This window comes from Hyperolius riggenbachi, chromosome 5 (assembly GCF_040937935.1).
Source record: "Hyperolius riggenbachi isolate aHypRig1 chromosome 5, aHypRig1.pri, whole genome shotgun sequence".
NCBI classification, from domain to species: Eukaryota; Metazoa; Chordata; class Amphibia; order Anura; family Hyperoliidae; genus Hyperolius; species Hyperolius riggenbachi.
Window position 1 is genome coordinate 270,695,532 of NC_090650.1, and position 72,089 is coordinate 270,767,620.

Here is a 72,089-nt window from a genome sequence, read left to right on the forward strand (position 1 = left end):
TTGCTTGCTGGTGGCTTAAAAGGTATTTCATTGTAATGGTAAAGTGTGAAAATATCCTCTGGGAGAAAACTCAGGAAAAAAAGTGAATTGTATGAGGGCCACAGGCTTCTTGTGCTAGGGTAATAAACTCACAGCACTTCTCCCAATAACATGAGGAAATGTAAATGGTCCCTATTACAATGAATGCAGGTTAATACATTGAACACACACCTTTGCTTTATATACATGTCTATCTTAATCAGCTGTATCAAAAATATTAATAACACAGTCTAATGGAGAGGGCTTGCAGCTTATTCATTTGGTCATCTACATTCATTTGATAATCTACAGAAACCTTTCAGAATTGACAACGTTGCAAGAACCTGAATAAGCCAACTGCAGGGCTTCTGTGCTCGCTGACAAATGTGTAGATCAATCCAGCCACAAAGAAGAGTGAATGAGTTTCTCACATAATTATACATTCAGTCAGCTCCTACGGTAGTAGAAGACACAGATATTATTATAGTTTAACTTTTATGAGGTTAACTTAACTGAAGGTTAAGGCCTGGGGAAAATAAGATGAGTATAATCATAGCTGGGACTTAAAGTGGACCCAAACTAAAAATACAAGATTTCAGAAATAAAATCTATTTTCTAAATTATAATAATAAATAGAAGCCTTTTTTCAGCTGCATGATGACAAATATAAAATATTTTACATTTATTGGAGAAACCCCTCCCTTCCTTTCATATTGCCGGCAAATAATCCGGCAAACTGGTGGAGTAGATGGTGTCCAGCAATGGAGGAATTGCTAATGGCTGCCCCCTGTGTAACTCTAGTTATGCAAATAGGAGGGTGAAAATCATGCACTGAAATGCTCATAGGCTTGAAGGAGTGTTTATTTATAATTGTATGGGTCAGAGTGGTGCAACTAAGTATTTTGAATTAAAAAAATGTTTGGTTTGGGTCCGCTTTAATGAAGGCAAAGTATGCTTGTGGAAAGAAGCAATGAAGGATATGGGATATGCACACATAATTCTACTACACAGCAAATAAGCACATTTCAAAGTGACTGGGATTGAACATGATTCTTTTTATTGTTAGCTGTGATAGCTGTCTTGACATTTAAGTGCATATTTATGACCGTTTTAATTTATGAATATGCACAAAATTTGTATTGCAAGATTTTGAGCTCATTTTGTAATATGTTTAGTGGGAATGTCAAGCTTCCTGTCTACAAACATCTGAAATGACGACAGGCTTAGGCCTCTTGCACACTACATGCGATTCTGATTTTTTATCTGATCTGATTTTGCATTTCGATAAAAAAAAACGTACTGCATGCTGCTAAGATTTTTAATCGGAATCCAAAATCGGACGTATAAAAAAATCGGAATTGCATGTAGTGTGCAGGAGGCCTTAAGGTGGCCATACGCTTGATGATTTTCTTCATCTATCTCTGGGTGCTTCGATTTGTTTTCGATATTTAATATAATCTTCTAGAAATCGATGCCGCAAACATTTCCCAATTGACCTACTGTATTTCCAACTAAAATGGTTGATTGGGTTGATAGCGCAGGACGGAAAATTTCGGTTTAACGACGCTGGATCGGGAGCACGACGCTAGCAGCATTCGATGCGTCGACCGATGAAGCTGCTCTCACCTGTCCATGGTGTGGTTCGTGTCTCTTCTCTTCCCACTAGCTTTTTCTTCTTTCACTTCCGTGTCCTTGGGCGCTTGTATGATGTAATGCAGAGGCCAAATACTACAGGCCTCTAGTAGTCACAGTGCCCCTAGTGTTTGGCCTGTGCATTACATTACACATGCGCCCGGGACTTGGCAGTGAAGGAGAAGCCACTGGGGAGAGCAGAGTCTTGGACCGCACGGTGGTGAGGTGAGAGTCCGCTACACTGCAAGGCCCAGTGGGGAGGGGAGGAGAACCGGCAGGCATACACAGATTTTCAAAGATTTTATTTACTGTTGCTCCCTTAGTACTCAAAGTTCCATTAAAGCAGATTGTAAAATGTTGTATATTCACACTTCACACATTTTGCAATAAAAAAAACCTTTTGAAAGGATTTCATTATGTCCATAGAAGCTGTAAATAAACCTTGCATTCAAAAAGGCTTAGGGCCCGTTCAGATCAGAAATGCGGATGGCCATGCGTGCGGAACGCGTGCGGACCGCAACGCGTACGAACGCATGGCCATCCGCGTTTGTGTGCGTTGCGTGGCTGATCCCATCACTGAAAAGTGAATGGGACAGCCACGCGTTTTTGCAAAATCTGCGTGCAGCATGCGTTCCCGGACCGCACAGGTCCGGAACGCATGCAGTGTGAACATCAGACATTGCACTCTATGCAATGTCTGATGTCGTGCGTTTTGGCCACCTGCACGCGTTTCCAAAACGCGGCTGGAAACGCGTGCAGTGTGAACGGACCCTTAGATGCTGATTTGTAGATTGCAAAATGTATACAATAGCTGAGCAAAGAAAAACCTAACAAGTCAGAGATTTGAGTGACTACACTTTCGAACCTCACAAGTCTACCGAGCCAATGCACTGCAGAGAGACAGAAGTCCCAGAGAAGAGGTCAGTGAGTGAAGTAGTCATGTTCACCTACATTTTATAGACAATATCTAAGGACAGGTGCGAGGTGTAAAAAAAAAAAAGATCTACTCACCTGGGGTTTCCTCCAGCCCCTGGCAGCTTATCTGTCCCTCGCCGCAGCTCCGGTGTCCCGGGATCGCCTCCATTGCAGATTTTCTGCGCCTGTGTGAGCTCGCGGCCATGCTGCTTGCGATCACGCTCACGTGGCCTGGAGCGTTCTGCGCAGGCGCAGTACTTCTGGCGAGATCGGCATCTGTAACGGAGGGGATCCCGGGACACCGGAGCTGCGGCGAGGGACAGATAGGCTGCCAGGCGCTGGAGGAAGCCCCAGGTAAGTAGATCTTGTTGTTTTTTTACACCTCGCACCTGTCATTTTGAAAGTAAGAATTTTAACATTGGTACTGCTGTTACTTAGCAGTATGCTGGGACACTTTATAATTCTGCTTTCACAAAATGTGACGTGACGCTTGTTAAAGGAAAAAAAAAAAAAAAAAAAAGATCATGCACAGGCAGTTTTAGTAGAAGGTTAAGTTACCTCTAGAAAGCTGTGCCAACAAATGTATAAGGCCCCAGCAGAATTTCATTAATGACATCAGTCAGAGGGTGTCTTGAAGTACTCTAGGAACCTAAACATAAGGAACTTGTAAAAACTTGGCAAAGCTAGAACACGTACATAAGACACATCAGAGGAACAAAGCATGATGGAAGAGGACAAAGTACTGTGGAGAGAACATGCTACTAATTTAAGAAGTGAATCTCCTATCTTTACTGCAGCTCATGAGTGGATGAAGTAGATAAAGACAGGTCGTAAGCATTTAAGAATAATAAATTATATTTCAGTCTTTTGGGTAAAAAAAAAAGAAAGAAAATACATAAAAGTATCATATGTGGTATAAGTAGATTGCTTTGTTGTTCTTACAGCAGATGTATGTAGGAAGATGAATTATATTGAGGAGTTAGGAGACATCGCAGTAAGGTTGAGATTGAGATTTTATAGAAATGCATGATATGTATGGAACAAATTTAGTTCTTCATGTAAGTCTGCCATACAAGTTTTCAAGCACCTGTAAAGGAATACTTCACTGTCCCACAAGCTGAACTTGAAAGCAGTGCTTTTTACTGTTCAGCTCCGCAAAGAGAGCCAAATAAACCAGCACTATTAGGTAAGTCAACAAAGGTTAGGTAGATTACGTGAGAGAATGTTAAGGTTAGGGGTATAGGGTTAGGCATAATGTCAGTTCAGAGGCAGTTCATGATATACATGGGTAGTGAGTTGGTTTACTGTGAGAGGCAGATTAATCCTGAGTACAGAGAGATATACTATAAAGCAAAGCAGGGGTGTAACTACAGGGGATCAGCTTCTCTGCAACTGGCCAGAGCTGTAAGCAGGCCTCAACTACTTCTTTACTTGTCCCCATAGGGGTCCATCATTCAGATCAGGGTTTTTTTGGCTACACTTGTTATGAGTACAGGGCCGGCGCTACCATAGAGGCAAAGGAGGCAGCTGCCCCAGGGCCCCAGAGCTTGTAGGGGCCCCCAGTGGCTACAAGAGGAAAAAAAAATTCAAATCGGCCTTATACTTTTGGAGAAAATCTATTTTAAAGTTTCAAAGGAAAAAAAATACACATTTAAAAACCTGCCGACTTTAATGGTTAATAACAAATCCACCTTAAATGCTAGAAACCCTAAATTTGCAGGATATGTTAAGGAGATCATTAGGAATAAGAGGAAAAAACAATTTTTCAAAAAGACCTTATAGTTTTTGAGAAAATCGATTTTAAAGTTTCAAAGGAAAAAAGTATACTTTTAAATGCTTTAAATTTCAATTTTAGTAGCAAACCTAATGGTAGTATAATTTTACATGCATCAAACGAAAGCGCAATAAATTTCCTGACAGGGTTTCCAGGGGATCCATACGCAGCCGCAGCGCTTTGGCCAGGGATCGCTATACAGGCGCAATATGGCTGTATGAAGATCCCTGGCATTTTTTCCTATTTTCCCTATTTTTTTTTATGTTTAGAGTGTGGGAATTAAAAAAAAAATTATGTTGGGTCCCCCCTCCTGAAAATTTTTAACCCCTTGTCCCCCATGCAGGCTGGGATAGCCAGAATGTGGAGATCCGACCTATTGGGACTTCACACCCTGACTATACCAGCTGCAAAAAAGGTCCCCTAATGCCAATTTTTGTTCCGGGGTATATGTTGGGGGGGCCCCCCAGGTTTATTTTGCCCTGGGGCCCCAATGTTGCTTAAACCGGCCCTGTATGAGTATGAAGATTATGATGTCAACCCTTGTTTTATGTCCCTTGCAAGATGGGCTCCCAAGGCTGTGCGGGTCATCAGGTGTAGGCAAGAGAAAGGGTGTGAACATATGGGGGAAGGGGAGTCCATCAAAGTTTTGCTAGGGGAGGGGCCATGATTTGTAGTTACACTCCTGCTAGAAAGGCTTTGTTTTCCACGCGTAAGAAAATACATAAAAGTATCATATGTGGTATAAGTAGATTGCTTTGTTGTTCTTACAGCAGATGTATGTAGGAAGATGAATTATATTGAGGAGTTAGGAGACATCGCAGTAAGGTTGAGATTGAGATTTTATAGAAATGCATGATATGTAGGGAACAAATTTAGTTCTTCATGTAAGTCTGCCATACAAGTTTTCAAGCACCTGTAAAGGAATACTTCACTGTCCCACAAGCTGAACTTCAAAGCAGTGCTTTTTACTGTTCAGCTCCGCAAAGAGAGCCGAGTAAACCAGCACTATTAGGTAAGTCAACAAAGGTTAGGTAGATTACGTGAGAGAATGTTAAGGTTAGGGGTTTAGGGTTAGGCATAATGTCAGTTCAGAGGCAGTTCATGATATACATGGGTAGTGAGTTGGTTTACTGTGAGAGGCAGATTAATCCTGAGTACAGAGAGATATACTATAAAGCAAAGCAGGGGTGTAACTACAGGGGATCAGCTTCTGCAACTGGCCAGAGCTGTAAGCAGGCTTCAACTACTTCTTTACTTGTCCCCATAGGGGTCCATCATTCAGATCAGGTTTTTTTTGGCTACACTTGTTATGAGTACAGGGTCGGCGCTACCATAGAGGCAAAGGAGGCAGCTGCCCCAGGGCCCCAGAGCTTGTAGGGGCCCCCAGTGGCTACAAGAGGAAAAAAAAATTTCAAATCGGCCTTATACTTTTGGAGAAAATCTATTTTAACGTTTCAAAGGAAAAAAATACACATTTAAAAACCTGCCGACTTTAATGGTTAATAACAAATCCACCTTAAATGCTAGAAACCCTAAATTTGCAGGATATGTTAAGGAGATCATTAGGAATAAGAGGAAAAAATAATTTTTCAAAAAGACCTTATAGTTTTTGAGAAAATCGATTTTAAAGTTTTGAAGGAAAAAAGTATACTTTTAAATGCTGTAAATTTCAATTTTAGTAGCAAACCTAACGGTAGTATAATTTTACATGCATCAAACGAAAGCGCAATAAATTTCCTGACGGGGTCTCCAGGGGATCCATACGCAGCCGCAGTGCTTTGGCCAGGGATCGCTATGCAGCCGCAATATGGCTGTATGAAGATCCCTGGCATTTTCTCCTATTTTCCCTATTTTTTTTTTGTTTAGAGTGTGGGAATTTTAAAAAAAAAATTATATGGGGTCCCCCCTCCTGAAAATTTTTAACCCCTTGTCCCCCATGCAGGCTGGGATAGCCAGAATGTGGAGATCCGACCTATTGGGACTTCACACCCTGACTATACCAGCTGCAAAAAAGATCCCCTAATGCCGATTTTTGTTCCGGGGTATATGTTGGGGGGGCCGCCCAGGTTTATTTTGCCCTGGGGCCCTATTGTTGCTTAAACCGGCCCTGTATGAGTATGAAGATTATGATGTCAACCCTTGTTTTATGTCCCTTGCAAGATGGGCTCCCAAGGCTGTGCGGGTCATCAGGTGTAGGCAAGAGAAAGGGTGTGAACATATGGGGGAGGGGAGTCCATCAAAGTTTTGCTGGGGGAGGGGCCATGATTTGTAGTTACACTCCTGCTAGAAAGACTTTGTTTTCCACGCGTAAGAATTTCTCAGATGAGGAATAATCAGCAGTAGTGTTAGGCTAGAGTCAATGCTGAGGTTAAGGGGAAGTTACCAGGTTAGCTTAGGGTTAGCATTAGATCAGGAGGTAGGTTAGAGTTTAGCATTGCTTGAAAAAAACAACTGTAATGACATATAGTAGAACTTTATAAATTATTTAGGAATCAGCATACCTAATTTTACCTTAATTTTCCTGGTTTCAGCATCCAAAATGCTTCTTATATATGCTGCATATATTGCTATATAAGTGTATATTGGTAGGTAACTTAGCCCTTCCAGTGATCTTTAGGGTAGGCTAATAGGTCATGCTGCCTTCTCTCTTGTATCACTCTGGAAGATGATGTATTGTTCCTGCTCATATTACAGAGGGGGGAAGGTACATTATACAATGATTCATCTGGCCAGTTGTAAAGTAAAGATTAATAATATAAATCAGGGTGAGGAAAGAGGATTTTGACACTTTATTGGTTGGTAAGTTTCTCACTCAAAATGAAAGTAAACAATCTCTGTTACAAACCCTTGTCCAATCATATTCTGACATTACCCATATTCTCCCAGCACTTGCTTTTCCACCTGCTGTGTGTGTGTGTGTGTGTGTGTGGGGGGGGGGGGGGGAGGGGGGTTATTGTGGGTGATCCCTCCCCTCAGTGCTGTGCCTTGGGGAGCTAGTATTATTATTATTATTATTGTTATTTAGTATTTATATAGCGCCGACATCTTACGCAGCGCTGTACAGAGTATATAGTCTAGTCACTAACTGTCCCTCAGAGGAGCTCAAAATCTAGTCCCTACTATAGTCCTATGTCTATGTATGTATCATGTAGTGTATGTATTGTAGTCTAGGGCCAATTCAGGGGGAAGCCAATTAACTTATCTGTATGTTTTTGGGATGTGGGAGGAAACCGGAGTGCAGGAGGAACCCCACGCAGACACAGGGAGAACATACAAACTCCTTGCGGATGTTGACCTGGCTGGGATTCAAACCAGGGACCCAGTGCTGCAAGGCGAGAGCACTAACCACTACACCACTATACCACCGTGCTTTCTACCTCCTTGCACTAGTGCGAGGAGGAAACCAGTTCATCAGAGTGGGGGCGCCATCAGTTGGTGCACCCTAGCCCTGACCCACTATGCTCCTGTAGTAACGTGGGAAAATCAAAGTGTAGGAATAAGATGTGAGGAGCTTGACACCATGTCAGAATAGATACAACAGAGGTGCGGCCAGTGGGAGCCCAAATGCGCCCACATAATGTTTTGTTTATATTACATGGTGGAGTGGCACAGGGTGGTGTTGCCGTGCTGGAGGGCATCAAAGTGTCAGATGTAGCCTGAACACTTTGATCAGAAGGGCCTGATGCAGTGCCAGATTAGATCCCACAGCGGCGCGACAAGTGGTACCCATATTACTCCTTGTTGGACATATTCCAACATCAGGAGCTGGGGCGCAGGGTCCACTGTCAGACTGTGGATTGCAAAGGGTTAAGTTCAGTTTTGGGGAGGGTTATTCTGTGTATCTTTTTCAAAGAGTGGCTTTAGCACAGGTGCCATTTGCCCCGGGGTTCCTGGGTTATTATTTCAAAATTACTAGGATTAGTTGAGGGATAACTTTGATGCATGAGACTTGTTTCATCCTAATTAGCTATATAATTATAGGTAACACATTTTTGTGCCTGTGTAATATTATTATTACTGATTTATAAATTGCCAACATATTCTGTGGCATATGTGTACAATGTATGTGTACATGTGTTTATGTTTGGTGCATACTTGTTATTCAGGCCTTATTCAGACAAGCTGGACAATAGAAAAAAGATCTTCTCTCACTTACAAATGATGTGGACCGATTTTAGGTGCTGGCTGATAAAATTCAGTAAGAGCTACTAGAGACTAAAGTCACCACCCTCACTGGAAATAATTAGGCCAGCAGACACACCCAACAAACACCATTTCTGCATTTTTCTTGTTGAATGTCTGGTGACATCTAACTTCCTTTGTAATTTCAATTAAAACAGTAGCAAGTAAGCAGAAATCAAAATGTTGCATTCTGCTTTATTATTGGAACAGTGGTTCACTGAGTTCCCACAAGATTCATTTTCAAATTCCTGTTATATTGTTTGTATTTGCAATCTAAAGACTATAAAAGCAGCTACCATATAGTGTTTCAGAGACCAAAACAAAGAGGATGAAAAACTAAATGTACATTTTATTTCAACAAATCTAGAGACAGGATCTGTTTTTATTAGCACATTACAGTAATAAGCTACAAAGCACGATGTTAAAGGATTTAACTACAGAAACACAAGTGGTCACACTGGTAGAAATAAGACCTGTTTATTAACATCTGGAGATAGACAAAGGTCATCAAAATGTGTTACCCCAGGCTAGAGGCGAGCCATGACTTTGTTTTTTCAATAGACTATTGTTCCTTCAGGAGTCTGAATCAATATATCAGTGTGTTTGTGGTCATAAGTCTGGTAAACCGGGCAACAACACATGACATTCCACAGTTATTTTTGCCCATTCACTCTGCAAAGCATTAGCAGGAGCTTAAAGGGTCATCCACACTTTATGCATAATTGATGCATCTTAAATAGAACAAGAAATGTGACTTATCACCATGTTAGTTAGCAGATAAGTGGGCATTCAAGATCACAGCTCTATGTTTTTGTTAGAAGCAAAAAATAGTTTACTTAAACTTACTTGCTTTCTATAAAGTAGTGCCATCACTCAAGGTATATGCCAAATTATAAAACAGCTTTATTGGAATTGAACATAACAACAGACCAACCAATTAAAATAATTTAAAACTGCCTGCTACGGAGCTTTTCAGAAACAAATACACACACGCTCATTCACCCACTCTGGTACTGGTAACCTGTTATGCCAGCGTCTTCAGAGAGGAGAAGAGGCATGCAATCAGTGCAGAGAAGCCTACACTGATAGTCCCACTAGTATTCATGGTTAATGGCAGTTAGATTAATGGTTCCTGTACTGGGTCTCTTACTTGCCAGGTAACCAGAGTTCCTGATATGCCACGTTTCCTCCTTGGTGCAGACTACAGGGATGCGGTTTATTCAAGTCAGCCGCCCACTGCATGCCGGGGAGCCGTCACCAGCATCGTGTCATGAAGCTTCCACAGCTGAGACATTTGCAACCCTACTGGACTCAACCGCGCCCACCTATGCATTACGCCCACCCCTACACGAGCTTCCTCAGGGTACGCGTGGTTTGGGACTGACTGGGCTGCCCGTTTCATTCTCTATCACCCGCCCATCGCCATAAACATCCTGCGCATGAGGAATTCAGTCTTCCAAGAACTGCACTTGCGCAGAATGCTCACGACAAAGGGCCGGTGCGCAGATGGGCTGCGCATGCACAGCTGCGCAGGACTTTGGCCAAAGTTGCGCACCTAACAGAGCCACCAGTGGGACCATTAGGGGGCCCAGAGGACGCCAAGGGACCTCGCGGGCTACAGTGGAAGAAGCCCCAGTTAAGTTCTGATCTCCATTTCATTCCTCTGCTCTGGGGCCCTTTAAAGATTCACAAAATATCAAAAAGTTAGATTATTTAGAAACACCACTAAAACAGATAGAAATGTAGGGTCATATAGGCTCTGCTTTATTCGCACCGTCACGCTGCTAGTCCTAGACTTATTGTTGGACAACACAAGGGCATTCACATATGTCAAATAGCAACTGTGATTAAAATTCACATTAGTCTGAGGATTACAAGCATAGACTCCTTTGGAGGTCTACATCACTACCAAAATGGCCTGAAGTATGAATTTTCTATTTGGCTCTGCATTGCATTACAAATGGGCCACATTCACATCAATGCATGTAATTGCCTGTAGCTTAGTACTTTTGCAACATTATCAAATGTTGCAAAAACATCTGGAATTGCAAGTGTGAATGCAAACCTTACTTGCACTGATGAAAAGTCAATGCTTTTCAAAAGTTTTTTAAACTTGCAACAAAATTATACACCGGTACAACTAAGGTGTGTACACACCATTGACTGATGTCGCCCATTAGGGTTCGAGGCCGAGCTGCACAGATGTGAGTGAGTTGTACAGCTGACAATGCACAGTGTTGCTATGTGGAAGAGCAGAAGGATGATGGAGCGGCGCGTACGGGATGTCACATAGCGGGCAGGGGAGGACCGTGCACAATGTAGATGCTGTTCTAGTTTTCTTTTTGTTCTTAATTTTAGATACTCTTATGTTGTGTGAAGTGTTGACTCATTATTAGTTCTGAGATACCACCCAGTGTCCTGGGTAGAGACAAGCATTAATACCATTTATACACTGCTCGTTATATTGCTTTGACCTGAAGAGATTTTCGTAATAAGTGTATTATGCACTTTACAAACTGTACAATTCCACGGTAGCAGTGCCAGGTATTTTGTATCCTGGAGTTTGCCGCTGCCGAGCCTCGACCGGATTGCTCACACGGTCTCCTAGTGACACTCCAAATGAATCATGAGGCGGCACACCACTGGCTGCAAAATATGCTTGTATTAAGAAACAGAAGCACTGTGCTTCTGTTTCTTAATACAAGCATATTTTCCAGCCAGTGGTGTGCCACCTCATGATTCATTTGCAGTATTATGCACTTTAACCTCTATTGGGGTTAGTATGTACTCCATACTGTAAACAGATTTTGTTGTATTGGTAATTTTTGTTACATGTTCAATCAACGTGTTTAAAAAAAAAAGGTCCCAGGCAGGTGAGATGGTCTCCAGGAAGACATGAGAAGCCTCTGGAAGATCCAGAGGCTTCGCTCTTCTTAGTTAAGTATTTCATTTTTTTATTTTAATCCACCTTGAGTTCTTTTTAAGTGTATTCGAAAACTTTACCCCATAAGAAGGGTGTACAGCGATTTCACTCACACTTTTTTCTTTCATTTACGATACAATCACATTCTGCATCGTCCAGACCATACTCACGGTGAAGGTGATGAGCTAACTGTTCACTGTCAAGTTGTCTTTTCTTTGTCCTACGGGTCATGCTCTTATGCACTTTTATGAAAAGACACTGTAACCTTCTTACGCATGAGTTAAGTATTCCACATCTGTAAATAAACTGAGCTATTTAACATTTTGCTGCTCAGCCAATTGTTCTATGTTAGCTGCCAAAAGAAAAAAAACAACATAACACCCATTCTCTGTTTCACTGCCAGAAGACATCCTGGGCCAAAAACACAGTGAAGAGCAATAAAGTTTCTCATCGATTATGCTAACATCAACTCCCAAGCAGAGAAGTTAATGTGTATTTGACTCACATGCAAAGTATGTATCGCTGCGGGTGGTGGATTTGGCATGGGCACAGAGTACTATGGAACTCCTAAAAATCCTGTGCTTCAGAAATGCAACAATATTTTCATCAGTATGTTGGTGCTACTCTGCTGTCAGTTGCCTACCCTTTAACTTCCCTAACTTTACCCTCTTTTATAACATGAACCCCTCTCTGATGCCTTACCCTAAACGCAATGGGATTATATCAATCCCATTGCTGATGCCAAACCCTAACTTTACCCTTGCATTAACTCTTTCTTGCACCTAGCCTCTTCCATTCTACAGTGTGAATAAATATATGATATCTAGTTCTCACTTTACCCCAATATTTACCGCTTCCTTATGCGTAAACGTAACCTTCCAACACTGGTTTATAAAGCTAACTCCCTCCTACCCTATCTTCTAATACCAACCCTCCTAATCTAGACCTATCCTATTTCGTCTTAATAAATACATATTCTTTACTTTCTGTGGGTGTGTACATGGTTGGTTCTAGCACAAGAGTTAATTCACTACCTTTCCAACTACCCTCACTGGTTGCTATGTGACCTACAGAACGGCTGAAAAATGTTGCTATTCATATTGCATAACCTAAAAGCCCAGTCCAGATTGCTGTTTCATCAGAAATCAATCACACAGGTCCTGTTTTCTTTCTTCTTCTAAGGCTTGGCAACAATAGGCAGCAATCCTGGAGCTGGTTATGTTTATACCTGCAATGGGGTTCCCTGAGTGACATTACGAACCATTGTCAAGTTTTGAGACACGGGACTACAGGAGGAAGCCAGCCAGGTAATTTTAATATATTTCTTACAAAGAAATGCAAAAAAAACCTAGACATTCAACCCACAAAACATCTTGCATTGTTAAAACATGTAAATTTACTATCATATCCATTAAAAAAAGAGGCAGAACTAATACACTGTTAGAATGAAGCCACAGTATTTAATAATCCTTTATACAACACAGGACCCCATTGCTTTACCAAATGTTCTTTACTTCTTTTGCTCCGATCTTCAGCTGTATTCTGCTTTTCTTTTGTCCTTCTTCTGGCTGTACCACAGAACCCTGACTGGCAATATGTGCTCATCACATCCCTATTGTGTTTTGGCTTCCAGATATTGCAATTTTATGCTGAAACTTCCCATTGATTGGGATCAAAAGGATTTCTCTGTGATAAATTTAATTAAGCCCCTGCAGAATTTGAATATTGTGTTGGAACTGTTCAATTTGCTGCCCAGAGGGGAATTTAAATATCCAGATGTTGGGGCTTTTGTGTGGCGGATATGTGGTGAGTATAGTTCGTAGAATGATGTTCAGTCACACTTACGGGAATCTGTAAAAAACAACAACAACAACCAGATACTTACCTAAGGAGAGGGATGGCTCTGGGTCCTATAGTGCCTTCCCGTTCCTCGCATGGTCCTCTCGTTGCAGCGCTGGCTCACCCATTTGAATCCCCCACCACAGGAGACAGGCGGCTCAGTACTGTGCATACGTGAGCACACAAGAGAGCATGCTCGCACAGGCGCAGTATGGAGCCCCCCCTCTTCAGGAGCACTTGGGCTCCCGAAGACTTCCGAATCCTCCTGCGGCGGCAGAGAGCAGTATTCAACTGATTGGTCAAATACTGCTACAGGGGTGACAGTGCTGGAATAAGGGATTTGTGAGAAGAGTGGAAAGGCTGTACAGTATAGCAGTGTTTCTCAACTCGGTTTTCAAGTACCCCCAACAGTGCATATTTTGCACAAAACCACAAACCTTCACAGGTGAGGTAATTAGTGTTGCAGCAGAGCTCATTAACTGCCACTATGGTTTTCTGCAAAACATGTACTGTTGGGGGTACTTAAGGTCCAAGTGGAGAAACACTGCTCTATATCGTCTGAAGAAGTCCAGGATTGGACAAAATGCATCACATGTTATGTGACGTCCTAGAGTAGGCAGACCCCGCTCCCTTGTGCCTCCGCATCCTTCCTTCCCCGTGCATGGCGTGTGCTGTGGACTTATCTACACTACATGGAGGCTGCAGCTTGAGCAAAGAGATGGTGGCTCCCTGCAGTGCTGTCTGCATGGTATGAAACTCGCTGAATGCCACTGATTCCCTGAGGGGATGGTCAGATTGTTCTAAGGTCTTCTAACTGCTAGCCGGCTACAAGAAGTTTCATCTGTGTGTATCCTGCAGTGTGGTTGAAATTTGTTTAAATTTACCGCTGTCCGGTCCCCTCGCCGTCTCCTTCCGATCCTCCTGGCCCCGCCGGCAGCCACTTCCTGTTTCGGTGACAGGAGCTGACAGGCTGGGGACGCGAGTGATTCTTCGCGTTCCCAGACACATTAGCACCCGCTATGCTGCTATATGGTATATGATATATGCTATAGCAGCATAGATGGCGCTATTGTGGCCAGGAACGCGAAGAATCACTCGTGTCCCCAGCCTGTCAGCTCCTGTCACCGAAACAGGAAGTGGCTGCCGGCAGGGCCAGGATGATCGGAGGGAGACGGCGAGGGCACCGGACAGCTGCAGGGGGCTATTGGAAGCCCCAGGTGAGTAAAACTTATTTTTTTTTTTACTTAAGTGTCCCTTTAAGGGGACATCCCAGAGGCGTGCAACAGCAAGGTGCACACAGGGGTTTTGAGCAGCAATAGGGGTCACTATATCCTATGGCAACATCTGTGAGGACATCATGTGTTGGAAAAAGTACAGTTTGGGCCTGAAGATTGTTTGATGTCGGTTCAGGAATAGGAGTGCGCTCCCACCGTGGACTGCTAATTAGGTACCTACTGCTGCCATTGTTTGGTTTTAATGGTTTTATTAATCTGTGTGTTTTCTGATGTTAGTGTGGCCAATAAATTATCAATAAATATTCGTATTCCATTTGCCCTGGCTCCCTTATAGCAACTGTGTTCCTTAATGCTCTATAGGACCCAGAGCCTTCCCCCTCCTTAGGTAAGTATCTGTTTGATTTTTTTACAGGTTCCCATTAGCTTTAAAGCATTCAGAAAAGGTACATACAGTAAGAACAAAGACAAAAAGCAGAAGAAAAATAAATAAATAGACATGCTATTTCATTGGATTTTAATGAAGGATTTTTGGAATTAGAATCATGATGTGATAAAACGCGGAAAAGTTGCTGCGTGTACTGGCGGCAAGGCGGCTGATTCCGGCGGTTTGTCCGCAGCAGCGTGCGTCTGGTGTGGCTGGGTCTGTTAGTTCACACAGGTTGAGGAATACGCGCGCGCGTTGAGAGGCAGAACCTTTAAGACAAACGAAGAGGGATCAGCTGACCAGGTTGGTCAGCTGACCTCAAGGCAAGTGACTATTGGTTGATCACTGATGGGTGGCGCCAGAGAGTGCTGCGCTATATATAGTCACTGCTGGTCACTTTCAGGTTGTCTGCCGTTGCGAACACTTATGTGAAAGCACTCAGACCTTAGTCAGATCCAACAGTGTGTTAGAACCAGGAGGACCTGGGAATTCACACTGAGCCAGATTACCTCTGTTATTATTGTGTCATACTTCAGACTAGTTCCAGGGTGTGGAGACCACGGACCTCACACCCAAGACTAGGGATTCTATGTTATCATTCTGTTATACTTCAGACTAGTTCCAGGGTGTCGAGACCACGGACCTCACACCCAAGACTAGGGACTCTGTGTTATCATTCTGTTATACTCCAGACTAGTTCCAGGGTGTCGAGACCACGGACCTCACACCCAAGTCTAGGAATACTCTGTACCATCATATTATACTCCAGACTAGTTCCAGGGTGTAGAGACCACGGACCTCACACCCAAGACTAGGCATTGTTGATATCTGTTATGACCTATTGCATTCCTGACTATCCCTCTGCTTTCTGATTCGGTACATACGTATATCTGATTACCTGTTGCCAGACCCTGCTTGCCTAGGATACTAAATCAGTCTTCTGTCTTTGTACCTTGTCTGTCTGTGTGTTGCCGACCTGGCTTGCCCGACCCAGAGAGCTATCTCCTTCCTTCAGAGATAGTCTCCAGACCTGCTAGTGACATCCACCCGTCAGGTGTCACTCACTCTCAGGTCCTTCCTACCTTCACCCTGGGACTCCTCCCCTTTGGAGGTCTCAGGCTGCTGGAAGGTTTCTGTGTTTCCCAAAAGGCAGTATCGCCCGTACTGCCAAAGACCACCTGCGCCTCGGGTGGTCTTACTCAAAGTTATCACTGTTGCACCAAGCACTCACACTATATAGGTGTCCAGAGGTTAGTTATACTTGGATTATCGGTGATTCTGCAGATCATCAATAATCAGGTATAATCTGTATTCTTGGTGATACTGCAGATCACCAATAATCAGATTCTCTCTGTGTGCTGACACCGATCGTTACAGAACGGCAGACCAAAACCAAATGGACTCACTTACCAGCCGTCTTGATGCACTCACCACCTCGGTGGAAAATTTTATCCAAGTGCTGGACAGTCATCAGACCCAGACCAACGCTTTGTCTGGGTCTGCACAAGTCCTACAGACGGCTGTGAATATAGTGCGATCTCCTCCAGGTACAGACCTACGTATGCCTGTGCCCGAAAAGTTTTCTGGTCACAGATCTGACTTTCAGAATTTTAGAAATCGAGTGTTATCATGCTTTGGGTTGAGACCTAATTCGTCGGGAACCGTGGCACAGAGAATTACGTTCATTAAGACTCTGCTGTCAGGGGATTCCCAGACCTAGGCATATGGTCTTCAGACAGGGAATGAGGCCCTAGCATCGGTTGAGGAATTTTTTAAAGCTATGGCTATAATTTATGATGATCCGGACATCGCCTCTACCGCTGAGCGGGAGCTCAAGACTTTGCGGCAGGGCAGGGATCCGGTTGAAGTTTACGAAGCTGAGTTCAGAAAATGGGCAGTGTCAGCTAGATGGGATTCATTTGCACTTCTGGACTGTTTCTTGTCAGGGTTGTCAGACGCAGTATCTGATCTAATGCTGGGTCATCATGAGCCAAAGTCTATTGATGAGGCCATTTCGTTAGCAATCAGGGTTGATCATCGTCTACGTTACCGGAAACAGACTCGGGGTAGGAACAATGTGAGATATGTTTCCTACGCCTCTTCTCCACCCATTTCACCTCCACCGGAACCAATGCAGATTGGTCGGTCGAAATTGTCCCGGGTGGAGCAGAATCGCAGAAAAGCAGCTTTGTTTATACTGTGCAGAGGAGGGTCACAGAGTGCAGAATTGTCCCAAGAAGTCGGGAAACGCTGCCGCCTAGGTGTAGTCGGAGGTAATACCCTAGGTGCGCAGTCTTTACCTCTAGACGATAAACGTTTGCTCCTCCCTCGTACTATATCTTGGGGAGATCAAACAGTGGCCACTGAGGCCTTCCTGGATTCTGGCTCAGCAGCCAATTTTATGGATTACGAATTTGCTAAGAAATTGGGGATTCCTATTTCTCCTTTGAATCAACAGATTCTGGTCACTGCAGTGGACGACTCTCCTCTGCAGAGTAACTACCCTCTGTCTCAGACCCCAGAGTTAAGGGTTACGGTGGGGGTGTTACACAAAGAGAGTCTGCAATTTCTGGTTTTGCGAATGACAACTTCCACGATCATTCTTGGCATGCCATGGTTACAACTTCACTCTCCTCAGATCGATTGGGCTTCAGGTCAGCTAACGAGCTGGTCTACCCATTGTCAGCATCATTGTTTAGCGAAGGTAACCTTGGGTAACACCAAGATTCAAGTGGAGGGTTTGCCAAGCCAGTATTCAGAATTTGCAGACGTGTTTAGCCCCAAATTAGCAGATAAACTCCCTCCTCACCGCCCTTTTGATTGTCCCATCGATCTCAGGTCTGGTTGTATGCCCCCTAGAGGTCATCTCTATAATCTGTCTGGGCCAGAGAAATTGGCCATGCAAGAATATATCCGAGAAAATTTAGCTAAAGGTTTTATTCTTCCCCCCCGGTCACCAGCAGGGGCAGGGTTCTTTTTCGTGAAAAAGAAGGATGGAGGCCACCGTCCATGCATCGATTATCGGGGCTTGAATAAGATTACGGTAAAAAATCGTTACCCTTTGCCTTTAATTGACGATTTGTTTACCCAGGTCACCAATGCTAAGATTTTCTCGAAGCTGGATTTGAGGGGTGCATACAACCTTGTACGTATCAGGGACAGTGATGAATGGAAGACGGCCTTTAACACACCCGACGGGCATTACGAGTACCTGGTGATGCCCTTCGGGTTGTGTAACGCTCCGGCCGTCTTCCAAGAGCTCATTAACGAGGTGTTCAGAGAGGTGTTGGGCAAATTCGTCTTGGTATACTTAGACGATATACTGATTTTTTCTTCCAACCTCTCAGAACACAGGAAACATGTTGGGTTTGTGCTACGGAAGTTAAGACAGAATATGCTGTATGCTAAACTGGAAAAATGCATTTTCGAAGTGACTTCTGTCGCCTTTCTGGGGTACATAATCTCGAGGTTTCTGCTATCTTGGAGTGGCCTCAGCCTGTGGGACTGAAGGCACTCCAGAGGTTCCTGGGGTTCGCCAACTACTACAGGAGGTTCATAAAGGGGTACTCTACAGTGATCTCGCCTTTCACCAGTCTCACCAAGAAAGGGGCAGGCACTCACCACTGGTCCCCAGAGGCCCATGATGCTTTCTCCACTCTGAAGAAATTGCTCTGTTCTGCACCCATATTGAGACATGTAGACGTCACCTTTCCCTTTATCGTGGAGGTTGATGCCTCAGAGGTAGGGGTAGGGGCTGTGCTGTCTCAGCATTCTGGTTTGCAGGGGAAACTTCACCCCTGTGCCTATTTTTCCCGTAGATTTTCACCCGCAGAGAAAAACTACGATATAGGCGACCGGGAACTTCTAGCCATCAAGTTGGCCTTTGAAGAATGGCGTCATTGGCTAGAAGGGGCAGAACACACCATTACAGTTTACACTGACCACAAAAATTTAGAGTACATTGAGGGCGCTAAGAGACTTAGCCCCCGACAGGCCCGGTGGTCGTTATTCTTTTCGAGATTCAGATTTGTAATCACGTATACCCCTGGTAGTAAGAACATCAAGGCTGATGCCTTATCCAGGTGTTTCAAGCCTGAGACAGCACAGCCCTCAGCCCCTGAGACCATTATACCGCAAAAAATGGTCCTGGCAGCCACTGAAACCTGGAAAGACTGGACTGTCACTCTGAGTCCATTCCAACAGGATGTTCCTGAGGGGAAGCCTGAGGGGGTTTTGTTTGTAACCTTGCCTTTTCGCCTACAACTGTTGCAGCTGTTCCATTCCCACAAGAATGCTGGGCATCCTGGGGCCACCAGAACCCAGTATCTACTTGCTAGATGTGCTTGGTGGCCGTCATTGGCAACAGACTTTAAAGAGTTTGTGAGAGAATGTGCAGTGTGTGCTAGAAGCAAACCTTCTCGTCAGGCACCTGTTGGAACATTGCAGCCTTTACCAGTTCCGAGTGAACCTTGGACCCATTTGTCCATGGATTTTGTGGGCGAACTCCCCAGGTCTGAGGGCATGATGGTCATTTGGGTGGTAGTCGATCGATTCAGCAAGATGGCCCATTTTGTCCCTCTGAAAGGACTCCCCTCGGTCCAGGAATTGGCTGATCTCTTCGTCCAGCACATTTTCCGGCTGCATGGCATTCCGGAAAATGTAGTGTCAGATCGGAGAGTACAATTTGTATCAAAATTACTTATGCCATTGATCTCCCTACCAGCATGCGTGGTGTGAGATCGTTTCATGTGTCCTTGCTCAAGCCGGCGGTGCACGTGGATTCCGCTCCCCCCCCCCATGTGTCGATTGATGATCAACCTGAGTATGAGATTGAAAAGATTCTGGACTCACAGCTTGTGCAGAACTCCGTGCAGTATCTGGTTCACTGGAAGGGATATGGCATAGAGGAGAGAACTTGGGTGCCAGACTGTCGTATGCACGCAGAGGAATTAAAGAAGGAATTCCAGGATCTGCATCCTGGAAAGCCTGGTGGGAAGTGTCCGGAGTCCACTCCTCAGGGGGGGGGGGGGTACTGTGATAAAACGCGGAAAAGCCGCCGCGTGTACTGGCGGCAAGGCGGCTGATTCCGCATCCAGCGCAACGGTTTGTCCGCATAAGCGTGCGTCTGGTGTGGCTGGGTCTGTTAGTTCACACAGGTTGAGGAATACGCGTGCGCGCTGAGAGGCAGAACCTTTATGACAAACGAGGAGGGATCAGCTGACCAGGTTGGTCAGCTGACCTCAAGGCAAGTGACTATTGGTTGATCACTGATGGGTGGCGCCAGAGAGCGCTGCGCTATATATAGTCACTGCTGGTCACTTTCAGGTTGTCTGCCGTTGCGAACACTTACGTGGAAGCACTCAGACCTTAGTCAGATCCAACAGTGTGTTAGAACCAGTAGGACTTGGGAATTCACACTGAGCCAGATTACCTCTGTTATTATTGTGTCATACTTCAGACTAGTTCCAGGGTGTCGAGACCACAGACCTCACACCCAAGACTAGGGATTCTGTGTTATCATTCTGTTATACTTCAGACTAGTTCCAGGGTGTCGAGACCACGGACCTCACACCCAAGACCAGGGACTCAGTGTTATCATCCTGTTATATTCCAGACTAGTTCCAGGGTGTCGAGACCACGGACCTCACACCCAAGACTAGGGACTCTGTGTTATCATTCTGTTATACTCCAGACTAGTTCCAGGGTTTCGAGACCACGGACCTCACACCCAAGTCTAGGAATACTCTGTACCATCATATTATACTCCAGACTAGTTCCAGGGTGTAGAGACCACGGACCTCACACCCAAGACTAGGCATTGTTGATATCTGTTATGACCTATTGCATTCCTGACTATCCCTCTGCTTTCTTATTCGGTACCTACATATATCTGATTACCTGTTGCCAGACCCTGCTTGCCTTGGATACCGAATCAGTCTTCTGTCTTTGTACCTTATCTGTCTGTGTGTTGCCGACCTGGCTTGCCCGACCCAGAGAGCTATCTCTCTCCTTCAGAGATAGTCTCCAGACCTGCTAGTGACGTCCACCTGTCAGGTGTCACTCACTCTCAGGTCCTTCCTACCTTCACCCTGGGACTCCACCCCTTTGGAGGTCTCAGGCTGCTGGAAGTTTTCTGTGTTTTCCAAAAGGCAGTATCGCCCGTACTGCCAAAGACCACCTGCGCCTCTTGTGGTCTTACTCAAAGTTATCACTGTTGCACCAAGCACTCACACTATATAGGTGTCCAGAGGTTAGTTATACTGCACCCCCCAGCCTTCCCCTCCGGGGTTCCGCTGTGTGGGTTCCAGGCAGTGAGAGAGCCTGGGACCCCCGCGGCCCCCCGGTTGTATGGGGGCATTGGGAAGCCTCCTCGTGGCGCCCCTGGATAGTGCTAATGTAGCATGAACTAATTCCCGCAGGGCGATTGCTTTGCGGTTTTGGTTTTTGACCCTGCATATCTTGGCATGCGAAAGCAAATGCATATTTGCATGAGCAATGTCTCGTGATTAGCCAAATAGGCCAAATTTGCAAAGCCAGATTTGTCAGGTTCACTTGGTTGATGCACACATTTTCTCTATGGTGTAATTAGCACTCACTCTCAGGTCCTTCCTACCTTCACCCTGGGACTCCACCCCTTTGGAGGTCTCAGGCTGCTGGAAGGTTTCTGTGTTTCCCAAAAGGCAGTATCGCCCGTACTGCCAAAGACCACCTGTGCCTCGGGTGGTCTTACTCAAAGTTATCACTGTTGCACCAAGCACTCACACTATATAGGTGTCCAGAGGTTAGTTATACTTGGATTATCGGTGATTCTGCAGATCATCAATAATCAGGTATAATCTGTATTCTTGGTGATACTGCAGATCACCAATAATCAGATTCTCTCTGTGTGCTGACACCAATCGTTACACATGACTTATTTTACCTAATATCTAGTGGCCCTTTTTTATTAAAAGATGCATGCTTTACAAAGCTTTACACTGTGCTTTACAATGAGGAGGTTTACCACCCCCATACAAGGTACAATCCCTCACCATCCTCCCCCAATCTGGCCACCTTCCTGGCCAATGTACGTAGGCATAACGGATCAGTGGTTTAAGCAAACTCGACGCAAACCTCGGGTAAAAACATTAAATACTTACCTGAGGAAAGGGATCCTCCAGAGGCTTCCCATGCTGTCCTACAAAACTCCTCCGCTGCCTGGGACTAGTGTTGGGCGAACATCTAGATGTTCGGGTTCGGGCCGAACAGGCCGAACATGGCCGCGATGTTCGGGTGTTCGACCCGAACTCCGAACATAATAGAAGTCAATGGGGACCCGAACTTTCGTGCTTTGTAAAGCCTCCTTACATGCTACATACCCCAAATTTACAGGGTATGTGCACCTTGGGAGTGGGTACAAGAGGAAAAATTTTTTAGCAAAAAGAGCTTATAGTTTTTGAGAAAATCGATTTTAAAGTTTCAAAGGGAAAACTGTCTTTTAAATGCGGGAAATGTCTGTTTTCTTTGCACAGGTAACATGCTTTTTGTCGGCATGCAGTCATAAATGTAATACATATAAGAGGTTCCAGGAAAAGGGACCGGTAACGCTAACCCAGCAGCAGCACACGTGATGGAACAGGAGGAGGGTGGCGCAGGAGGAGAAGGCCACGCTTTGAGACACAACAACCCAGGCCTTGCATGAGGACAAGAAGCGTGCGGATAGCAATTTGCATTTTGTCGCCATGCAGTCATAAATGTAATACAGATGAGAGGTTCAATAAACAGGGACCGGAAACGCTAACCCATCACAGATGTTCATTGTTCATGTTACTTGGTTGGGGTCCGGGAGTGTTGCGTAGTCGTTTCCAATCCAGGATTGATTCATTTTAATTTGAGTCAGACGGTCTGCATTTTCTGTGGAGAGGCGGATACGCCGCCGATCTGTGACGATGCCTCCGGCAGCACTGAAACAGCGTTCCGACATAACGCTGGCTGCCGGGCAAGCCAGCACCTCTATTGCGTACATTGCCAGTTTGTGCCAGGTGTCTAGCTTCGATACCCAATAGTTGAAGGGTGCAGATGGATTGTTCAACACAGCTACGCCATCTGACATGTAGTCCTTGACCATCTTCTCCAGGCGATCGGTGTTGGAGGTGGATCTGCACGCTTGCTGTTCTGTGTGCTGCTGCATGGGTGTCAGAAAATTTTCCCACTCCAAGGACACTGCCGATACCATTCCCTTTTGGGCACTAGCTGCGGCTTGTGTTGTTTGCTGCCCTCCTGGTCGTCCTGGGTTTGCGGAAGTCAGTCTGTCGGCGTACAACTGGCTAGAGGAGGGGGAGGATGTCAATCTCCTCTCTAAAGTCTCCACAAGGGCCTGCTGGTATTCTTCCATTTTGACCTGTCTGGCTCTTTCTTCAAGCAGTTTTGGAACATTGTGTTTGTACCGTGGATCCAGAAGGGTATAAACCCAGTAATTGGTGTTGTCCAGAATGCGCACAATGCATGGGTCGCGTTCAATGCAGTCCTAGGCCGAAGAGGTCATAGCCTAGGGTCACAAAACCTGTTTATTTGGGCAATTTCAATGGTGGCGAGTCTGACGTACATAAATCGCAGCAATGGCCGTTAGCAACGTCTGAATCTCACGAAATGTCTCATGCAGGTAGAAGACATATTGTTAGACTTGGGCTCCAAAGATGGGTTCCCTACATCTCTGCAAACCAGAGTTACAGGGCTCCAAATTTGGTAAAATCACCCATAGGCTTTCATTGGGCCTCCTATTTACAGTTCCAAAATCTCACATCTTTTCGAAGGGCAATTACTCAGCAGTGGCAAATTTTCTAGCATTGTAGGGACCCTTAGGGGGAACATGACTGGTGAGTTTCGGGCCCCTAGGCCGAAGAGGTCATAGCCTAGGGTCACAAAAACCTGTTTATTTGGGCTATTTCAATGGTAGTGATGGTGACGTACATAAATCGCAGCAATGGCCGTTAGCAAAGTCTGAATCTCACGAAATGTCTCATGCAGGTAGAAGACATATTGTTAGACTTGGATTCCAAAGATGGGGTCCCTACATCTCTGCAAACCAGAGTTACAGGGGTCCAAAATTGGTAAAATCCCCCATAGGATTTCATTGCCTCCCTATTTCACTTTCCAAAATCTCACATCTTTTCAAAGGGCAATGGCTCAGCAGTACCAAATTTTCTAGCATTGTAGGGACCCTTAGGGGGAACATGACTGGTGAGTTTCGGGCCCCTAGGCCGAAGAGGTCATAGCCTAGGGTCACAAAAACCTGTTTATTTGGGCTATTTCAATGGTAGTGATGGTGGCGTACATAAATCGCAGCAATGGCCGTTAGCAACGTCTGAATCTCACGAAATGTCTCATGCAGGTAGAAGACATATTGTTAGACTTGGATTCCAAAGATGGGATCCCTACATCTCTGCAAACCAGAGTTACAGGGGTCCAAAATTGGTAAAATCCCCCATAGGATTTCATTGCCTCCCTATTTCACTTTCCAAAATCTCACATCTTTTCAAAGGGCAAGGGCTCAGCAGTACCAAATTTTCTAGCATTGTAGGGACCCTTAGGGGGAACATGACTGGTGAGTTTCGGGCCCCTAGGCCGAAGAGGTCATAGCCTAGGGTCACAAAAACCTGTTTATTTGGGCTATTTCAATGGTAGTGATGGTGGCGTACATAAATCGCAGCAATGGCCGTTAGCAACGTCTGAATCTCACGAAATGTCTCATGCAGGTAGAACACATATTGTTAGACTTGGATTCCAAAGATGGGGTCCCTACATCTCTGCAAACCAGAGTTACAGGGGTCCAAAATTGGTAAAATCCCCCATAGGATTTCATTGGCTCCCTATTTCACTTTCCAAAATCTCCCATCTTTTCAAAGGGCAATGGCTCAGCAGTACCAAATTTTCTAGCATTGTAGGGACCCTTAGGGGGAACATGACTGGTGAGTTTCGGGCCCCTAGGTCGAAGAGGTCATAGCCTAGGGTCACAAAAACCTGTTTATTTGGACTATTTCAATGGTAGTGATGGTGGCGTACATAAATCGCAGCAATGGCCGTTAGCAACGTCTGAATCTCACGAAATGTCTCATGCAGGTAGAAGACATATTGTTAGACTTGGATTCCAAAGATGGGGTCCCTACATCTCTGCAAACCAGAGTTACAGGGGTCCAAAATTGGTAAAATCCCCCATAGGATTTCATTGCCTCCCTATTTCACTTTCCAAAATCTCACATCTTTTCAAAGGGCAATGGCTCAGCAGTACCAAATTTTCTAGCATTGTAGGGACCCTTAGGGGGAACATGACTGGTGAGTTTCGGGCCCCTAGGCCGAAGAGGTCATAGCCTAGGGTCACAAAAACCTGTTTATTTGGGCTATTTCAATGGTAGTGATGATGACGTACATAAATCGCAGCAATGGCCGTTAGCAACGTCTGAATCTCACGAAATGTCTCATGCAGGTAGAAGACATATTGTTAGACTTGGATTCCAAAGATGGGGTCCCTACATCTCTGCAAACCAGAGTTACAGGGGTCCAAAATTGGTAAAATCCCCCATAGGATTTCATTGCCTCCCTATTTCACTTTCCAAAATCTCACATCTTTTCAAAGGGCAATGGCTCAGCAGTACCAAATTTTCTAGCATTGTAGGGACCCTTAGGGGGATCATGACTGGTGAGTTTTGCCACTGCTGAGCCATTGCCCTTTGAAATGGTGTGAGATTTTGGAACGGTAAATAGGAGGCCCAATGAAAGCCTATGGGGGATTTTACCAATTTTGGACCCCTGTAACTCTGGTTTGCAGAGATGTAGGGACCCCATCTTTGGAATCCAAGTCGAACAATATGTCTTCTACCCGCATGAGACATTTCGTGAGATTCAGACGTTGCTAACGGCCATGGCTGAGATTTATCTACGCCACCATCACTACCATTGAAATAGCTGCAAATAAACAGGTTTTTGTGACCCTAGGCTATGACCTCTTCGGCCTAGGGGCCCGAAACTCACCATTCATGTTCCCCCTAAGGGTCCCTACAATGCTAGAAAATTTGCCACTGCTGAGTAATTGCCCTTTGAAAAGATGTGAGATTTTGGAACTGTAAATAGGAGGCCCAATGAAAGCCTATGGGTGATTTTACCAAATTTGGAGCCCTGTAACTCTGGTTTGCAGAGATGTAGGGAACCCATCTTTGGAGCCCAAGTCTAACAATATGTCTTCTACCTGCATGAGACATTTCGTGAGATTCAGACGTTGCTAACGGCCATTGCTGCGATTTATGTACGTCAGACTCGCCACCATTGAAATTGCCCAAATAAACAGGTTTTGTGACCCTAGGCTATGACCTCTTCGGCCTAGGACTGCATTGAACGCGACCCACGCATTGTGCGCATTCTGGACAACACCAATTACTGGGTTTATACCCTTCTGGATCCACGGTACAAACACAATGTTCCAAAACTGCTTGAAGAAAGAGCCAGACAGGTCAAAATGGAAGAATACCAGCAGGCCCTTGTGGAGACTTTAGAGAGGAGATTGACATCCTCCCCCTCCTCTAGCCAGTTGTACGCCGACAGACTGACTTCCGCAAACCCAGGACGACCAGGAGGGCAGCAAACAACACAAGCCGCAGCTAGTGCCCAAAAGGGAATGGTATCGGCAGTGTCCTTGGAGTGGGAAAATTTTCTGACACCCATGCAGCAGCACACAGAACAGCAAGCGTGCAGATCCACCTCCAACACCGATCGCCTGGAGAAGATGGTCAAGGACTACATGTCAGATGGCGTAGCTGTGTTGAACAATCCATCTGCACCCTTCAACTATTGGGTATCGAAGCTAGACACCTGGCACAAACTGGCAATGTACGCAATAGAGGTGCTGGCTTGCCCGGCAGCCAACGTTATGTCGGAAAGCTGTTTCAGTGCTGCCGGAGGCATCGTCACAGATCGGCGGCGTATCCGCCTCTCCACAGAAAATGCAGACCGTCTGACTCAAATTAAAATGAATCAATCCTGGATTGGAAATGACTACGCAACACTCCCGGACCCCAACCAAGTAACATGAACAATGAACATCTGTGATGGGTTAGCGTTTCCGGTCCCTGTTTATTGAACCTCTCATCTGTATTACATTTATGACTGCATGGCGACAAAATGCAAATTGCTATCCGCACGCTTCTTGTCCTCATGCAAGGCCTGGGTTGTTGTGTCTCAAAGCGTGGCCTTCTCCTCCTGCGCCACCCTCCTCCTGTTCCATCACGTGTGCTGCTGCTGGGTTAGCATTACCGGTCCCTTTTCCTGGAACCTCTTATATGTATTACATTTATGACTGCATGCCGACAAAAAGCATGTTACCTGTGCAAAGAAAACAGACATTTCCCGCATTTAAAAGACAGTTTTCCCTTTGAAACTTTAAAATCGATTTTCTCAAAAACTATAAGCTCTTTTTGCTAAAAATTTTTTCCTCTTGTACCCACTCCCAAGGTGCACATACCCTGTAAATTTGGGGTATGTAGCATATAAGGAGGCTTTACAAAGCACGAAAGTTCGGGTCCCCATTGACTTCCATTATGTTCGGAGTTCGGCCATGTTCGGCCCTAACCCGAACATCTAGATGTTCGCCCAACACTACACGTGACCCGTTCGGCCAATCACAGCGCTAGCCGAACGTTCGGGTAACGTTCGGCCATGCGCTCTTAGTTCGGCCATATGGCCGAACAGTTTGGCCGAACACCATCAGGTGTTCGGCCGAACCCGAACATCACCCGAACAGGGTGATGTTCTGCAGAACCCGAACAGTGGCGAACACTGTTCGCCCAACACTACCTGGGACCCCGTGGAACATTGGGACACACTCTCTTTTGGCATGAGCATGGCTGTGCTGCATGAGCAGCTCAGGCTTATTGTGCAGGCACGGCTGTGCTCATGCAGGCACAGTACACTGCAGGCAACTGCTTATTAATTGGATAAATGAGGTGACAGACTGCCTACTAGCAGGTGCAATGGCTCCTGATAGATTTGGACTAGAGCTTCCAGGATCCAGCACTGTCCGGTACCAGGGGTTTGAGCGGTATCACCACTGCTAGGCTCCTGATATACAATACAATAACATTTGTAAAGCGCTTTTCTCCCGAAGGACTCAAAACGCATTGATATGTCTCAGATCAATACAGGGTTGCAGGCTGTACTGTGTTACCGAGGAAACAGTTAGGTATGTAGAAGACCATGGTAGCTCCCAGTTCCTCCACTAATGTTGGACTTGCCCGCTGGGCATTTCTTTTTTTTTTTGGAGGCATTGAGACTAAGCACTTCACAGGTAGTTACGTCAACACTATTTCCTAACAAATATCAGAATTTTCAAACTGTCAGTGTCTATCTGAAAAAAAAAATATTTCTGTTAAAAGTATAAATTGCAGGAAGGCTGGATAGTGTAATGGTGGCTAGAAAGTGCAATGGTTAAGGGCTCTGCCTCTGACACAGGAGACTTGGGTTCGAATCTTGGCTCTGCCTGTTCAGTAAGCCAGCACCTATTCAGTAGGAGACCTTGGGTAAGACTCCCTAACACTGCTACTACCTATAGAGTGCATCCTTGTGGCTGCAGCTCTGGTGCTTTGAGTCCGCCAGGAAAAAAGCGCAATATAAATGTTCTGTGTTTGTTTGTTTGAAGTAGCACAGTCACTAAAGAGTACATCTTTCTGTGCCAGCTTATTGCATATCTGAAATTCTGAAAATTCTGAAAAGTAAATAATGCACCTGGAGAGTCTTGAGGTACATTTTTAGGGATCTAAAGTACAGAGAATGCAAATGAAGGACATCAAGCTACAAAACCAGTGGGAGGTATGTGTAGCAACCTTAGCATGATTGCTTTTACCTTTACACATGACTCTTAGGCCTGGAACCCACTGAAATCAGCAAACGCAAAACGCAACCGCTAGCGTTTTGTCTGAGCGGTTTGCAAGCGGATTCATGCGCGTTTTTGGTCGTGTTTTGCAACATTGTATTTGTTTGCCCAGCGGGTGCGTAGCGTTTTGCGTTTTGCGTTTTTATCCTGATTGGTCCTGTGAATTATTTTTCATTTTGTTACAGTGTGCTGAACCGCAAAACGCTAGCAAAACCGCTCAGTTTAGGTTTTGCCGAGCGTTTCTGCTAGCGTTTCAATACTTTACACTGATGCGCTAACGCTCCCAAAATGCTGCAGGTCCTGCGTTTGCGTTTCTGGGAAACGCAAACGCTCCTGTGGAAGTTGCCCCATCCATTAACATTAGCCCAGCGTTTTGGCAAACTGCTAGCGTATCGCAGTGCTGCCAAAACGCTGCCAAAAGCGCTCCTGTGGGTTCCAGCCCTTAGGTTTCCACTTGTGCGTTTTGTGTCACGATTTTTCTCTCAGAAAATTCGCATTGATTTTGCAACTAATGGTGGTGAATGGCGCTGTTTCCAATCAATGCGAATTTTCGTTAGCGTTCGTACGCGTGAAAAAATCTGAGGTCCTGTATCATTTTTTCAGACATCCCGTACGATTCGCGTACAATGCTTTGTATAGGCAATGCGAATGACTAAGCTGTTACTAGGCAGATTATGCATATTTAACTAATGGGAATTTTCGCGTACGAAAATTTGCATAAAAACGCGTACAAATTTAAATGCAAATTTTCCCCAATCAGAAAAATCTCATACGATTTTTTGCAGGCGAAAATGTCACGCTACAGTGGAAACGTAGCCTTATAGCTTTTTAATGTGTCAAAACAGTTTTTAAGATTATTTACATATCTCCTTCATACCCCCACCACATTCCTCACGTGACATCAATACTGCTTATCTGTCAAGATGCAATTATTTACTGTCAGACTATCAGTCATGTGACCTGTTCCAAGAGTCAGTGAGACGACATTCTGCGTCTGTGATATAAGAGCAGTCTGGAAGACAATGCAGAACATGTTGTTTTTTTAATCTCTAGTTTTCCACTAACTTCTAACTAGTAGCTCCCTTTCCCAGCTTTACATGTTGTTGTTTAAATCCAAATATCTATTTGAGCCCTTGTGTATCATGAGTACAAAGCACTCAGATGACAGATTAGATAAAAATACCAGACCTAAAGCCAGCTGCAATCGAAAGCTATGCAAGGAGTAATACAAATCAGACAGTATGAGAAACTGCGTAATAGTTTTTTCACCACAGATTTAAGCTGGCCATACACTGGCCCGATTTGCGGCCGTTTCGACAGCAGATTCGATCACTGGGATCGAATCTGCTGCCAATCGTTCGCGCTAAACGCACCCGCCGATCCGATTTCCTCCCGAAATCGGATCGGTCCGTCGATCGCGCCGTGCGGAAAAATACCGTCGATCGCCCGCGGGTAGGGAGCGCGTCGCTAGCGGCGGCCGATCCGATCAGGTATACATTACCTGACGCTGGCTCCCGGGCATCTTCGCCGCGCTGCACCGCTCTGTTCCTGCTTCCATCCCAGCGTACATTAACTTCCTGTGTCACTGCAGTGACCAGGAAGTTCAAATAGAGGGCGCTCTATTTGAACTTCCTGGTCACGGAGTGACACAGTGTACGCTGGGATGCGGTGCGGGGTGCAGCGCGGAGAAGAGGACCCGGAGCCAGCTTTAGGTAATGTATACGGGGGGGGGGGGGCAGGCGGCAGGAGCAGCTCAACAGATTGTGATCGGTTTCAGGCTGAAACCGATTCACAATCTGTTTTCAGTAAAGGCAGCCATACGATCCCTCTCTGATCAGATTCGATCAGATAGGGATCTGTCAGCTGGTCGATCTAATGGCAAATCGACCAGTGTATGGCTACCTTTATAATCTAGAACAGTAACATGGAATAGTAGGCTACTAGATTTCAGTCTGTCCACATTGACAGTGGCACGGTTCCATTTCAGTCAGTGAAGTTACACTTTAAATTTGTTCAAACATTCCTGCTCAAGGGCCATTCAGCCATTGTATTATATATTTGAGCTGCTTCTGACTTTTAGATTTTCTTTATCCATTTCAATTAGGATACAGTCCTAAGCTATACAGATAGTACAAACATTTGTAAACCATACATATCTGTTAAATATCGGTTGCTTTCTTTGGTTTGTTTGTTTTTACACTCTTTTTCTGTATGTACTACATGTATTTTATCTCATACTTTCTTGATTCTTAATTTTATTCCCTTGACAGTAAAAGACAGTGGACGCCATTCTTTTAATCTGTGATATTTATCCCATGATTCATCATTTTACAGGCTACCTAATTATAGTGATTAAGTTGCATGGGCTCCGTACATGTATTTAAAAGTGCTCCGTGTATCGTATACATCATATCCATCATAATTAATTGCCATCTCTGTAAGTGTTTCTAAGTGCAGTGCTTTTATAATTGCCAGGATGCATAAATTAAACACAGATTCATTAAGGAGCAAAATCAGGGAAGTCTTTATAAGTAAAGGAATATTACTTTAATACTGTACACAGGAACAGGGGAAAAAATCCACTTGTGAAGTAAAAAGCACAAGCCTTGCTAAAAATAGAAATAAGTGAGATACAAATACCATGAATGCAGTTAAACAGAGTTAACATCCGTTAAAGTACAATTTGAGATTTACTATGCGCTTTTTCAGCTTAAATCGGACCCAAACTCAGGACGTCCTCTCTGCTCTAAAAGATAAGCAACAACATAATATCCTTTACAGAAAATCATTTATTTTGTACTGCTTACAGAACTCCTCAGAGATGGTGCAGAACTGTTATGTCCTGGTTTGCTGGAAGCACATAAACCTCCTGTGTTTACATATAGGCCTCGATTCATAAAGCATTCCCGCATTCGGAAATGCTGAAAACTGCTCACTTTACCGACCACACAGCAAAATCTGTATTCATAAAGGCTTTTTCCGCATGAAAAGCCGACATTCGTGAGCAGAGTGATCAATCACCGCCTTGCGCGGTGATTATCATAGCAAAAGTAACAAGTAGTCAATTCATAAAGATTAGAGGTAGCGGTATGCGGACGGGTATTACCGCTACCTCTGATGTGGCGAGAAGCGTGCGGAATACATTGCAGTGAATGGGACAGACCTCCCAAGCAGCTGCAGAGAGAACACCGCACGGAGGGACTCCGCCTGCTTCCCCTGTTTCCGCATGTCTCCCGACAGCCTTACGCCTGCCTACAGCGGAATATCTCCGCACGCCTGTCACATCTAGCAAAATTTTTATGAATTACCACCCTGAAGGCGGAAATACCGACAGCGGTGTTTCCCCGCTCGACGTTACCTTCCCCACAGCACTTTTATGAATCGAGGCCCTTGCCTCTCTGAATGGCAACACTGCAGCATAGAGCAGACAGAGGTGACTGCTCAAATTACAGTGACTTATTACTTCCACAGAAGGGAGAACTAGAAAGCCTGTTATCTCTAAATACAAACAGGGTTAGTTGTTTTGTGTTTTCCTTCTCTCCAATGCATAAGATAAGTCCTATTTAATGTTAATGCCTTACTATTGCCCATACAGCTTCCATGTTTTTAAGGCAATAAGCCATCAGCTAGCTGTTGTTTATCCTTAGACTTCAGAAGTGCTGAGCTTCATTTGGCTTTTCTGACATGGACGGCTACTAACCACATTGCCTCCAGGTTGTCTCAGGGTGGTAAGTAGGACTTCTTATGCTGGATCCACACGGTGCGTTCGCACACTCGATTTCCCGCTCGATTCCCGTCGATTCGTTTATTTCCAACATGTCCGATTTGGATTTCGATGGATCGTTAGGTCGATTCGCATGCAAAGTATGCCGAATCGACCTAACGATCCATCGAAATCCAAATCGGACATGTTGGAAATAAACGAATCGACGGGAATCGAGCGGGAAATCGAGTGTGCGAACGCACTGTGTGGATCCAGCATTACACCTGAGATGGAAATTTCTTGGTACTTCAGAGGCACCCTTGCTTATTCTGTATCCTTACCGTACTGCTTACAGAACTGCTGCTAGCGCTCTGCCTGTCTCTTATTTACACTGACTGTAAGTGAAAAATAAGTGAATATCCTTGGCCTAGTTAGAACCCAAACTTAAACAGTCTTGAAACGTTGTAAAACCTCTTGAAGATTGCAGCTTATCAATGGTCACCACTCAATCTGACAGCAGTACCCTTTACTTTGCATGCACCTATTCCTTACATGAGCAGTACACAGACATAGATAGGAGAACAAAGTTGACAGTGGCAACACTCTACAATGGGTGCTGCCTATTCAGGCGCTCCATAAGAGCTGTGGAAGTCATTGGCTCTCATAGTCAGAGAGATGGTCGAGACTTTTGCTTACCTTTAATTATCAAAGAAACCACTTTTCATACTCTGTATTGGGTACAATAAAGTTGGTACAATACAGGCCTCTAATGATCAAGTCTGTATATTAATAGTGGTGGGAAAGGTGAACAACGTATAAGTCACTTTAGCTAATGTATAAGTGAGAAATAGAAGTCAAGTACAAGTTAAATATTTTTTTTCTATGTAAAGTCATTTAAATGGTGAAATGAAACCGTCGCCCGTCGGAGCTGTCGCCAGGCGATTGACATGTTCAATCGCCGGCTACAGCCGTCACCGCAACCTCGCCGGAACTGTCGCTAGTCCCGCATGTGTATGCGGGCTAGCGACAGCTACCCACACACAGCACACGGAGCTTCTGGCGGGGGGGAGGAACCTCGGCGACAGCTTCCGCCGCATCGCTAATCCCTCTGCTGCCGTGTGGATGCAGAGGGACTTGGCGACGAGCTGTCGACGAACTGTCGACGAACTGTCGCGCACACGCTCCCGTGTGCAGCGACAGCTACAATTGTCCCCCCGTGAGTACTTAGCTTTAGATTCTACATGTAAAGTAACTTACACACGAGGCACGGATGTCTGCAGTTGCATGGAGACAAGCAACAGTTGAAATTCTCCAGCAACGACAGTTGTATACAAGCAACGATTGTATACACGCGGCAACAACCTGTCTGCAACATAGCGGAAACTGTTGCTCAGCAACTTCTGTCGCAGGTTCAATGAACTGTCGGACTCACAAGAGTTGCTAGAGACTAGCATACACACGACTGCACCGACTTGAGACTAGGGATGGTTGCTGCAACAGCTGTTGCTGGAGATTGAACAAGTCAATCGCCTGGAGACAGCTCTGATTAGTAACAGTTGCTTGCGCGCGCCTCATACACATGGAGGACCTGTTGCCGCAACATGCACGCGCCATGTGTTTCCAGCAACAGTTGTAGCCCGTGTGTATGGGCCTAAGACTTAATCTGATTTAAATAGATACATAATGATTACTGTTAAAAAGGGTTTCTTAAATTAAGTAGGGGACATAACAAGTTTAAACAGAACAGAAAAAAATAAGTATGCTTCAAAAAGACAAAAACTGCCATTAAAATCAAGGATAAAAGGGAAAATAAGCAAATGTCATCAATTACTTAAATTAGTAGTTTATGGCAGCAATTTTTGAATTAAGATGATACCATTAATTGTAGTTCTAGGACTGAATAGAAATCACAATTTTGTTTGTGCTCATATGACTTTGACTGGATTTTATTAACTCACTTCTCTTCCCCTTAAATAATATTGTATCTGCCCTGACCTTATTTGAGTTAATCCTGGATTTACAATCCTTTCATGCCAGGTCAAGCTTTCCAAGGTATGTGAGAAGCTCTCATGAGATATTATCTGTTTGTCATAAAGAACATTACAACACTTCAGTAACAATGATTTGTATTCGAAAAACATGCTTGATGCACCTTTTCAATGTTAAATTATATTTAACCCCTTGAGGACTGGCATATTATCCCCCTTAAAGTGAACCTCCAGACTAAAAATCTATTTAGCAGCACTGAAAAGGCTTGGTGTTTCTTTAACAGTTTCAAAGCATCAGAACTTTGTTTTTCTTACCCAAGCATCATTTTTTAGCTGCACAGAAGAAAATTGCCCAGGGCATTTTTACCCTGATGTTGTGCAAAGCATGATGGGATTTCTGTTGTCGTTGATCTCCTTCTGCTGTATGTCGCAAATGTATTTATTATATTTTTTTATTTGAGATTTGAAGCCTAGCGTGCGCAGCTGGGAGGGGTGATCAGGATACAGGACAGTTGGAACTGTGTCTCATGCTCCCTGTCACCTCCTTTCTACCAAAAAGATGGCTTTCTGTAACATCTGCAAACTTGGTGGCTGCGGATACGCATGCTATACCCGCAGCCGCCTTTGTTCCCTGTTTACAGGCCTCATCCGTTCCAGCGGCGTCTAGCACGCCGGGAACGGCATTGTCTCTTGCTCATAGGGTCTCTGTATTGCGCAGGCGCGCGCGGAGATAGGACCTTTATGCTGGAAGAAGGCGCGTCAGCTGACCTGCCGGTCGGCTGACGTCGGGAATGACTAGCGCCGCTCGGATTGGCTGATTGCTAAGGGGCGTGGCGCTGGGCTCTCCTCGGCTTCTTAAGCCTTCACAGATCATTGGCAACTCGTCTGCTGTTGCGAATATACTCGTGTTAGCGCTCAGACCTAGTGAGGTTCCTGTTGATGATAGATGTATATGCAGTGTTTGCGATATACATCTATCTATAGTTAGTTATTGTTACATTGTATTCTGATAAATTGTGTATGATTCTGGCTACTCTCTGACCTTGCTATTGCTAAACGATTATGTACCTCTGCCTTTCTGACTTAGTTGCTGCACCTCTGCCTGATATTCACTACTCTCTTGCCTGCCGATTTTGTACTATCTCTGCATGTCTGTTACCGAACCTTTCCTGTCTGACCTCTCTACTTAGCCACTGGCGAGGTGCTCTTTCTGATAGTACCCACCAGCTCCTCTGGTGAGGTTTAGTTAAATCTATTCAGTTACTGTTTCTGTTAGTACCCACCAGCTCCTCTGGTGAGGTCCCATAAAACTAATCAGTTACTGTTGCACCAAGCACTACACACCTTGTATTCTGCATGCTATACTTGTATTATTGATGATACTGCAGATCACCACATAATCGGGTATAGCGTCTGCATTATTGGTGATTCTGCAGATCACTTATAATCAGACGTTTGAGTTGCAGCACCCAATCGTTACAGAACAGCAGACAAGATATCATGGATACACTGGCTAGTCATGTGGAAGTGTTGATTACAGCTATTGATCGACTGTCTCTCACAGTTAGTACTCAACAGACTCAGATTTTCCAACTATCTGAGGCCCTACAAAACATTCCAACACATACTATACCAGTGTCATCCCCTCTTGTTCTGGAGCCCAGACTACCTCTTCCGGAGAGATTTTCTGGGCATAGGGCCGATTTTCAAAATTTTAGAAATCGATGCCTTTCATATTTTGAATTATGTCCCATGGCTTCAGGGTCTGAGAGCCAGAGGGTCATTTTGTTAAAGACTTTATTATCAGGAGACTCGCTGACATGGGCCTATAGTCTTTCAGATAACCATGAGGCTTTGGCTTCTGTGCAGGATTTTTTTTAAAGCTATGGCAGTTATATATGATGATCCTGATTTAGCTATAACGTCAGAGAGGAAGCTTAGGACCCTCAGACAAGGTCATAACACTGTAGAGATGTATGCAGCAGAGTTTAGAAGGTGGGCGGTGATGACTAGATGGGGGCAGCATGCTTTACTTGATTGTTTTTTATCAGGATTATCTGACGCTGTGGCCGATTTGATGTTAGGCCACCCTGAACCTAGGTCTCTTGACGAGGCGATATCTTTGGCAATTAAAATCGATCACCGAGTTCGACATCAGAGACGGACTTGGGGTAAGATTATTAGGAAAGCAGGGCCGGGTCCTTCGCTTTCTCCGGATAACGTGGGACAAATTGATTTCTTCCGGTTCTCCGAGTCTGAGGGAGATGGGAGCTCTCGTTCAAGATCCTGTTTTCCGTCGCCTGAGACAGATCAGAGGGTTCAAAATTGTCACAAGGAGACGGACACTTTACATCGCTCTCTGGTGGTTGGTGGTACCACGATAGGCGATTCAGCTGTTCCGATAAGAGATTGTAGGTTGCTCCTTCCATGCACAATTACCTGGGGAGATCAGGTCCAGGATACACAGGCATTTATAGGCTCAGGTTCAGCAGCCAATTTTATGGATTATGATTTTGCAGTTCAGCTCGGCCTTCCTCTTCAGTCGTTGGGACAGCAGTTTGTTCTTACTGCAGTGGATAACTCACCACTGTAGGGAAAACGATCTCTCTCGCAGACTCCTGTGTTATCATGTCAGATTGGGATTCTCCATAGAGAACAAATTCAGTTTCTTGTTCTCAAAATGGCAACCTCCTCGGTGATCCTTGGTATGCCCTGGCTTCAGAAGCATTCCCCTCAGATTGACTGGAGTTCCAGACAATTACTTAGTTGGTCCTCTTCTTGTCAGCAGCATTGTTTGGGGAAAGTCACAGTATGCGCCACGAAAGTCCAGGTGGAGGGTTTGCCTAGTCAGTATTCTGATTTCTCAGATGTATTCTGTGCCCGGGCTGCAGACAAGCTTCCACCCCATCGAAGTTTTGATTGCCCCATAGATTTAAGATCAGGTTGTATGCCTCCTAGGGGCCATCTATATAATTTGTCTGGGCCCGAGAAGCTTGCTATGCAGGAATATATCACTGACAATTTGGCCAAAGGTTTCATTCGCCCTTCAAGGTCCCCGGCCGGGGCAGGTTTCTTCTTTGTGAAGAAGAAGGATGGCGGCCTCAGGCCGTGTTAATTACAACAGAGAGAAAATGTGTGCATCAACCAAGTGAACCTGACAAATCTGGCTTTGCAAATTTGGCCTATTGGCTAATCACGAGACATTGCTCATGCAAATATGCATTTGCTTTCGCATGCCTAAATATGCAGAGTCAAAAACAAAACCGCAAAACAATTGCCCTGCGGGAATTAGTTCATGCTACATAGCACTATCCAGGGGCGCCACGAGGAGGCTTCCCATTGCCCCCATACAACCGGGGGGCCGCGGGGGTCCCAGGCTCTCTCACTGCCTGGAACCCACACATCGGCACTTCGGAGGTGGAGGCTGGGGGGTGCAGGCGATCTCCCCAGCATGGCCAGCGCCGGGAAGAGCCACCCGCACACACCTCCCAAGATTAAAAACAGGCACTTACCTTAACGTCCATTGCGTTCTGCTATATGCGCATGACCTGGGCGCGACACATAAGGGGAGGACAGGCGCAAATAGCCTGCTCCAGGGCTCTCACCTCCTAAAACAAGCCATTCACCACTTGCCTCCAAAGAAAAGAAAATGCAATGCTAATTACAACAGAGAGAAAATGTGTGCATCAACCAAGTGAACCTGACAAATCTGGCTTTGCAAATTTGGCCTAATGGCTAATCACGAGACATTGCTCATGCAAATATGCATTTGCTTTCGCATGCCTAAATATGCAGGGTCAAAAACCGAAAACCGCAAAACAATTGCCCTGCGGGAATTAGTTCATGCTACATAGCACTATCCAGGGGCGCCACGAGGAGGCTTCCCATTGCCCCCATACAACCGGGGGGCCGCGGGGGTCCCAGGCTCTCTCACTGCCTGGAACCCACACAGCGGCACCTCGGAGGTGGAGGCTGGGGGGTGCAGGCGATCTCCCGAGTGTGGCCAGCGCCGGGAAGAGCCGTCCGCACACACCTCCCAAGATTAAAAACAGGCACTTACCTTAACGTCCATTGCGTTCTGCTATATGCGCATGATCTGGGCGCGACACATAAGGGGAGGACAGGCGCAAATAGCCTGCTCCAGGGCTCTCACCTCCTGAAACAAGCCATTCACCACTTGCCTCCAAAGAAAAGAAAATGCAATGCTAATTACAACAGAGAGAAAATGTGTGCATCAACCAAGTGAACCTGACAAATCTGGCTTTGCAAATTTGGCCTATTGGCTAATCACGAGACATTGCTCATGCAAATATGCATTTGCTTTCGCATGCCTAAATATGCAGGGTCAAAAACCAAAAACCGCAAAACAATTGCCCTGCGGGAATTAGTTCATGCTACATAGCACTATCCAGGGGCGCCACGAGGAGGCTTCCCATTGCCCCCATACAACCGGGGGGTCGCGGGGGTCCCAGGCTCTCTCACTGCCTGGAACCCACACAGCGGCACCTCGGAGGTGGAGGCTGGGGGGTGCAGGCGATCTCCCCAGCGTGGCCAGCGCCGGGAAGAGCCGTCCACACACACCTCCCAAGATTAAAAACAGGCACTTACCTTAACGTCCATTGCGTTCTGCTATATGCGCATGACCTGGGCGCGACACATAAGGGGAGGACAGGCGCAAATAGCCTGCTCCAGGGCTCTCACCTCCTAAAACAAGCCATTCACCACTTGCCTCCAAAGAAAAGAAAATGCAATGCTAATTACAACAGAGAGAAAATGTGTGCATCAACCAAGTGAACCTGACAAATCTGGCTTTGCAAATTTGGCCTATTGGCTAATCACGAGACATTGCTCATGCAAATATGCATTTGCTTTCGCATGCCTAAATATGCAGGGTCAAAAACCTCAGCCTCAGGCCATGTATCGATTACAGGGGTCTGAATAAGATTACAGTAAAAAATCGTTATCCTCTACCCCTAATCGACAATTTATTCTTCCAGGTTACTAAGGCTGGGGTGTTTACCAAACTCGATCTCAGGAGGGCATATAACCTGATCCGTATAAGAGAGGAAGACGGCGTTTAGCACGCCCGACGGGCACTACGAGTATCTCGTCTGCAAACTTGGCGGCTGCGGATACACATGCTATACCCGCAGCCGTCTTTGTTCCCTGTTCACAGGCCTCATCCGTTCCAGTGGCGTCTAGCACACCGGGAACGGCATTGTCTCTTGCTCATAGGGTCTCTGTATTGCGCGGGCGCATGCGGAGACAGGACTTTTATGCTGGAAGAAGGCGCGTCAGCTGACCTGCCGGTCGGCTGACGTCGGGAATGACTCGCGCCGCTCGGATTGGCTGATTGCTAAGGGGCGTGGCGCTGGGCTCTCCTCAGCTTCTTAAGCCTTCACAGATCATTGGCAACTCGTCTGCTGCTGCGAATACACTCGTGTTAGCGCTCAGACCTAGTGAGGTGCCTGTTGATGATAGATGTATATGCAGTGTTTGCGATATACATCTATCTATAGTTAGTTATTGTTACATTGTATTCTGATAACCTGTGTATGATTCTGGCTACTCTCTGGCCTTGCTATTGCTAAACGATTCTGTACCTCTGCCTTTCTGACTTAGTTGCTGAACCTCTGCCTGATATTCACTACTCTCTTGCCTGCCAATTTTGTACTATCTCTGCCTGTCTGTTACCGAACCTTGCCTGTCTGACCTCTCTACTCACCAGTGGGCCCTAGCCACTGGCGAGGTGCTCTTTCTGATAGTACCCACCAGCTCCTCTGGTGAGGTTTAGTTAAATCTATTCAGTTACTGTTTCTGTTAGTACCCACCAGCTCCTCTGGTGAGGTCCCATAAAACTAATCAGTTACTGTTGCACCAAGCACTACACACCTTGTATTCTGCATGCTATACTTGTATTATTGGTGATACTGCAGATCACCACATAATCGAGTATAGCATCTGCGTTATTGGTGATTCTGCAGTTCACTTATAATCAGACGTCTGAGTTGCAGCACCCAATCGTTACACTTCCCCATGAAATCACAAACATGTACCTGTTCTTTTAAAACAGGGTGAGTAAGAGACTATATTACCCATCTATTTTAATTAACATAACTAATATAACTTAATGACAGTATGTTCGTTTAGGCTGAAATTCCCTTTTAAGTACCAGAGCCATTTTTTTAATTTAAGGTACCGCCAGTATAGATAGCCAGGCATAGGTTTACCCAGTATAGATAGCCAAGCATCGGTGTCCCCAGTATAGATAGGTGTCCCCAGTATAGGTAGCAAGCATTTCTCACCTCCCCAGGTCCAGTGATGAACAGTTCCACCACCTCCTCTCTCCCTGGCATCCAGCCTCGCACTGCCACTAAGTTCCGGGTCCAGGCTTGATGACGTCATCAAGACAGGACCGACACTAGAGGAAGAGCGAGGCTGGATGCCAGGCAGAGCTGAGGGGCGATAATGGATGGAGGAACGTCAGGAGTGGTGAGTTGGTCCTCTTCTTCCTCTTCTGCCGCCACCATTGCTTCAGTGATCACTATGATAGGCGGCGATCGTAGTGATCATGTGATCAGGAGCTGCAGCAGACAGCCACACAGAGGATGTAACTGTAACATCCTTGGCCCCAAAGAGGTTAATACATTTTAATAATATTAATTTAAATTTGCAAAGACAAACTTTTCTGTGTCTCCTTCTGTTAGCCAAATATATATAAACTGTGTTTTTTAGAGAAAGTCCAGGATTTAGAGTCTGAATAAATGAATACTGTACTATATAATGAAACCTACTCTTTGAATGTTTTAAGCTTAGACAGTCAATGGTATCAATTCAAAACTATCAGCTTGAATGTATGACTAGCATGACATAATAATCTACTACTGTAATACTAGAAAAAATACCACAATGGCACCACGCATTCTGGGAACTGAAAATTTGCCTGAAGAGACTTGCACAAGTGGTTGTGCCATCATTTTCTTAACCATATGCCACAAGAAGCATCTCGTTCCTCAAGGATTCACAATACAGAATCCAACTCTGCATACACACACAATCAGAATTCTAGAGCAATTCTGAGGAAGGAGCTCTGAGAGGCTATGGAATAACACACTTAAAATCTGCTACAATATAAAGAGGATTGTAAATAAGAATATACAAGCCCTGAGATCACCCTGAAACACTGACACCACAGGAACATGGAAACACTTGTAGACCGTTTATTTAAAAAAAATAGAGAGAATCCTAATAAACAACAGAAACCAAAACTTCAAATACAAAGGAGAGCAAACACTACTTGAATGCACCAGGAGCAGAACAAGAACAACTCACCATGTGATAAATCTTTCTTCATATCAAGTTAGCAAAGCTGAAATCGCAATGCTTTTTAAAGGTCTGTCATTTTCCACTGCAAAACCCATAGACATGATTAAGCTTTGTAGTGATACAGGGGAATTCTTCAGAAGACTGCAATTCAAAGAATTGTTCAAAAACATTCTATTATTTATTCTACGTGTCTGTTGCTTATGAAAGCAAAGTGAAGTCCCTGACACAAATAATATACACTTAAGAAGTACTTATATTTTTTTGTCAACTTTTAAATTGAGCATTAAAAGGTTCCACGACTGAGAAAAAAAAATTCAAGGCAAGCCCAGAAAATCACGTTTGAATTCAGTTGACAGCTGTACTTTCATAGTGATTAGACAAAGAATATAAATGTGTTCCTTAACTTCAACCTTCACAGCATGTTCAGGCTTTTTGACATATTTTACTAACACGTACAATATCTACTGGAAAGCAATTTTTGAACCTGTAAATCATGCAATGTTGTGTCAGTTTAATAAACAATGGAAGGAAGGTCTGTGAATTGACAGGATTTCATTTTCGCAACCATTTCTTTATGAGAGGGCCTGTTTATCCTCAAATGGCCAGGTTAGCTGTTCAACCACCGAGAAGAAATTAATGGCTGGGTGTCAGGGTGAAGAACACAGTAAGAGCGTAAGAATGTGTTACCACCACAGGAATCTCAGGAGTAAAGTCAGAAGACTTTTCTATGTCGTATATTTGCATGCTGCAGCATGATTGTGTATATTACTGATGGTTAGCCAAATGATTCATCAGCAAATTTCTTTTATGAACAGATCTCATCTATGGGATACGTTTTGAAATGCTCTTGTCTGTTATTTCCTGATCACACATGTAAGTCTGATATCATCATGCGGTCAATGAAGAAGATTACATTCCTGGTAGTCATAGGCTGCTGAGCCCCTTTCTTTATTGTTCATTTCAATTCAAGAGATTATGCATTACTCTAATACAACTCACAACTATTTACTCTTTTGGGTTGGGTATATAAGGTTTTTTTTTTTCTTTCAAAGTGAACTATACATCATTAGACCACACACAAGTGACCACTGCATACAACTCAGTTTCAGTGCACATGAATAAATTACATGGAAGCTATGGTGCTAGCTAAAATAAAATCTACAAAAAACACGAAATACTGTTCATGCAATGCATCTTGGTGCTAGTACTGGTAACCTTAAACATCAACAAAAAGAAGAGAACAAACAAGTATAGCTGCACTCAAAGAAGAAATCTTTATTACAACAATATGCATTAGTAGCTAGTCAAGTGAACAGTAACCCCAAATATAAGGGTACATTTTGCATACATTTGAAACAGTAAAAAAGACCATATGAAACCAGCACCTAGAACTTGACATACCCATTGTATTGGATTAACTCCTCCAGTTCAAGATGGCAATGATAATACATCTCAGTCCAGGGAATTAAAATTCAAATCCCCTAACCCTGGCAAAAGACAGTCCATCTTAGTTAAAGCTCACCAACTGGAAGTAAATCCACAACCGGGAATACACGATGCATTTTATTTTCCGTCCGATCGATTTTCGATTCGTTTTTCCGCTTGATTCTCTTATCTTTTCCAATCTATTTACATTCACTGCTATGAGAAATCAATCAGAAAACAATCGTAAATAAGATGGAACATGTCGAAAATTATTTATCGAACCATCTATCTGACAAAAAAACGTATGGTGTATTCCCGGCATAATATTGCAGTTCTTCCCCAGTTCAAGGGCTATGCAGCAAGTATCATGGGTAATCCTCGATACAGGTCATAGAGATAACAATGAATGATGCGTGAAGAAAATAGTTTCAAGGTCTTGAACACGAAAAATAGAAGTATATTACCTGAACTGTAATCAATGTCCATATGTAATATGTACATTGGCCAGGTGTCTAAAGTGAATACTACAAGACATGCTTCTACAACATTCTGATTTCACAGTAACGTTCTAGGCTAGATACAAATCTTCTATAACAAATAAAATAAATAAACAGGCTATTTGAAGCTGGAAAGTCTTCAGGAGTTTACATCATCCACCAAAGGGTGGGTGTTAACTCAAAGCATACTTGACGTGGATTAAAAAATAAACAATGTCTACTAACCTAAGTAGTCGGAAGCCTCCCTCGATCTTCTTCGAGCGCACCATTTCAGCTCTGGGTCCTTCTGAATATGTTCTCGTGGCAGAGCTCCCATCTGTATATGAGTGCTGCTGTACTGCACATGCCCGAGTACAGTGCATGCATGCTTTTTCCTACGTGAATGAACATGTTTGTACTTCTGGGCATGCACGGACCATACAAACACATGCACAGCATGGCTGTGCTCATACACAGATGGAACCACAGCCACCAAGAAGGCGAGGGATCTGGAAAGCCTGAAGGGCATCCAGAGGCTTCACACTACTTAGGTAAGTATCAAATATTTTTCTAGTCACAGGTTTGTTCGAGGTGATGTGCATTAAGGAGTACTAAAACCCATGAGGTAAAGGTTCTTACCTCCCAGGCAGTTGAGCCTAGGTGAAAATAGGATCTCTCATGCATGGCATAACAGATGATTGCCCACTGGCCATGCCAGGCTGTGCCACTTTGTGGGCACATGGGTTCTGTATTCCATGCAAGAAAGAAGGTCTCTGTACATAACTTTACACATTATAATGATTTAGTATTTATATAGTGCAACATCTACCACAGCACTTTACAGGATAATTAGTCTTGTCACCAACTGTCCCTCAGAAGGGCTCACAATCTCATCCCTACTATAGTCATATATGTCCATTACAGTCTAGGGCCAATTTTTGGGGGGAAGCCAATTAACTTAATGGTATGTTTTGTAATATTAATTTTTGTTTATGTTAACTGTTATTTTATTTATAAATGTTTTATAATTATTATTTATAAATTATAATTTATTAAGTGTTGATATATTTTGCAACGCTTTACAGAGTCCATAGTTATGTCACTGAATGTAATCATGAACATTAGACTATGTCTGTTTTTAAAGTGGATTTTTACACAATTGTTTTATGTTTTGCATAGTCAAACAAGATTTGATCCTTTTTATCTGTATGTGAACCAGGCATTGGAGTTCCACATCTAATCATGCATTTGATCTAGTTCACAAAACACCTTACTGAGGGAGTGGCAAAGGTGCCACTATAAGACTTCTCTCATTTTTCAACAGATTTCAGAGCAACTGTGGTTTAAATGTCCATGTGGTTGTACTGCATGCAATATACCAATCATTACACCAACCTCCTTTTTTTGTTTTTTTTACATCTGTCTTTCATTTACATACAGTATTTTTTCTTTGATGTTAGCCAGCCATTTCCTGTTGGTTCTTATAGTTACTCAATGGCATATTTTAAATTTCTAACTCCTTAATGAACGTCCAAAACACCACATTAATGTACTAGTCTATTTCCTTTCAAATGCAGCCAGAGATTTAAGAGTGTCCAGAAAATGATACATACATTTCCTTTCTTCTTCATATACTAGTTAAAGCTTTTAAATCCTTTTCTTTGATGTTGAACTATCCATTGCAGGCAGTCATAACCTAGAGTGTTCCAGCTGGTAAGGAACTACAAGCCATCAATGCTAATCACATCTATAGAGAAAGAGAGAGAAAGCCTTCCACAAAATCAAGAGAGGGGAGACAGTACAAAAAGAAGTGGATCCTAATGTGTTATGCATCAGTGATGCAGGCAATTTGTATTGCAATGGCCTACTCACCAATTTGTTGTCACTTGTAGAGCTTGAGGGAAATGCATGACCATCACCTCTTGCACTGTGAGGTAAGCAGTGTTCAATCGAAAACTTATGCTCTAAGGAACAGAAGTCGTGGGGGTCAAAGACAGAGAAAAAGGAGAACCTAAATAGATAGAGCAGTGTTCTAGCTGTAAGGGCTGACAGGTTATGTCCCCAATTAGTCTCTATGCCCCAATCTATTTCCACGGCTCTGACCCCGGTCCACAATCTTCACCTATAAACAAGAACAGGACACTTTATTTGTCTCCTGACTGCGGTTACCCCCAGGTCTTAACGTGCAAGGCATACAGACTGAAGTAAAGAGGACAATAACCCACCAGAACCCCACTGAGGCAAGTATAACACAGTTCAATAATTCATAAGTATCACACGGGACTAGTACCTTGATTTAGAAGGATGGGACCCTCAGCGTTGATTGCCAGTAATGACAGATGATCAGGGCCGGCCCTAGACTTTTTGCCGCCTGAGGCAAATTTTGAAAGAATTATTGCTGCCGCCGCCGCCCCCGCCCCCGCCCCCCGCGGGGTGGGGGGGGGCCCGCCGCCGCCGAGCTGGAGGGGTAGCGGGCAGGACAGGGGGTATTGGGCCTAGCGGCGTGGAGGGGGGTTGGACCCCCCCCTCCCTCGCTTGGGTCCCCCGTCCTCCGCTCCCCTCCAGCCTTAAATAGATCAGAAGCGCTACTCGTAAGAGGCAGTGGGCGGGGAGGACTCACCTCTTCCTTGCTCGATCCAGCGTGCGCTCCACTGATGTCACTTCCTGCAACGCCCTCCACTTACAATACAGTGGGCGGCGTTGCAGGAAGTGACGTCAGTGGAGCGCACGCTGGATCGAGGAAGAGGTGAGTCCTCCCCGCCCACTGCCTCTTACGAGTAGCGCTTCTGATCTATTTAAGGCTGGAGGGGAGCGGAGACCCACTACCCCTCTAGCTCGGCGGCCGGCTCCCCGCACCCACCGACGGGCGGATGCCGCCCCTAGAAATGTGCCGCCTGAGGCAAAAGTTTCACCCCGCCTCATGAGCGGGCCGGCCCTGCAGATGATTCAGGAGCAGGCAGTGGATGATCCAATCAACACTTGAGAGAGTTCATGCAAGGTCCACATGCAAGCTTATCCAAGTAACAAATAAGGGTCAGTCCAGGTATAACTAGAGTGTCCAGTAAACCAGCAATGGTCTGTCCAGGCAGCAAGCAATGAGTGTCCAGGTAACAGGCAGAGGTCGGTCCAGGCAGCAGGCAGGAGTATCCAAGAATCAAAGCAAGGGTTAGTAACAGCAGACAAGAATGGTCAAATACAAGCCAAGGTCCAGTTCCAGCAATTCAAACAATGTGAGTGCACACCCAGCAACTAGCCACAGCAATGTTTATCACGGGCGATGACTGGGAGCACTCTGCAGGCTTAAATACAACTTTCATCCAATCAGTGGCCGGCCACACTCCGCACATCCAATCACACAACGGAACACCTACCTAAGTGTCAGCTGTGGCGTCAGCTGACACCGTTCTGTCAGCTGACCGTAGTCAGCTGACTATTGTTTATATCTGCGGAGGGTGTACTGGGAATGCACCCTCCACCTATCAGAATGTTCCAGCAGCTGCGTCATCAGCGGGGAACAAGCGCCTAGACCCGGAAGTGATGGATACTGCCTGGGTCTCGGCGGAAACATTATCAACAACCGGAAGGTTCTTTATGCTAACTAACATGTTGCATCAGGCAAAATTTAACATAGCTCCCACCTGACCCCCCCAAATAATGTAGTATAAGGCTATGCCTATGCATCATCACTCATGTATTGCTCCCACTTGTGCCCCCTCAAGTTCTTGCCAACAATGATTAGGCTAAGAATTGAGCAATATTTAGATATCAGATGTAAGTGTCATAGTTACTTTTGCAAAATTTGATGGTAATATCAAATCGAACATCTGGTTTATTATAAAGACCTTTAGACTGCCTTCAACGGGGCTCACAATCTAATGTCCTTGCTACATTCTAGTCAGGTTTTGTTTTGTGTTTTTGTTTTTTGTGGGTGGATATAGTTAACCTGTCAGCATGTTTTAGGTCATAAAAGGAAACAGAAGCACACAGACTATAAGCGTCTTAATGCAGTAACCTGCCGCAATGCCCTCAAGAACAGGAGTGTACATGAGAGCCACTTCTCCTCTCTTCCACTGCTGCTAGTGGGAGTAGGATCATGTCTGTTGTAGCTATTAAGCTACCTTACTGGTTGGGATATGGTGCAAGGGGATGTGGGATGGAGAATGGCAAATATCAACCATGTTTCCTACAGTGCTTCATAAACAGGAGGCAGTGGTCCAGGATCTGGGGGCAGCATCCAGACAGCCATGCCCCTTACAGGTGTGGAAAGGACCTAAACATATCTTTTAATAAATAGCACAGTAAAATTGGGTCAAATGAACACCACCAACAACTTACTAATATGGGGGGTGGCCACCACAGTAGTTGCATAGCTATCCTGCTAACTAATGTGCTGCAATGCAACAAAAAATACACAGTTTTGCCCATAATTATTCATGCCCCTAGCAAATTTTGACTTAAAGTTACTTTTATTCTACCAGCAAGTAATTTTTTTGATGCGAAATGACATAGGTGTCTCCCAAAAGATAATAAGACAATGTACAAGAGGCATTATTGTGGGGAAAAAAAATGCTCAGCTTTTATTTACATTTGAGCAAAAAGTGTCCAAAATTATTCATACCCTTCACAAACGGTCACAGTCTGTGGGAAAATCCAAAGGTCTATACCATTCCAAATAGTCCAAGCTGTTCTAAAGCATCCTTATTACCCTGATAAGGGAACAGCTAATACAACTAAACAGGTGAAAAACAGAAGCTCTCTGCAGTTGGTTTGTGGACAGTCATGGCTAAGACAAAGGAGCTCATTGAGGACTTGCTGCTGCGCATTGTGGCTGCTCACAAGTCAGGAAAGAGCTACTTGGCCATTTCTAAGGTTTTCAAGTTCCAGTGGCTACAGTGCATTTTCTACACTGTGAAAAATCTCAGAGGACTTGGTCCGAAGCCAAAAGTGACACCTGTGCTAGCCAGGAGGATACTGAGAGAGGTGAAAAAGAAGCCAAGGATCACCACCAAGGCCATCCTGGTGAATCTGGGCTTTGCTGGTGGCAATGTCGCAAGGCAGACAATCCAACAGTCACTGCACACTGCTGGGTTCCATGGATGCAGACCAAGGAGGATGCCACTTTTCCAGAAAAGGCACACAAAAGCTTGATTGGCCTTTGCAAATGCTCATCTGGACAAAGAAGAAGACTTCTAGCCTTCTGTGTTATGGTCAAATGAAACAAAAATTGAATTGTTTGGTCACAATGATGTGTCCTTCATTTGGCGTAAAAAAGGGGAAGCCTTAAACCCAAAGAACACTATCCCCACTGTCAAACATGGTGATGGGAACCTAATGCTTTGGGGGAGTTTTTTTAACCAATGGACCATGAAACCTAATCACAGTAAACGGCACCATGAAAAAAGAGTAATAAATGAGGATTCTCAACGACTTCATCAGGTAGTCTGCAGAGGAACTTGGCCCTGGGCACCAGTGGACATTTCAGCATGACAGTGACCCAAAACACACAGAAAAGTGGTGAAGAAATGGTTAGCAGACAACAACATTAACGTTTTGGAGTGGCCCATCCAGAGTCCTGATCTGAATCCAATTGAGAATGTGTGGAGGGAGCTAAAGATCAGGGTGATGGCAAGAAGACTCTCCAACCTGAAAGATTTGGAGCTCATTGCTAAAGATGAATGGGCAAAAATACCTGTGGAGACATGCAAAAAGCTGGTCTGCAATTATAGGAAATGTTTGATTGCTGTATTAGCCAATAAAGGCTTTTCTATTGATTATTGAGAAGGGTATGAATGATTTTGGACTGGACACTTTTTGCTAAAATGTAAATAAAAGATGAGAAATGTTTTTTTCCCCACAATAATGCCTCTTGTACATCATCTTATTATCCTTTGGGAGACACGTATGTCATTTCTCATCAAAAAATTACTTGCTGGTTGAATAAAAGTAACTTTAAGTCAAAATTTGCCAGGGGTATGAATAATTATGGGCAGCACTGTATATAGTATGTCCAGCTGGTCAAGGTACACAATCGTTATACTCCTACATAAGGGGATAACCTTAGACCAGCCAGGTTAGCTGGTTAGCCAGGTTTGCTTGATTAGGAATGCAAGGGTGTTTATATTCCCTTGTATTCCTTTGATCTTCAATGTATTTTTGGGGACTTTGGATCTTGAATTAATTGGTTTTAGCACAGGAACAATTTTCTCTATATGGCAAAATCTAAAAAATGTTTTACAATTCACATATTTCATGTAACTTTTTTGCCTTTTTACAATTTCATATTACAAAGCTTTGAACACAATAGTTCAAAAAGTAAACTGTTAGGGCCCGTTTCCACTAGTGCGGTGCGGAATCGCCGCATATCACCGCTGACAAAATCGCATGCGGATGCGATTCCGCATGCGGTTTTTGCCGCGATTTCGCATGCGATTTCGCATAGGCAGGGTATATGCGATTTTAACCATGTCACTGCCTGTGTCAATTTACATTACTTTCAATGCGAAATCGCACGCGAAATCGCGGGAAAAAACGCATGCAAAAAACGCATGCGATTTCCCTATTAAATACATTGCCTGCGATTCGCCTGCATTCCACACGCAGGCGAATTCTGCAGGGTCTACCGTGCAGAAAAATCCTGCACATAAAAACGCAAATGAAAACTGACAAGTGGAAACAGTCCCATCCACTTGTATTGCTTATGCGAATCCGCATGCGTTGTCTGCATGCGAATTCGCGCTAGTGGAAACGGGCCCTTACAGTTTTTAATCAATAGCCCAAGAGAGTGTCTGTGAAACACAGTGAAACTGGACAGGTCAAATTATGACCGTTTCGTCTTTGGATACCAAAAGACCTTTCCAGATACTGTTAAACACATTGCAACTTATCTAGGAGACGATCCAAAATGCTCCCATACCCACCAGGCCCTATTACTTGTTACAGTTGCTTATCTTGGTCTAGTAGTATTCTCGTAATTCTACAGTTAACCTCCTCAGAAGAAAACCTAAAGAAAACCTGAATTGAAAATAAAAAGTCAAGATAAGCATACACAAGTCATACTTAAATTCCATGCAGTCTACTCCTCAGTGTCTTTCTCCTGTCCCGCGTCCTGTTTGTTCACTGTGATCAAGGGAATTTTCCGTCCTCCATTTTGAAAATGGCCATTACCCATAACAGCTTTCTGGTCAGCACACAGTTAAATTGTAACATCGCACACTTGAGCCATAGGGAAACATGGACACATCAGTTCTCCTCCCAGCTGTAACGGACAGCAACTGATATATAACTGACAACTGATATATTTCAGTTCTGACAAAATGTTGTCAGAACTGGAAGGGATCATTGTCAGAAGAAAATGGTGAGCTTCTGAAAGGAACTGATGGCAAGGTAACTATGTAATGTTCATTTGAAGTTACCTCATGTGTTTATTTTAAATATTTTTACTCAGTACAGGTTCTCTTTAGGACTGAAACTTAAAGGATTTGACAGGAGAAGGTAGCTTTGGAAATAAAATTTTAAAAAGCTAGCATATACACTGACAACATTATTACTGAAGTTAATGAAATAGAATTTTAATATTGCATCACTGAAAAAAAAGTCACCCTTCTTTTCACAGATGATTGCATTAGCATTGTTATTATTTCCAGTCTAGTCATTATCTTTATTTGCCAGTATACACAGAGTCCCAGAAGTCAGTATCAGCCACCTGGGGATGCTCTGATTGCACTGTGATATTTTTATGCAATCCTTACACCAGAAGGATGCTGCACACTTAATTCAGAATATTAATAAGAATCATTTGTCTCATTTTATGGCATAGTAAAATAAGTGATGATACAGAATAAAAATATGTTGATGAAGAAGGGTTAGCAAATATAAGCATTAGAAGCAATATCGTTTTACAAGAGCAGAATTGTATTGATATAACAACAGTCAGACTGTCCACTTAGGTAAATCTGAATTAACAGTCAAAAAACTGTAGCTACGACTCAGAATTAGTATCGTCATGATAGATCTTTCCTGACCATATAAAGTAGTTATGCTGGCATGATTTTTCTGTGTCATGTATTGTTTATCTCACATTTCAGATGTTTTGCTCCAGTATTCTTTATGAAGTTCGGACATTGCCTTGGATGGAATGCCTGGGCATTTTCTGAAAACCCTTGACTGACTTGTTTATAAAACCAGTGGCGTAGCAATAGGGGATGCAGAGGTTGCGACTGCACTGGGGGCCCTTGAGCTAGATGGGTCCCCAGGGGCACTCCCTCAACGGCAGTATTAGCTCTTATTGGTCCTGTGCTGGTAATTATCACTTTTGTAGATACTTTGAATAGTGGTTATCATTAACACACTGTTCCCCACTCTCATTTGCACCTGTAATACTGTGTCTCTCCTTGGCAGGTTTTGGTGCACCATATCAATTGTTATGTATAGAGTGCTTGGTGGGGCCCATTGGAAAATTTACACTGGGGCCCAAAGTTCCTTAGCTACGCCACTGTATAAAACCGTACAACTATTAATGTCATTCTGAAGTGGATCGAGAAGTGTTGCAGATTACTCCCTATCTGTAGCCATTGTCAGGACTATTCCTGCACCATTATAAGCAGGAAAACCGTTAAAAATAGATTTAAATCAAACTGAAGGTGCCTACTAATGATCTACCATTTCTATGTATTATAAGTGATTGCCTAAAGTAGCCGTTCAATGGCCCATATTCAATTAACGTTTTCTCATGAGCTAACTCCTAGGCAATCATTTTCATATATTCTTTAAAATAACTTTTAAGCATTTTACAATTTAAAAAGTACCTAAATGTTGGTGAAAAAGTACATTTTGAGTATTTTCTTGCTTGCTTTTGGTTTAAAGGGCATTGTATGTCAAGGTGTGAACATTCACAAAAGTGAATTGCATATGGGTCATATGGCTCCATATACTGTATTCACTCGGTTTACCCTTCCACTACATAGATTTGGTAAGATTGGACAAAAAGATTGGTGGCCACCATTAGGGCACTTTAACAAAGGCCCCCTTGCATGTCCAACTATTTGCTAAAGGCCCTGTCCAGTAGATCTGACAAACTCTCCCTGCTTGTTGAATAAATAAAAAAACAAACCCAGCAAGTAGTAGAGAGGAGAGGAAAAAAAACAAGTTAAGGTACAGGTTCACCCAGTAAAACCTCAAAACCCCCAACTCCAACACATTATACTGTATTTTACTCTTTCATGGTACTTTCTGTACTGCAAACAGGGATGTTATTTGGTTTTCCTTCTACTCTATCCTACACTGTTAGCAGGTCTGTTATGCAACAGAAGAGCTATGTATCTTTTTTTATATGTTTCCTACCCAGAGCTAGTTATGTGTTTTAAACATTTGCTTGAAGAGCTTGTTTCTTTAGAGGAGGTATCCTAAACAATACATTTCTTTCCTAAAAATAAGACAACAGGTTGAGAATGGATTACCCATCAAGTAATATGTTAAATATAATGCACATTTTGGGCACCGGAATACCAGAAGGACTAAATAAACGTTGGAACTTGAGTCTAGTATACACTTACAGGTATTGATACTTGTCTATCAGTTTTTCATCTAAATATGGGTATATGTATTATATATATTACACATCTTTTATTGGTTGATTCTTCCCTTTCCTCTTTCCTTGTACTTTAGGCTTCTCATGAGTGTACTTATTATGTTCTCTAAATTGCAGTGGTACATTTTTTACATCGATTTTAAATTTAATACCAATGTTATTATTCAAATTATGCCTGTTACATGTTTTTTCTATATATACCAACTAATAGATGTATTGTTCCTTTAAGGAGTTGACAGTATGGGGTATAGGGAGGAATTTTCTCCTCCCACCTGCATATAAGCCTCCCCCTTAACAGGCTCATTTTAACTATGACTAAGGGCAGATTGTAGGCCCGACATGCGTCAGTTGATCCTGTGGTTTTTATTGCACTGTATCGTGGAATCTTTCAATGCATATATCAGCTTTTTTAATCGACCTGGTCTGGTTGCAGATCCCTTTTTGTTTGTAATCCTATACTTTTTACAGGTCTGTTATGCAACAGAAGAGCTGTGTATCTTTTTTAATATGTTTCCTACCCAGAGCTAGTTATGTGTTTGAAACATTTGCTTGAAAAGCTTGTTTCTTTAGAGGAAGTATCCTAAACAATACAGTTCTTTCCTAAAAATAAGACAACAGGTTGAGAATGGATTACCCATCAAGTGATACAATACAATACAATACAATAACATTTGTAAAGCGCTTTTCTCCCATAGGACTCAAAGCGCATAGCTGTGTCTCAGATTAATACAGGGTTTCAGGCTGGGTTGTGTTACAGAGGAGATAGTCAGATGTTCATGAATGCCAGACTGAAAAGGTAGGTTTTCAGTTTAGACTTAAATGCTTCCAGGGATGGGGCTGTCCTGATTGGGTGTGGCAGGGAGTTCCAAAGTGTAGGGGCAGCATGACAAAAGGCTCTTATACGTTAAATTTGATGCACAATGACCCTGTAACACTTTCGAAGTATATCCTGATACATTTGTGAAAAAAAGCCAGAATAAGAGATGTGTTTATGGGATAATACTAAAAACAAATAAAGCTTGAAAGCTCTGTGAGTTGTTTTTTAATAATTATGGATGCAAAATTCCAAATAATAATATGAGATGTTTAATTTAGTAAGCATATAGCTAGCTTAATACATAAGAACCAAGCAACATTTATGCAGTGAGGTTCACAGACAGCAAACTGTCAGGACCTTGGTCATGACATCACACAGTGGGAGGGGTTTCATCCCAATATCAACCATACAGACTGAGTCTATTCGAGAAAGGCAATGATTTCTAATGGGAAAGGGGGTATCAGCTATTGATTGGGATGAAGTTCAATTCTTGGATGAAGTTACTCTTCACGGGATAGTTCAAATACATTTACCATTATCATCTGACTGCATGGTAACTACCATCTTCCTTGTGATGTCACTTCTATTTATACTGGAGTTGTATTATATTGCTACCTTAAATTACCTCAGACTCAGTTTGAAAAAAAAAATACAAATTCTGTAGATTGGGATAATTTCACTATATAGCAAAGGTTGCCCCTGTTCGATCCCTACTAATCAGGCCACTGTAAAAAAAAGCTTTGCCATTGTAAATCCATTAATTATGACTTTTCTTTGCCAACTTCACTAGGCAGCCATTTTTACACTTATATAGAGTACTAGGAAGTTTATAAAAAATGCATTTACTGTAAAGTGGCAGGCCTTTAAATTAATATGATATTTCTACATCAAGGATTTTAGAGAGCCCATTAACGCATCTGTGCAGACCCATGCTGTGCTTCTCTACAGTGAATGACCTCTAGCAATTATGGAATTATTATCATTTATTTATAATACAGCAGCATGTTCTTCAGCGCTTTCATTTTCAGGGACTTCATACCCCTTTGCACTAGATATTATTATGTGACATTATAAGTGCCGGTAGCCTGGCATCATGGTCATCTTGACACCTGTTGCAGGTGGTGCACAGTTAATATATGACAGAAATGTGGTGGTGCTGTTTTCTCACATGCTTTCATTTATTTCAGTCACCTTACTTGGCTGACCTAATATGTGAAAAGAAATCCAGTTCTCGGTGCACGGCTCACTGGCTATCCAGGTTAATCCCCCGTCCCCATCTGCCATTTTAACAATAACAGCAAATGAGGCCTTTGCAGAGATATGCATTAACCCAGGGTGTGCCACAGCAATCAGAGCTGCATTTAGAGCTTGTTTGTCTTCAGGCTTTTGCAATATAATGAAGGAGTGAATTTACCATGTTCTGAAGTCTTTTGCTGTGATGGCAATGTTTTTTTTCAAACCCAAATAGCTCTATTTTCCCTATACTGTGTATGAAACAATAGGTAATAACTATTCATAAAGCAGCAATAAATGCCTCTCTGCACAGCACATCCCCTTTTTGCAAAGTAACCTCAAGAGACAATTAAATTGTCAAAGGTAACATCACTGTGGCCTTCTGTGAACATGCATTTGTATTGTACCTGCTTCCTTCTATATACTGTCACTGTGTGACTGGCCTCCTTGCTGTGGCACTCCCTTACTACCTGCTTCATTCCATGTGCTTTCACTGTGTGACTGGCACCCTTTGTGATGTGTAACTCCTTTACTACCTACTACCTGCTTCATTCTATGTGCAGTCACTGTGTGGCTGGCCTCCTTCTTGCTGTGGCACTCCCTTACTACCTGCTTCCTTCTATGTGCAGTCACTGTGTGACTGGCCTCCTTCTTGCTGTGGCACTCCCTTACTACCTGCTTCCTTCTATGTACTGTCACTGTGTGGCTGGCATCCTTCTTGCTGTGGCACTCCCTTACTACCTGCTTCCTTCTATGTGCTGTCACTGTGTGACTGGCCTCCTTCTTGCTGTGGAACTCCCTTACTACCTGCTTCCTTCTATGTACTGTCACTGTGTGACTGGCCTCCTTCTTGCTGTAGCACTCCCTTACTACCTGCTTCCTTCTATGTGCTGTCACTGTGTGACTGGCCTCCTTCTTGCTGTGGCACTCCCTTACTACCTGCTTCCTTCTATGTACTGTCACTGTGTGGCTGGCCTCCTTCTTGCTGTGGCACTCCCTTACTACCTGCTTCCTTCTATGTACTGTCACTGTGTGGCTGGCATCCTTCTTGCTGTGGCACTCCCTTACTACCTGCTTCATTCCATGTGCTGTCACTGTGTGACTGGCCTCCTTCTTGCTGTGGAACTCCCTTACTACCTGCTTCCTTCTATGTGCTGTCACTGTGTGACTGGCCTCCTTCTTGCTGTGGAACTCCCTTACTACCTGCTTCCTTCTATGTGCTGTCACTGTGTGACTGGCCTCCTTCTTGCTGTGGAACTCCCTTACTACCTGCTTCCTTCTATGTACTGTCACTGTGTGGCTGGCATCCTTCTTGCTGTGGCACTCCCTAACTACCTGCTTCATTCCATGTGCTGTCACTGTGTGACTGGCCTCCTTCTTGCTGTGGCACTCCCTTACTACCTGCTTCCTTCTATGTGCTGTGTGACTGGCCTCCTTCTTGCTGTAGCACTCCCTTACTACCTGCTTCCTTCTATGTGCTGTCACTGTGTGACTGGCCTCCTTCTTGCTGTGGAACTCCCTTACTACCTGCTTCCTTCTATGTGCTGTCACTGTGTGACTGGCCTCCTTCTTGCTGTGGAACTCCCTTACTACCTGCTTCCTTCTATGTGCTGTCACTGTGTGACTGGCCTCCTTCTTGCTGTGGAACTCCCTTACTACCTGCTTCCTTCTATGTACTGTCACTGTGTGACTGGCCTCCTTCTTGCTGTAGCACTCCTTTACTACCTGCTTTCTTCTATGTGCTGTCACTGTGTGACTGGCCTCCTTCTTGCTGTAGCACTCCCTTACTACCTGCTTCCTTCTATGTGCTGTGTGACTGGCCTCCTTCTTGCTGTGGCACTCCTTTACTACCTGCTTTCTTCTATGTGCTGTGTGACTGGCCTCCTTCTTGCTGTAGCACTCCCTTACTACCTGCTTCCTTCTATGTGCTGTCACTGTGTGACTGGCCTCCTTCTTGCTGTGGAACTCCCTTACTACCTGCTTCCTTCTATGTACTGTCACTGTGTGACTGGCCTCCTTCTTGCTGTAGCACTCTCTTACTACCTGCTTCCTTCTATGTACTGTCACTGTGTGACTGGCCTCCTTCTTGCTGTGGCACTCCCTTACTACCTGCTTCCTTCTATGTGCTGTCACTGTGTGACTGGCCTCCTTCTTGCTGTAGCACTCCCTTACTACCTGCTTCCTTCTATGTGCTGTCACTGTGTGACTAGCCTCCTTCTTGCTGTGGCATTCCCTTACTACCTGCTTCCTTCCATGTGCTGTCACTGTGTGACTGGCCTCCTTCTTGCTGTGAAACTCCCTTACTACCTGCTTCCTTCTATGTACTGTCACTTTGTGACTGGCCTCCTTCTTGCTGTGGAACTCCCTTACTACCTGCTTCCTTCTATGTGCTGTCACTGTGTGACTGGCCTCCTTCTTGCTGTGGCACTCCCTTACTACCTGCTTCCTTCTATGTACTGTCACTGTGTGACTGGCCTCCTTCTTGCTGTGGAACTCCCTTACTACCTGCTTCCTTCTATGTGCTGTCACTGTGTGACTGGCCTCCTTCTTGCTGTGGCACTCCCTTACTACCTGCTTCCTTCTATGTGCTGTCACTGTGTGACTGGCCTCCTTCTTGCTGTGGCACTCCCTTACTACCTGCTTCATTCTATGTCCTGTCACTGTGTGACTGGCACCCTTTGTGATGTGTAACTCGTTTACTACCCGCTTCATTCGATGTACTGTCACTTTGTCCCTTCTTGCTGTGGAACTCTCTTCCTACCTGCTTCATTCAGTGTTCTGTTGCTATTGTGTGACTTGCTCCCAACCTGCCTTATTCTATGCGCTGTCACTGTGTGTCTTGCCCCCTGCCACTCATTCTATGTGCTGTGTGACTGGCCCGTTGTGGAACTCCCTTACTTTTATACTCTATACTGTTGTGCAGTTACTGGAGGCTATTGTTGTTTTTAGACATTCACTATGTAATTATTTCCTGTCCCTGCAGTGGACTCATGCCTTCTATATACTTTTTGTGCTTATTAAATGGCATTTTGGCATAGTGGACAGCAATCTCACCTTGTAGTGCTGGGTCCCCAGTTTGAATTCCAGTCAAGGCACTATCTGCAAGGAGTTTGTATGTTCTCCTCATGTCTGTGTGAGCTTCCTTCGGCACTCAGGTTACAGATAATTTCACCTCTCCACTTGCTCTTCTAGTGCTACTCCTTTCTGCCAAGCCCACCACTAGCTGCCAATTGCAAAGCAAATACAGTTCCAACTCTAAAAACACAGTATTACTCCTGCGCACTCAAAAACAATTTAATACCATCAATTAAATAACAATAAAAATCCAATCACGCTTAAGCGTAAGCGTGATTGGATACAGTGTATGTGACGTCACGATACCATCACTTCTGGACTACGGGGCTGGTTACAGTGTCCGCTGAAAACAACATCCGGATCCCAACATAGAGTGAGAGCTGACGGCCGCAGCTGCTCATTCCCAGGAGTGCAAGTCCGACTCCTCCTTTAACGGACTGTTCAGCTATACTGGATATACCTACCAAGTAACAGGACTCATTAGAAGCTGCCAAAGTCTGATAAAAATCGTTACCACTACTCATAACAGGAGTCGTGAGTATGCAGCCTTATTGCAATGCTGTGTTATGCTTTACATCACTAAGAGGATAATATATACCACTGGCATTGATCCGGAGAATTTATTGTTTTATTGTGGAACTTTTTATTGGAATTTTTTATTGAATCCTTAATCTGCCACTGAAGTGTTTGCTCGCATATTTTTGCATCCTCAAACTGCTGCTCTGAACCATCAGGCTAATTAGCAGGATCCTGCAGGACTTTTCAGTGTGAGAGGTGTGTAAGGTCTCTGCATACCTGCAGATTTGTCTGGATGTGAGTGACAGTGTGGTTGCGATTTTAGTGGAGCTACTCGTGTGTGGTATGATTTTTATTGTTATTTAATTGATGGTATTAAATTGTTTTTGAGTGCGCAGGAGTAATACTGTGTTTTTTGTTTAATTCGAGTGGATTGGGGTACAGATCCATTTTTCTCCTTGCAGCCAACATTTTTGTTAAAGCTCCTTATTGTGGTGCTGCTAGGTGCGCGGCAATCATACCTATTCTGATTCACAGTTCCAACTCTAACCTACAATGCCCTTCGCAACCTTTCTCCTGCATTTCTTTTGCTCATTCCCAAGTACCATCCCAGCCACAACTTTTGTCCTTGAAACCATCTTCTTATATCATCCACAATATTCACCACCTCACGGGCCTCTCTCCTCCTCTGAAACTCCCTCCCACAACCTATTCGCTAATCTCCAGCTCTTGACTCATTTAAACACAGCCTTAAAGCTGACCTGAACTCAGAACTTCCTCTCTGCTCTAAAAGATATGCAAAAGCATAAGAACCTTTCAATAAAAACATTTCTTTTTTACAGCTGATACAAATCCTAAAATAAATCTGCAGTGTTTCTACTTCCTGCTTTCATGGAAGCAGCCATATTGTTAACATCATGTGCTTTCAAATAAGCTTATCTGGCTTTTCTACCATGGCAGTCAGGTGACACAGGGGAGAGATGAAATTACAACTTGTGATTAGACACAGATGAGGGGGAATTAGAGAGGCTAAACCCTCTAAATACATACAGGGTGCATTTCTCTATGTTTTCCTTCTGTCCTGTGCAAGAGTTCAGGTCCACTTTAAAACTCACCTTTCCAGGCAATTATATCAGCTAAGTAAGGGCATGTCCTGACCAAGGCCTGCCTCCTGCAGAATGTGAAACTCACTCATAATTGAGTAAGTAAATGTTAACAAACTGGAGAAAACGAGATAAGCTACAGTATAAAACGGGAAAGCGCAGCCAATTCTTTTAAATGCAATTTGTAATAATTAGATATATTCTAGTTAGGCCATTGTGGGAACGGGTTGTTTTATATTTCAGATTCTTGCTGTTCCTGTGGCTCCCTTCACATGACACATATGCCCCTCATTATTCACTGTGGGGTATTGCTAATAACAGAGCATTGCAGTAACCCAAATTGGTCAATCAGAATTACATTTTCGGCAGCATACAGAGACTAATGAATGCTGAATTGTGATCAATTGGTTCAATTTACTGTAATCTGCATATTGTTCATTTTTACTGTTTAAGGCAAGCATTGTTTACATTTGCCCGTGCAGTTATATTTATATTCTTACTTTGCTCCGGTTTCTCTGAACAGTCAGGCTGACACTTGGGAATCTGCCCACATGGAGGAAACGATTACCGTAATACAGCCTCTGGTTATTGCTTGAAAATGAACTTACAACCTTTGTTCCATCAGTATGTGAAGAATTTTCTCTTTTCCCTCATCCCCTGTAATTATTACTTTGCATTGCGCAGTTCAGGAAGGGTTTTATAAGGTTTATTAAAAATATTTACATTTGCCAAGAAACCACCAATAACACTATAACAACATATTATTATATGAGATTACATATATTTACATATTAATGTCATTTTTTTTTACTTGAGCTTTATGGACTGCTAATAAGCTGAGTTTTACACTGAATGAGCAAACGATACACTTGGGTGACATTAGCATTTGACTAACAAGTATTTCTAACAGTCTAAAAAAGCAGAAAGACAAAGAACACTAGTCATAAAAACACCACAGTATCTTTTTGGAGCATTGTAATTTCATTTAGAATACATTTTTTTCTACAGTTTTCCATTTTTAATTCATTGTCCATATTGATAAATATGAATGCTTTTTTATGTTAGATGTGTGCTTAGAAGGAAAAGTGGGTGAGTCAAAAACATTAAATAGTTAGGCATTGCAAATACGGTGTAGCTGTTTAACCATGCATAAAAGTGGGCATCTAGATGTAGTTATCCTAAATCTCAACATTTCAAATGTATAGCAACTGATGATATGAGCCATACATAAGGATAAAACTAGTACTTTATTCAAAAAAGACTTAAAGGATACCTAAATATCGCTAAATATTTTTCAAAAAGACAGGGGCGTAACTAGGCCCCACCGGGCCCCCCTGCAGATTTTCTGAGCGGGCCCCCCCCCCGGGGCCCGCTCGCGGCCGTTTTGTGGGTGCTGGAGGGGTGGCAGCATGAGGGGAAAGCCTTGCCCACAGTCGGCGGGGAGAGGGGTAGTTCCCCCCTCTCCCTCACCTCGGGGCTCTCCCCTCTGCGCTCCCCTCCAGCTCGTAAGTGTCTGTGGGGCTGTGGTGGGCAGCGAGCGGCGGGCAGATACATACCTGCTTCCGTGCGTTCCATCGGAGACTTCTCCCTCTAGCGGCTGACGTCACTTCCGGAAGTGACGTCAGCCGCTAGAGGGAGAAGTCTCCGATGGAACGCACGGAAGCAGGTATGTATCTGCCCGCCGCTCGCTGCCCACCACAGCCCCACAGACACTTACGAGCTGGAGGAGAGCGCAGAGGGGAGAGCCCCGAGGTGAGGGAGAGGGGGGAACTACCCCTCTCCCCGCCGACTGTGGGCAAGGCTTTCCCCTCATGCTGCCACCCCTCCAGCACCCACAAAACGGCCCCGAGCGGGCCCCAGGGGGGGGGCCGGGCCCCCCACGGGCGCAGGGGCTGCAGGGCCTATTCCTACGCCCCTGCAAAAAGAACTCCCACTGTGTGTGGGGGGCAAAGCCGGATTAAGGCTAAATGGGGCCCTAAGCAAAGTAACTGATTTGGGCCCCCCCCATCATGTCGTAATAGAATCAGAAGATGCAGCTGCACAGCAACATGCCGCACACACCGGAGCAGCCGAGCTACTGGTTGCTATGGGCAACAGCCCGCTTTCCTCTGTGGGTGCACAATGCAGGGAATAGCAGCGGCAAAATGCAGAGTGAGAGATGAATGGCTGGGACATTTGCACTCAGGGGCTGGGGCACCTCTGTGAAGAGGGTGCCAGATATCACAGCAGCAGCACTTTCCCCCTGCATCTCCAGCCTGGCAATAGCAGACAGCTCTGGACACCGCCAAACCGGAAGCCGATCCCCAGACAGAATTACATAACCACCCCCACCACCGAACAACCGATTTCCTCCCAAACTAGACAGCCACCATGCAACCTCCATCCCAGTGAATACAATAGTCCAGCAGAGAAGGCAGCCGAGGCAGGGGAGAATGACACCACCAGATGACTCACATTCACCTATTGCGATCCAAGCAATAGAGGTCCCATCATCCGGAGCCCATCTGTCTCCTCTAGAGTGCTGCCGCTCTGTTACTACTACTATTACTACTTCTTACTTCCTGTCTGATCTGAGAATCAGGAAGTTCAGAGCGAGCGGCTGCACTGTAGAAGAGACAGATGGGTTTCAGATGACGAGATCTCTATCGCTTGGATCATGGCTAGGTGAGTGAGCGTTTGCCATTTGCTGCTATCATTCTTGCTGCAGCTGTGGTTCTCTGTGGGAAGGGAGGGAGGAGTGGGCAGCGGCAGAGAGCACAGTAGCAGGATGGGGACCTAGGAGGAGAGCCTGGCTCTGAAGACAATCAGCAGCACATGGCATCATTTGACAAGACAAATAACATTTATATCGCGTTTTTCTCAAGGCGGACTCAAAGCGCCAGAGCTGCAGCCACTAGGACGCGCCTTATAGGCAGTAGCAGTGTTAGAGAGACTTGCCTAAGGTCTCCTACTGAATAGGTGCTGGCTTAGTGAACAGGCAGAGCCGAGATTCGAACCCTGGTCTCCTGTGTCAGGGGCAGAGCCCTTAAAGGGACTCCGAGCAGTGCCTGTGGGTATGCCTCTTAAGCATACCCACAACTAATTTATTACCTCCTCACACCTACCAGCATGATGTTTGTAATTAATTATATCCCCTTGGGTCCTTATATTTCATTGCATTGTGCTGAATCGAGCTGCCGGATTTGGAGAAAAGTCATCCTATGTAATACAATGTAACTATGGAAAGATGCATATCATTTTGAAGCTCTTTTTCTCTTCTTTCCAATGATAGATAAACTGCCACCCTACACCTTTTAGTTTTCACTATTTTCGCTATTGCTGTGGCCGCAATTTCGATCGCGAAAATAGCAAAAACTAAAAGGCATAGGGCGGCGGTTTATATATCATTGGAAAGAGGAGAAAGAGAGCTTTAGAATGATATGCATCTTTCCATAGTTACTGCACTGCTCAGAGTCCCTTTAACCATTATACCATCCAGCCACCGCTGACAGAATGGCGAGGGCTGGTTTATGTACTGATGGGGCCCCTTTGACTCTGAATGGGGGGCCCCAAGCGACTGCTTTTGTTGCCTGGTCGGTAATCCGGCCCTGGTGTGGGGAGTTATGCAGATTCTTACCACACCCCCTGTGCCCCGGCATCTCCCTCCATTCTCAGGTAATTGTCCAAGTTCTATACTTCCTACTCTGCATGGTCGGTGCCCTCCGCCCCGGACATACTACGCTGCGAGAAGCAGGCCCCCCTATAATCAGCACAAATAAAAAATTCCATCATGTTTGGTTAGTGCTACGTTTGTGCCCATTTGTGACTCAAAAATTAAGATTTGTGCTTTTTTCGTTTTTAAAGAGAACCCGAGGTGTGTTTAAAGAATGTTATCTGCATACAGAGGCTGGATCTGCCTATACAGCCCAGCCTCTGTTGCTATCCCAAACCCCACTAAGGTCCCCCTGCACTCTGCAATCCCCCATAAATCACAGCCATGCTGTGAGGCTGTGTTTACATCTGTAGTGTCAGTCTCAGCCGCTCCCCCGCCTCCTGCATAGCTCCGGTCCCTGCCCCCGTCCCTTCCCTCCAATCAGCAGGGAGGGAAGGGATGCAGGCGGGGACTGGAGTTCTGCAGGAGGCGGGGAGAGCAGCAGACTGACACTATAGAGATAAACACAGCCAGCTCTGACAAGCTGTTTGTCAGCAGCGTGGCAGTGATTTATGAGGGATTGCAGAGTGCAGGGGGACCTTAGGGGGGTTTGGGATAGCAACAGAGGCTGGGCTGTATAGGCAGATCCAGCCTCTGTATGCAGATAATATTCTTCAAACCCACCTCGGGTTCTCTTTAAAGATAAAAGCACTTATGTTGTCCAAAACAACAAAATCACCCAGCCCCCATACAACAACCTACAGACATGAAACTGGCAGGCATGGGTAGTGCTGTGCATGTGCTCATTAGTGCTTCAAAAATCATCTTTCTGTCAGGGGCATCTGGCGGGCTTACCGCTTTCTAGGGCCTCAGGTGGTCTGCTGTGCGGGTAGAGTTTCTGGGCACAAGACAGTCGGGCTTCCGTGGCGTGTCAGATGTCCGCACTTCCCGGTTGGTCCACTGGCGGCTGTGCATACGCGCACATCACTGTTGGTGGATTGACGTCTGCAGCTGGGGGCATATGCAGATATAGGTATCACGGCGTGGGAGACTGTGTACGTATGCGCGGTTTCTTGCATACGCCGGTGCGCATGCGTGGTGCACAATGCAAGCCAGGATCCAGCCCCCTCCACTATATAAGGTGTTTGCTCACAGCACGTGTGAGCACGCCTGAAGCTCTAGCCTTTGATTCTCTGATTCCTGTTACGGACCCAGGTCTGTTACTGACTTCCCTTGATCTGCTCTCCCCGGTTTGACCCTTGGCTTGTTTCTGGACCTCCCTGATTGCTGCCTGCCCCGACCCAGGTTGTCTCTGGTACTGTCTGATCTCCGCCTGCACTGCTGGTCTCATCATATCTGAACCTCGCTGTCTGCACCGACCTCGGCTAGTCTCACTGTATCTGAACTGTATCTACCTGTCCTGACCTTGGCTTTCCTATACTTGGATTCCGGATCTACAAGTTCAATTAGGATATTTCTACCAGCCTCCACATTGGGGTGTCACCTGTTCTCCCAACCACTGTTAGAGGACTCTGGAGTGCAGCCTGGTGGGCACAAGTCGCAGAAAGTCCATCATCCCTTGCACTCTAATGGTTACTCTCACCTCATTGGACAGTCAACGGACCACTACCATAACACTTTCTATCTTTTATAGTTTTTGAGATATTCCCGTTTTTATAAAGATCAAAAGTTCACTCAGCCCCCTCACAACATTGAACAGGCTGATTAAGGGTGAGTGAACATTTGACCTTTTAAAAACATGAATAACGCAAAAACTATAAAATATAGAAATATGTTTTTTTTCAGCAAAAATTAGCACATCTACAGCACTACCGACACATACCAGTTTCATGTCTGTAGGTTGTTGTATGGGGGCTGGGTGATGTTGTTTTGGACAACATAAGTGATTTTATCTTCAAAACGAAAGCAGCACAAATCTTAATTTTTGCGGCATAAATGGGCACAAACGTAGCAATAACCAAACATGATGTAATTTTTATTTGTGATGATTGTAGGGGGGGCAGCTTCATGGAGCTACGCTGAGTGTGCGCAGTATGTCTGCTTGGGCGTCTTGCGACCGTGCTCCCCGGCAACTCCATATTACGTAACCGCGATTGCAAGGCACCCAAGCAGACATACTGTGCATGCGCAGCATAGTATGTCCGGGTCGGAGGTCACCGACCAGGAAGTAAAGAGCTTGGACATTTACTCGAGAAGGGAGGCAGACACTGGGGCACGGGAGGTATGGACAGCATCTGCACAACTCCTCCACACACACAGTAGGCGTCCTTTTTTAAAAATATTTAGTGCCAAGGTATCCTTTCATTTAATGTATAAAATATGGCATTATAAAACACAGCTCTATCAATGAAGCAGATATTCCATTAATTCATTTGTATACAAATGTCTTCATCGTGGTGTTTTGCATAGAGATTTAGCGTGGATATCTGTGACCTTTCCTTTGTGTGCAGTGTTTTTTGGGATGTTGGAGTTACAAAGTCCATTGATATACTGTATAGTGGTTAATGCAATAATTGCCTTTTATGCATATTCAGACCTTCAGAGTAGAAACTGGTGACCCTGTGCGGGCACAGTTTCTTTTTGGTAGCATACCAACAACATTTCTTTACAGGTAGTCCATAAAGGAAAACGACAACTAATTGTGTAAAAAAAATGCAAAAGTTATCCAAATCATTCTGGAAAAACACTCTGCAGCCCATGTCCTAATGTACCGTATTTTTCATACCATAAAACACACTTTTTCTCCCCCAAAAGTGGGAGGGGGGGAAGTCAGTGCATCTTATGGTCTGAATATAGCACCAGGTGTCCCCTCAAGAAGTACATAGTGAAGGTGGTTGGAGTAAGAGTTGTGGGCAAGGGGGCTCACTCAGAGGGGTTGCTGTTGCTAATAATTGCTTGAAAGGTGCCCAACTCCACCGGACCAGCGGTGTGCAGGTAGCAGCGGCACTCACCATGTCCTGGTAGCAGCAGCTCTGCTCTCTCCCTATACAGCGTACTGTCACTGTGGTATCAGGCTCCGCTCTCTCCCTCCGATGATTGGTGTATTGTGGCACACTGAAGGGTTGCTATTGCTAATAATGCTAATCGCAGGTACCCAACTGCACCGGACCAGCATCATGTGTGTAGCCAATACGGAAGCTGATGAGCACAGACACCATGCAATAGGACAGTGATGGCGAACCTTTTAGAGGCCGAGTGCCAAAACTGAGACCCAAAATTCATGAACTTATCACAGAGTGCCAATATGCCAATTTTTACAAAATACTCCAGTTTTAGTTAAAAAAAAACAACTCATATGGGTTGTTTCTACATTTCATTTTTAGACCTTTAATGTATGAGTTGTTTTGTATTTTGTATAAATTGGCGTATTGGCACTGTGATTTGTTTGTTAATCACAGGGACAGACAGACAGTGGGAGACAGACAGACGAGACAGCCACAGAGGGGACAGGCACAGCCACACAGGACGAAGCCACACACAGGGGCAGAGACAGGCATTCAGGGGAAAAAACAGGCACATGGAACAGGTACAGAGACACAGGAAACAGGCACATAGCGGCAAGACAGCCACACAGGAGCATAGGAAGCCACAAAGCCAACAGGCAGAGACAGCCACACACAGGGGCAGAAACAGCCACACCCAGGGGCAGAAGCAGCCACACGCAGGGGCAGAAGCAGCCACACGCAGGGACAGAGACAGCCACACAGGGGCAAAGAGAGCCACACAGGAGATAGCCACACAGCCGACAAGAACACAGGGGCAGAGACAGCCACACAGGAGACAGGCACACAGAGGGAGAGACATGCTTACAGGAAAAGAGACAACTACATGGCATGGGGGCAGAGACAGGCACACAGGGAGAGACAGCCACACAGGGGCAGGAACAGCCACATGGGAGACAGCCACATGGGGAAGAGACAGCCACATGGGTGACAGCCACACAGGAGCAGAGACAACCACACAGGGGGCAGGGACAGGCACACAGGGGCAGGGATAGGCACACAGGGGCAAAGACCGGCACACAGGAGACAGCCACACAGCCGACAGGCACAGGCACATAGGGGCAACGACAGCCACACAGCCGACAGGCACACAGGGGCAGAGACAGCCACATGGGAGACAGGCAGGCACACAGACTGAGAGACAATCGAATCAGCAACAATGCTTGAGGCTGCAGGCAATAGGCACAAACAGTCTCGCAGATGGGACCAAGCTCTGTCATCGGGGCCAATCAGTGCACTGACTGCTAGTGAGTCAGTGCACTGATTGGCCCCAATGACGAAGCCTGGTCCCACCCACAAACATCAACAAAAATGTTGATCTAAGATATGATGATCTAAGTTTTCCTCAAAATAATACTTACAGAGGGTGTAACCCTTTCAAACTCTACGGAAAACTAAAGTTACAGTGGGGTAAAACCCAGCATTTCTTCTTTGCTCTAAAATATTATTTACAGCATATAATATACTACCACAATTTTTTTAAGCAGAACAGTATTCAAAGGGTTAAAACACAGGACTTACTTTTTCAATAGAATACTCCCTGCAGAGAGATCCGCATCCAAACTGGTGATAACATTATCTTGTGTTTACTTAATTATAGCAGAGAGGAATGTAAACATTTCCTGACTGTGCAGAGACTTCTTCTAATGTGTCCAGAACTGATACACTGCTCAGATATCATTGCTGGGTACATTACAATATAATACACCAGTTATGAATAAAATGCAATCGCAGCTTTCAGAGCAAATAAAATCTGTACTTTGGGAACTTGTAATTACGAAATTAATAATAATACTGATGCACAAAAGCAAATATGATAACTGTACGGGGCATAAAAAGTAGGAAAACACATTTTTATTGAATATTATGTTAGAGTTTAATAGCGCTTTTAAAAAAATGGTTTAAGTTTCACTTCAATATGTATACAGTATGTGCGGATTGAGCTTTTGATTTTGGAAACATTATGTTTCATGGTCCAAACATTTTTAAACTTTAATGCAAATTTACATTTATATGACATTACACCTGTGTAATATAATAGAAACGGTATCAGAAATGATTAGCGCAGTCCAGATTGCTTCCCCTCTCAGCCATGTGCTGCGTGTCACTTCCACATCTGTCACTCTACTGCTGCTGACTAGTGTTGCACCCGCTTTCATTCTCTGCTCCCTGCTGAGAGTGAGCCAGGAGAGTGTGAATTTATTTGTGAAATGTGATTAATGTGAGAGATGCATTTGCTGCAGAAGAGTGAAAGAAAAATGTGAAGCAGGAATCTGGAGCCATTGTCAGTCTACAACTTACTGGATGTAGAGCATGTGGTACTGTATGTACTACAGCAGTGATTGGGAACCATTTTTTTACCTAATTGTTCAGTTTCATTTAACAGTAACAAAAACACTAAATAAAGAAATGTAATAGAAATCAACAGAGGTGGTGACAACCATGGCCGGATTTCTGGCAAGGCCACATAGGCCATGGCCTAGGGCACCAAATAAACAAGGGGCGGCCTGCAGACAGTGGGCATTATTTGCAGGGCATTATTTGCAAGTGTCCAAACAAATGAAAGGGGTCAGGATAACTGCACTATTAGTACCAGCTGGCATCTGCCTGTGCTGTGCTAAAGGCAGCTGCAGTCCGTTAACCAAATGTTTGTGAACAGTGTGTGACTAGCAAAAAGCCAGGCCTTGTCCAATGACATAGCAGCAGCTGCAGGCAGTTACAGAAGGCCGGGTCTCACGCACTTGGCGTGGGGGATGAAATTATCAGGGACAGCACCAGCAAATAGTACAGAATACAGAAGGCAGACTCTCACAGTACCCATTTCTTAATTATTGATTGGCCAGCGCTGTTACCCTGAAAACAGCAGTGGGTACAGGACTCACTTTTACGTGTTGCTGACCCCACCCAATGTCCAATTGTGAGCCACTTTTGACAATGTGTGTGTGGTGGATGGCTTCCACCACGCCCATCACCTGTAGAAAGCTTGATTGACCAGTTCCCCATGTGACGTGATTGATTCACTTCATATTGACATGGAGACCTCAGCACTAGCTGCAATAGAGGACACCAGCGGCCCAAAAATGTTTGGGTGGGTGCGTGTGTGGAGAGAGGTGGTAGGATACGGTTTCGGTTGGGGCGGCTGGTAATAGTCGGCCTTGGGCGGTAAGAAGTACAAATCCGGCCCTGGTGACAACAGTCACTGTAGAATTGTACTTCTTAGTATTAAAGTTATTTACCGGTCATTCATTCCTATATGACCAAAATCGATATGTATTCTTTGAATTTGGACAGAGACCACATCTCTAAATCTTTACTCTATGCCTCTCTATATGTCAACTGTGTGTGCAAATATGCTTGTACATAGCACAGACAGTGGTGGAGCTAAGGAGCTATTGGCCCCAATGTAAACGTTACATTGCCCCCCCCCCCCCCCCCCCAAGCACTTTATACATAACAATTGATACATTTCACCAAAACCTGCCAAAGAAAACCAGTGTCAGAGATGCCAGAAGGGGATGGGGAACAGTTTGTTGATGATTACTACCATTCAAAGCACCTATAGAAGTGATTATTACAACGCACGCACATGTTGAATTCTCTCGGTGGCATGACGTACGCATCACGGCGCTCTTATTCATCTGACCCTCCCACCGCCGAGCGATGTTCCCATTGGACACCTGCCGCCCCCACACACTCTACCCGTCCATCCCTCAGTGTTCTCCCTATCTTGCAATAACCCTGCACATCCCCGCCCCCTGTACGTTCCTATAGACTGACATATAGCCAGTCAATCACGTCCCCACATCAAGCCCGCCCCCAGCCCTGCATTAGCATAATCAATTAGCCCTCCATATCCAAATGGTTCCCCATTTAAAGACCTCATTGCGCACACCACAGCACAGAGGTGCCAAGCTCGTATTGGACCCCACGCTGGTAAGTGCTATCTTTCATCCATTTTATCTTTCATTACAATCTCTGCGTGATATCGTACAGGTGAGCAACACCTGTCTTATTTAATGTGTGTTTAGTTCTTATTAACCTTTTTAAGTTCGTTTAACACTTAGCTATGTCCATTATCATTCAGCTTAGAGTCACATGCACAATCCCTACCAGTAATTTTCCATCCACAGTCTGATAGTTTCCACTCGCTTCTCCCGTTACCAGCCGATTTACCAATACGACCAATGTTTGTTTACATCTAATACAAGATACTCTTACCAACATTATATTACGTCTTTTCGACCCCATATATAACATGACATCACCCTCCTATCTGCCCATTAATTTGTTATAGCACAGCGAAGCCCGATACAGCGTTCTGACATGCTTTTTTATTGTTTGTCTACTTCTGTCATATTTTTAGTGTGATACTCCGGTTGTTTTATTGCCTGATGAAGCGGGATATTGCCCGTGAAACGCGTTGCAGATATTGTATAGGAGTATATGAATAAATCATTGTATCTACAATCAACAGTATCGAGTCTGTTTTTGGGTGATGCCGGTCCACCACCGCCACCTGAACACTTTTTAAACTTTTTATTGACTTTTACTCTTTTGGCGCCTCTGTATCTTCGTGTTTCAAGCTATCCACCCTTGGTGGTAGGGTGAAAAACCCTTTTTCTTCTATCTACAGAGAGCGACATCTTAATCCTGAGTGGGGACAGGTCTAATCTCCCCACCTGCGTATATAGAGGTTACCTGACGGGTAACCCGGGTTTGTAAGTATATTACTTACATTTTCATTTTGCTCAATTTCTGAAACATACTACACTATATTGGGCACTCGGTCTCCATTTCTATATTACAAGCACAGGGCCAATAAAGAGCTAATACTGTGGTTGAGGGAGGGCCCTATGGAGCCCTTCAAGCCCAAGGGCCCCAGTGCAATCACAACCTCTGCAAACCCTATTGCTACACACCACTGGGCACAGACACAAAATGTATGTCAGGACCCACCTTGGCGAACAGCTAGCGTAAACGTGACCTGATATTGACTGCTAGCCACCAAACACAAACTATAAGGAGATCTGTCGTTTTCTATGGCAGTTACAACAACTCCCTGCACTGATGCCAAATTGCAATCACATTCTCTGGAACAGCCTGCTGCTGCAATCACAGGGGAAGTGAGTGCACAGCACACAGGATGCAATCTCACACACGTAGCAATTCAATCACAACTGAGCTTACAATACAAGCACTGCGAGCACAATACTCCACAGTCTCTCTAGAGAATGCAAATTATTTTCTTAGTACACAGAAGACTAACTTATTAAATAATATTTAATATTTCAAAGGCAGTACAAAGGCAGAAAGAATATTTACAAAAGCAGTAATTACAAAAGGAAATA